The sequence below is a fragment of the Procambarus clarkii genome, chromosome 61 (genome assembly GCF_040958095.1).
Source record: "Procambarus clarkii isolate CNS0578487 chromosome 61, FALCON_Pclarkii_2.0, whole genome shotgun sequence".
Taxonomy (NCBI): Eukaryota; Metazoa; Arthropoda; class Malacostraca; order Decapoda; family Cambaridae; genus Procambarus; species Procambarus clarkii.
In genome coordinates, this window is record NC_091210.1 from 1400021 (window position 1) to 1472109 (window position 72089).

Here is a 72089-nt window from a genome sequence, read left to right on the forward strand (position 1 = left end):
ATGGACATACCATAGACAAGTGTGGTAAGTCTCAATACAAGGGAACCACTGACCAACAACGACCCAAACCAACTCCTCCTAAGTCCGGTAAGCCTGTGATGAATGTTGGTGTTGATGTTAATGATCTTTCTCTTTTCAGTAACCACCTGTATACTGGAACTGTCTCTGCCAACGGTTCAAATCCGGAGGGACGTTTCAAATTGAAGATCTTGAGGGACACAGCGGCTCTACAATCGATCATCTTGAAGTCGGCTGTGCCCAACATAGTCTACACCGGGGAAACAGTCTTCATCACTGACCTCACTGCTACCACTCCATACCCTCTCGCCAGAGTCCACCTGGATTGTCCCTACGTGAACGGGGAAGTCCAAGTCGCCGTCAGGGAAAAGCCTTTTCCCATGCCTGGAGTGCAACTTCTCCTAGGCAACGACTTGGCAGAAGACCTGCAACCGACCAACCTGATCGTCATGGACAAACCCCAGGTGTGTAACTCTGTGCCAATAAACCCTATTCTTGAGTATGTTCCAGCAGAGGTTCAAGAGAGTGATGAAGTTTCTCCTCCGGTTCTCGTGACCACCCGTGCACAAGCCGCACGTCCACAGCCAGCTGACTCTACTGCTACCGCTGTCCCTCAAGACCCTCAGAAACTCCCCCCGCATCTGACCAAGTTGGAGTTCCGTAAGTTGCAGAGGGAAGATTGCAGAAGAAGACTTTAACACCATTGTTTTTCCAGGCTGAGGCTCAACCCGACAGTATTCCTGGGTTCTTCCTAGAGAACGACTTGCTCTACCGCAGATATAGACCCAGTAAACTGAAGGAGGAGGACGATTGGGCCAACAACGAACAACTTGTGATTCCCACCAGCCTGCGGCCCACTATTCTACACCTGGCCCACGGAGCATTCTCCCACTACGGCTTCAACAAGACTTACCATGGGATTCGTCAAGACTACTACTGGCCAGGTATGGTAAATAACGTCAAACAGTACGTAAAACAGTGTCATACATGTCAGATGGCAGGCAAACCGAACGTCTCCATTCCCAGAGCACCACTGATTCCCATACAGGTGCCTGCGGAACCTTTCCACAGACTCATAATAGACTGTGTTGGTCCTTTACCTCGGACCAGTTCAGGTAACGCCTACATCCTAACCATCCTGTGTCCTACCACCAGATTTCCCATAGCAGTTCCAGTGAAGAACATCACGGCTGCTACGGTTATAAAACATCTATTGAAGATCTTCACTCAATACGGATTTCCCAGGGAGATTCAAAGTGACTGTGGCACCAACTTCACCAGTGATCTCTTCAAAAGGACACTGGAGGAGTTCAACATCAAACAGGTATTGTCCAGCCCCTATCATCCTGCTTCACAGGGTTCTCTTGAACGTAGTCATCAGACCATCAAAGCACTCTTGAAAAAGTTTTGTAGTGAAACCTCAAAGGATTGGGATAAGCAGATTGACCTAATAATGTGTATTTTCAGAAGTCTCCCCAATGAGTCCCTAGGAGTATCTCCTTATGAGATGCTCTACGGCCGTAAGTGCCGTACTCCCCTTAAGGCTTTCAAAGACTCTCTCAGAGATGCCACCTTCAGCGAGCATCAGAATGTGCCCCAGTTTCTTCAAAACCTTCAACACATTCTAGAGAGAGTCCACCGCTTTGCCCATGATAATCTATTGAAAGCCCAGGTGAGAATGAAGACTCATTACGACCAGACCAGCAAAGTAAGAAAATTCAAGCCGGGAGACTTCGTCCTTGCCTATTTCCCTATCCCAGGTTCACCTTTACAAAACCGATTTTCAGGACCCTACTGCGTCAAAGAGTGCAGAAGCAACAACACTTACGTCATAGAGACTCCAGATAGGCGGCGGAAGACCCAGCTGTGCCACGTCAACCTCCTGAAGCAATATAATGGTACTCCTCCCACTGTCTTGACTAACTATTCCACATTCACAGAACCCTACATCCACAGTGAGACCTTCCCAGCTTCTCCTCCCGAAAGCACTGACAAGGAGTCAGCGCTTTCTAATTCCGAAATCCTTAATGATCTTCCCAAATGCTTTCAGGATAATAATCGTGCTCCTTTGCCCTCTTCTAATTCCACTCTCACCTCGTCAGATAAGCCCTTCATCCTCCATGTCGACGCCAATGGTACCGACGATGGTGGTGTCGTGATGCAGCAACGAGGCGAGAAGAATACACCTGTCAGCGACTACTGCTACAAGGAACGACGGAACAATTGGCAAGGAACTACTCTTCCTCATCCTGAAGCTTCAGCACTTCACTTCACACCTGAAAAGTGCTCGGTCCACCATCAACACGGACCACACCACCCTACACCTCCTGCAGCACGCCCCCTTCTCATCTCAACGTCTTCTACTATGGGCTTGCTACCTGCAGAAATTCAACCTGGAGACACGCTATACCAAGAGTCTGACAACATCTTAGCCCATGATCTCTCCAGAGTTTATGAAGTAGAAGCGACTCCATCCATTACTCCACCACATAACGACGTACTTCTTCCAGAACCGCAGGCTTCGGGGGAGAGTTGTGACAATAATCTCCTTCAAGAGATTGAGCCTGCTCTTCCCTCCACAAACACGTCGTTGAAATTATATAAAACGACTATGGAAGACATGTCCAACAACAACAACAACACCAGCAAGGCTTGCCAGGGTGAGCAAAACATATGCAGCCAGCCACCTGTTCGGACTCAAACCACCAAACTACATGTTGATCGCTACCGGCTCCGCTGATTGGTCGCCGGTCTGGCTGCACCTGCACTCGCCCCCCCATACTACTTGATGTCTGGGGTCGCCCCAACCTCCTACCTCAGAATGTTCAGTGCTCTCGTTGTTACCACTCCTCCCGGCTAGACGCTAGCGTGTACTGAGGGAAGTGGTAGCTTAAGCCAATATTCCAGCACCTCCCATTTACTTGTATATTGCACTTCTTGTTATTTTGTCTTAACGTAACTTTTCATTGTGTCATTTAAGTATTCTTATTATTTTGATTGATTGATTTTATTATACAAATTTGTTTGTGCATTTTATTCATGTTTTGATTTATTTAACGTAATTAAAATTTCATTGTTAAAGTTTACTTGTGTTTTGTGTGTCTTCTCCTTACCTTACCACAGACGAAGTTCCAGTTTTTTCTATTTTTTTTTATAACTATGTGACGAGGCCATACCCCTAGCCTTAAACAGCCGAACTCCAACGCGTTACCGTCACAATATATATATCGTACCTAGTAGCCAGAACGCACTTCTCAGCCTACTATGCAAGGCCCGATTTGCTTAATAAGTCAAGTTTTCATGAATCAATGTTTTTTCGACTACCTAACCTACCTAACCTAACCTAACCTACCTTTTTCGGCCACCTAACCTAACCTAACCTATAAAGATAGGTTAGGTTAGGTTAGGTAGGGTTGGTTAGGTTCGGTCATATATCTACGTTAATTTTAACTCCAATAAAAAAAAAATTGACCTCATACATAATGAAATGGGTAGCTTTATCATTTCATAAGAAAAAAATTTGAGAAAATATATTAATTCATGAAAACTTGGCTTATTAGGCAAAAAAGGCCTTGCATAGTAGTCTGAGAAGTGCGTTCTGGCTACTAGGTACGACATATATATATATATATATATATATATATATATATATATATATATATATATATATATATATATATATATATATATATATATATATATATATATATATATGTCGTACCTAGTAGCCAGAACTCACTTCTCAGCCTACTATGCAAGGCCTGATTTGCCTAATAAGCCTAGTTTTCATGAATTAATGTTTTTTCGACAACCTAACCTACCTAACCTAACCTAACCTAACGTTTTCGGCTACCTAACCTAACCTAACCTATAAAGATAGGTTAGGTTAGGTTAGGTAGGGTTGGTTAGGTTCGGTCATATATCTACGTTAATTTTAACTCCAATAAAAAAAAATTGACCTCATACATAATGAAATGGGTAGCTTTATCATTTCATAAGAAAAAAAATTAGAGAAAATATATTAATTCAGTAAAACTTGGCTTATTAGGCAAATCGGGCCTCGCATAGTAGGCTGAGAAGTGAGTTCTGGCTACTAGGTACGACATATATATATATATATATATATATATATATATATATATATATATATATATATATATATATATATATATATATATATATATATATATATATATATATATATATATATATATATGTATGTACATGTATATGTATATGTATATGTATATATATATATATATATATATATATATATATATATATATATATATATATATATATATATATATATATATATATATACATATACATATATATATATATATATATATATATATATATATATATATATATATATATATATATATATATATATATATATATATATATTATTAAATATGACCTAAAAAGTAAGATTAATAATTCTAACACGAATTTTCTCAATCTTTCGTACATTTATTTTCACTGTTGGAGGTAATTCAAAAATCAATTCTCCAAAATTCATTTTTATTTCTTGTCTGACGCGACACGAGCGCGTTTCGTAAAACTTATTACATTTTCAAAGACTTTAGTTTACAAATACACAACTGAATAGAACTTACACATCTCCGATTTTGTTTATATCTACATTTGAGTGAGGTGGATGGGGTGAGGTGGCATTAATAGGGTTATAATTTCATCAACACAAGACAGAACACGAAACAATGGGTATTGAAATGGAAGTGATTGTAGAAAGCCTATTGGTCCATATTTCTTGATGCTTCTATATTGGAGCGGAGTCTTGAGGTGGGTAGAATATAGTTGTGCATTAATTGGCTGTTGATTGCTGGTGTTGGCTTCTTAATGTGTAATGCCTCGCAAATGTCAAGCCGCCTGCTATCGCTGTATCTATCGATGATTTGTGTGTTGTTTACTAGGATTTCACTGGCGATGGTTTGGTTGTGGGAAGAGATTATATGTTCCTTAATGGAGCCCTGTTGTTTATGCATCGTTAAACGCCTAGAAAGAGATGTTGTTGTCTTGCCTATATACTGGGTTTTTTGGAGCTTACAGTCCCCAAGTGGGCATTTGAAGGCATAGACGACGTTGGTCTCTTTTAAAGCGTTCTGCTTTGTGTCTGGAGAGTTTCTCATGAGTAGGCTGGCCGTTTTTCTGGTTTTATAGTAAATCGTCAGTTGTATCCTCTGCTTTTTGTCTGTAGGGATAACGTACGAAAGATTGAGAAAATTCGTGTTAGAATTATTAATCTTACTTTTTCGGTCATATTTAATAATATACGTCTACAGGAAAGACTGCTACCAAAATATATATATATATATATATATATGTATATGTCGTAAGTTAAAGGGAAGAATGTAAGTAACTGCAAAGGGCCTATTGGCCCATATTTCTTGATGCTTCTATATTGGTGCGGAGTCTTGAAGTGGGTAGAATATAGTTGTGCATTAATTGGCTGTTGATTGCTGGTGTCGACTTCTTAATGTGTAGTGCCTCTCAGATATCAACCAGCCTGCTATCGCTGTATCTATCGATGATTTCCGTGTTTTTTCTTAAGACTTCTCTGGTGATGTTCTGGTTGTGAGAAGAGATTATATGTTCCTTAATGGAGCCCTGTTGCTTATGCATCGTTAATCGCCTGGAAAAAGATGTTGTTGTTTTGCCTATATACAGAATTCTTTGAGGTTTACAGTCCCCAAGTGGGCATTTGAAGGCATAGACGACATTGGTCTCTTTTAAAGCGTTCTGCTTTGTGTCTGAAGAGTTTCTCATGAGTAGGCTGGCCGTTTTTCTGGTTTTATAGTAAATCGCCAGTTGTATCTTCTGATTTTTGTCTGTAGGGATAATGTTTCTACTGACAATATCTTTCAGGACCCTTTCCTCCGTTTTATGGGCTGTGGAAAAGAAGTTCCTGTAAAATAGTCTAATAGGGGGTATAGGTGTTGTGTTAGTTGTGTCTTCAGAGGTTGCATGGCGTTTCACTTTCCTTCTTATGATGTCTTCCACGAAACCATTGGAGAAGCCGTTGTTGACTAGGACCTGCCTTACCCTACAGAGTTCTTCGTCGACTTGCTTCCATTCTGAGCTGTGGCTGAGGGCACGGTCGACATAAGCGTTAACAACACTCCTCTTGTACCTGTCCGGGCAGTCACTGTTGGCATTCAGGCACATTCCAATGTTTGTTTCCTTAGTGTAGACTGCAGTGTGGAAAACTCCGCTCCTTTCCGCGACTATTACATCTAGAAAGGGCAGCTTCCCATCCTTCTCCATCTCGTAGGTGAAAAGCAACACAGAATTCTGCTCAAATGCCTCCTTCAGCTCCTGCAGATGTCTGACATCAGGTACCTGTGTAAAAATGTCGTCAACATACCTGCAGTATATGGCCGGTTTCAAGTTCATGTCGACTAAGACTTTTTGCTCGATGGTACCTATGTAGAAGTTTGCAAACAGGACACCTAGGGGAGAACCCATGGCGACCCCATCTACTTGCATATACATGTGTCCATCCGGGCTCAAGAAGGGTGCCTCTTTAGTACAAGCTTGGAGTAGTTTCCTTAGACTGTTTTCTGGTATGTCAAGTGGAGTACAGGCCGGATCACGGTACACTCTCTCGGCTATCATCCCGATTGTTTCATCCATGGATGAAATAATCGGGATGATAGCCGACAGAGTGTACCGTGATCCGGCCTGTATTCCTCTTGACATACCAGAAAACAGTCTAAGGAAACTACTCCAAGCTTGTACTAAAGAGGCACCCTTCTTGAGCCCGGATGGACACATGTATAAGCAAGTAGATGGGGTCGTCATGGGTTCTCCCCTTTGTGTCCTGTTTGCAAACTTCTACATGGGTACCATCGAGCAAAAAGTCTCAGTCGACATGAACTTGAAACCGGCCATATACTGCAGGTATGTTGACGACATTTTTACACAGGTACCTGATGTCAGACATCTGCACGAGCTGAAGGAGGCATTTGAGCAGAATTCTGTGTTGCGTTTCACTTACGAGATGGAGAAGGATGGGAAGCTGCCCTTTCTAGATGTAATAGTCATGGAAAGGAGCGGAGTTTTCCACACTGCAGTCTACACTAAGGAAACAAACATAGGAATGTGCCTGAATGCCAACAGTGACTGCCCGGACAGGTACAAGAGGAGTGTTGTTAACGCTTATGTCGACCGTGCCCTCAGCCACAGCTCAGAATGGAAGCAAGTCGACGAAGAACTCTGTAGGGTAAGGCAGGTCCTAGTCAACAACGGCTTCTCCAATGGTTTCGTGGAAGACATCATAAGAAGGAAAGTGAAACGCCATGCAACCTCTGAAGACACAACTAACACAACACCTATACCCCCTATTAGACTATTTTACAGGAACTTCTTTTCCACAGCCCATAAAACGGAGGAAAGGGTCCTGAAAGATATTGTCAGTAGAAACGTTATCCCTACAGACAAAAATCAGAAGATACAACTGACGATTTACTATAAAACCAGAAAAACGGCCAGCCTACTCATGAGAAACTCTCCAGACACAAAGCAGAACGCTTTAAAAGAGACCAACGTCGTCTATGCCTTCAAATGCCCACTTGGGGACTGTAAGCTCCAAAAAACCCAGTATATAGGCAAGACAACAACATCTCTTTCCAGGCGTTTAACGATGCATCAGCAACAGGGCTCCATTAAGGAACATATAATCTCTTCCCACAACCAGACCATCGCCAGACAAATTTTAGCAAACAACACAGAAATCATCGATAGATACAGCGATAGCAGGCGTCTTGATGTCTGCGAGGCACTACACATCAAGAAGTCAACACCAGCAATCAACAGCCAATTAATGCACAACTATATTCTACCCACTTTAAGACTCCGTTCCAATATAGAAGCATCAAGAAATATGGACCAATAGGCTTTCTACAATTACTTCCATTCAATACCCATTGTTTCGTGTTCTGTCTTGTGTTTGAATTTAATACCCATTCAATACCCATTGTTTCGTGTTCTGTCTTGTGTTGGAATTTAATACCCATTGAATACCCATTGTTGAAAGTTCGTTTTTCACCTCATCCACCTCACCCAAATGTAGATATAAACCTCGAAGATGTGTAAGCTCTATTCAGTTTCAGTTGTGTGTTTGTAAACTAAAGTCTTTGAAAATGTAATAAGTTTTACGAAACACGCTCAAGTGTCGCGTCAGACTAGAAATAAAAATGAATTTTGGAGAATTGATCTTTGAATTACCATCAACAGTGAAAAGAAACGTAAGAAAGATAGAGAAAATTCGTGTTAGAATTATTAATCTTACTTTTTCGGTCATATTTAATAATATATATATATATATATATATATATATATATATATATATATATATATATATATATATATATATATATATATATATATATATATATATATATATATATATATTTATATATATATATATATATATATATATATATATATATATATATATATATATATATATATATATATATATATATATATATATATATATATATATATATATATATATATATATATATATATATATATATATATATATATATATATATATATATATATATATATATATATATATATATATATATATATATATATATATATATATATATATATATTGGGACACTATCTTATGGGCGACACAAGTGTTATTGGATATTATCAAGAATTTCAACACAAATTGGGTGATATTAATCAGGCATCGTTTGCTTTGGGTAATATAGTTCCCCTAATTTGGATTATTCGATGTGGATTATGTCTGAAGATTTACAACTCAATCGTATATATGTTGGTCATGTATATCTGGCAGTATCACAAATGCGTCAATTAATAAGTCAGTCACCATACCGAGCTCATCAAATATTAGGTTTCAGTGATGTTGCCACTTCTTCCAAATTTGAAAAACTGGTTAACCTGGAAAATGCTGCTCAATTCTTTGATTTTATTCCATATCTTCGTAACCCTCAAAAAGTTCTTGAAAAATACATGGTATATATTACCGAAAAAATTGGATGTTGTAAAAATTAATTAAAAAAATATATAAAATATTTAACACAAAATAGTTTATACCTTTTTGGAGACGAACAGTTGATTTTTATTCTGGTATGTTGTGAATAATAATATTGAAGGAATTTGCTTCTGATTAACTCTTTTCCTTATTTCTATTTTTATATTGGCTTCTGATTCTATTATTTTTCCTCCCTTCAAAGTCGACATAGTCAAGAAAAGCTTGTCTAAGTATCGCTGAGTAGCATCAGCCCATATCTGCTTGGGGTTTGGTTCTCCTGGTCGTTCACCTGCAGGAGGTTCTGGCAGGCAGACGGATTGTCCAGGGAAGGGACCATCGACGATGACGTATTATTCCATTGGCTCTGTGAGGAGACGTTAGCTTGACCCAAGGTCAACCTCTTTGTGTTAGCTTAGAACTGGTGACTTCCCTTCAATCAGATGGTGTATATTCCCTTTTCCACTATTCCTGACCCCTCTACCATCGCTACCACCACCACCAATATCATCCTCAATATTCTCATAAATAGTTATTCTCTTCAATATTTACAATAATCCTTTCCATCTCGTAACAGCTATCCAGTTCAAGTAGCTTCCAGGAACTATCTGGTAAATGAGTGCTATTCAATTAATAGTTCTTGTTGTCAAGGGAGGCAGGTGGTGTCATTGGTGGGAGGTGTTGTCAGGGGAGGCAGGTGGTGTCAGTAGGGAGCTCTGGTTATCAGCTAATTGATGCCTCACTGTCTGCTTCTCATCAAATTAGCGAGAAAATTGTACCATTTCAGTTGTTTGTAACACATCGCTCTATCATATTCCATAGTCAAAATGAAGAATTCATAGTAAATGGTGGTGTCAGTGGTTAGGGGATGTATTGGGGGAAGGGGGTGGTGGAAAGGCGTCAGGGAAGGAGGGTAAGTGGAGACCCATCCACCAGATCTGACCTCTGCAGACTGCTGCATCACCTGCCTGCCTCGATACTAAACACACTTGATGCTTTTCCCAAAATAAGAAAAGAAAATTTTACAATTTCAGTGGCTTGTAACACATCGCTCTGTCATATTCCTTGGTCAAAATGAAGAATTCATAATAAATGGAGGGGTCCGTGGTGAGGGGATGTATTAGGGGGGTGTTAAGGAGGCAGCTAGCCTCTACACAGTCAACATTGTCCGAGTCTGGCCTGAGGTCTGGCTTGAGACCTGGCCTGTGTCTGATCTGAGGTCTGGCTTGAGACCTGGCCTGTGTCTGATCTGAGGTCTGTCCTGAGACCTGGCCTGAGGTCTGAACTGAGATCTGGCCTGAGATCTGGCCTGAGGTCTGACCTGAGGCCTGGCCTGAGGTCTGACCTGAGGTCTGACCTGAGGTCTGGCGTGAGGTCTGACCTGAGGTCTGGCCTGAGGCCTGAGGTCTTGCCTGAGGTCTGACCTGAGGTCTGGCCTGAGGTCTGACCTGAGGTCTGGCCTGAGGTCTGACCTGAGGTCTGACCTGAGGTCTGACCTGAGGTCTGGCCTGAGGTCTGACCTGAGGTCTGGCCTGAGGTCTGACCTGAGGTCTGGCCTGAGGTCACGAATTCCGCTGTGAAACTGATTGGCCTCGTCCCATACAGTTCCTTCAAGTGAGGACACACTAGTGTGAGATAAATTGATATATCATGTGTATATATAATTAACTCATATATTATTTGTTTTTTACTTTTTTAAAGAAAGTATAGTATATGTATATATTTATTCACTTAAATAAATCTGTATAACATTTTATTTTAGAGATTGAGACGTTCGCTATATATTTCTGAACCCACCTTATGAATAACCACGAAAAAATTATAGCCATAATTTATTTTCTTTTGCTAATTACTTATTAATATGCTCTGTAATTATTGAAGGCGAGACATTACGAAGAAAAAGAAAGTTATTTCACTATGGTATAACATGACAAAAAATATATCGTCATTTGAATGGTACACTGACCAGGCTGAAAGCGATGACGAGTTAGATAATAATCCCGTATTAATTTTATCACCATTTGGACTCCATCAATATGACAATCATCATAAAGCCTGTAAAGTGTGGGAAGGTATGAAACTAAATCACTGTTGTATATATATTTACCTTCTCAATTATACTCCAATGAAAGTAATGAAATAGTACCAGCCAGTGCCTCCTGGCAGGACGGATATTGGTTTAAAATATATCGTACTACTCCCACAATAATACCTACAGTTCCTGTATGTCCAACCACATTAGGTAAATTAATATGGCAAGATTACCAGTTTAGTGTGAGTGTTCAACTCGTGGACTATTTAGTGGAAAGCATTGTGATCAACCCACGACTAAACTTACTCGGGATAATGGATGTAGAAAATTTGGATGGATTCATGATCTAAATATTATAGACACATCTAAATTAAATTCAGTCAAAGAAGGTCTATGTGTGGAATGTTGACCAAACCACACACACACTAGAAAGTGAAGAGACGACTACGTTTCGTCCGTCTTGGACCATTATCAAGTCGATTATGATCAATCTACCATTATCAAGTCGATTATGTTCAATCGACCATTATCAAGTCGATTGACAGTAATCAACCATAATTAACCAATTTGCATTATCCCTGCCTATCGACGACCCTTCTGCCAAACGTAACAATACGCCTAACTGTTATGATCTCAGCCTGCAGGAGAAACGAGTCTCCCCCCTTGAGAGTTATTCAGCAAGCCTGACCTAACCGGAAGGTCTAGGAAATATGGAGGTGATAAGACATATGTAAAATAGTTGGTTGGATTTAAATAACAGTTTAAGATTATGGGCAGTGAATAAGAAAATAGATAAATGACTGGTTAGGAGATGTAGATACTTTGCTGGAGGCGTGATGCTAGCTTCTAGAGGGCTTTGACCTCACTTGAGCGCCAGACATCGCAGGGGAAAGCTGCGCTCCGTTTGAGCTCCCATCAGAAAGGAACCCCTAGTGATATATCTCCAAGAGAAGAGAAGTATACAGACGTGCCAGCTGTAGAATCGAGCTGGGAACGTTGTGGTCTCAAGTCCTGGACGACGAGGAGAGTATTAAGCCGCCCAGAGACATTTTCGTGGGCTGTGGAAGCGCCCTGACCAGGCTCCGTTAGAGAGAGGAACGCCCTCGACGAGACAATCTGTGGTAAGCACGATTTAAGCCAGTTCATAGTGATTGCTTGTAGTTGGTCGTGTGCCCAGCGACAGTAGCAATGTTTATTGATGAGTTAGAGATGTTTTGGTAAGGCAGGAAGCCTAAATAAGAGGACAGAGACGAGAGAGACAGCTGGAGGGACGAGCAGCGCGTCCTCTCCCTTCGACCGCTTGAAGCCAACTGACTAAGGGGCGGCGGAGGAGAGTGGAGGCCCGCCGGGCTAGGTGGAGCATGGACCCGCCCAACGGGGAAGTCCACTCTCAAAGTATGTAGAGAACAGATAGAGGTTCAAGGCAAACATATTGTGTGATTATTTTTGTTTATGTGTTAAAGGGGAAACATTTTTATTGGAGTGTCGATGGGTTGCAGGTTTGTCTTTGGGGAAGAAGTTGCTGAGAACTTCGAAGCCAGCACAGAGGGAGTAGTTGATGAGACTCCAAGGTAGTGGAGGAGAGGACCTCGAGCTGTGAGGAGAAGCAGTGAAGAGGAGTTTCACGTGCTTCTGTAGAGGTGGTGAAGCACCATAGTTGCTCGAGGAAACTTCATGGTGTAGCAGCCAAGAGAGCTGTGGAGGATCCTAGCAGAAGGGTGAAACACCGTAGTTGCGCAAGGAAACTTCATGGTAGCAGCCTGGAGGAGCTGCAGAGAATCCTGGTAGTTAAGCCCGGAAGAACCTGAAGATATCAGGGTAGTGAACTTCCAGATGTGGAAGGGAAGTTCTGGTGGATTACTTGTAGGGAGTTGATAGTGTTTCGTTGTCATTAGCGTGCAAGACGCAGTGAGAGGTGAGTGATTATTTGCATTCCTATGTCACGGAGTGTTTTATACTGAAGTTTAGAGTTACAGTCGTAGGCTGGATTACCTACAGATGTATGTGTTCTAGGACTGATAGGGTGATCGATTGATCATTGCTGTGTATCAAGGAACATTTATACTGATATACGTTATTGCATTCACATGCTGATTTTCCTTGTACAAGTTTATAGATATATATATATATTATCTTGTTGATAGTGCAACAGAGTATGTAGACTTGATCTACTTGAGGAGGTTGATAGTATCAGGTGGTGAACCAGGAGATAGGATACCACTTGATAAGCTGATGATAGAGTTCTGATGGTGTTGGAGTGCAACCTGATTGTAATAGTATAGAGTATAGTATTCCAATTTATTTCCAATAGTATAGAGTATTCCAATTTGCTGGTGTTTGCCCTTGTCCTAGTAAGGCTTCCCAGGAAATAGTAAAGGAAGAGAGAGAGAGAAAGAACCCTGAACCATCGCTGTGGACAGGGTAGGATGGAAAATTAGTAAGTCAAAGGGGATTGAGGAGATCATATCACGTAAGGAGAGAGTGGGGAGTCACAGCGGCTCGAGTGGGTGTGTGCACGTGACAACGAGGCTAAGTGTTGGAGCCGCATCCCCTAAACGTGTGACGTTGAGCCCCTCTCCAAGAGCCAGAAGCGCCTAGTGAGATATAAGCACTCTACCGAGTTGTGGGTTGGGTTGTCCATAAAGGAGGAACAACACGACAACACCACCAACACACAGCACTATAATACTAACCCCACTGCCAATCTCCAAATATCTACCTCTGTAACCGTTATCAAGAATCTACCACCGTAAATATGCCCATACATAGCAACAAGCAAGGTAGGACTGCCTCTCGCTCATTATTCATAACATCAAGAGTCCTAAGTGAAACACTGGCACCACTGGAATTGTCGCCGATGTTGGTAAACACAGCACCCGCTTCCCTCCCTCTCTGTCAGCTGCCGCCTACGACTCAACTCAAAACTCAGGCTGTAGAAGTCACTCTATATATGCCTCCCTGTATAAACTTAAAACCATTGCGGAGCAATCCATGGCTCCAGAAACTACACAACCTAATGCTCCTGCAATCTGAAGCAATTGCGGCTCTCCAGGCCACAGTCTCCCAACAACAACAAACTATAGACCGCCTCCTCGAATCTTCGACGAACAATAATCAAGCAATTCTCAGCTCACAAGCTGTAACAGATAACACAATGGATCCAATACACAAGATTAAGGCCGAGGAAACCCAACCAGGACAAAGCGACATCCTTCATAAGCTGGAAACAAATAAATCTTCTTCAGATGCACTAGGCAGCTTCCAACGATGACCTGGGGCAGGAACAACTTCACAACTCCCTAATAATTAGCTCTGCTGATCTACCCGATGAACAGCATGGTGAGAACTGCTGATCTACCCAATGAACAGCATGGTGAGAACTGCTGATCTACCCGATGAACAGCATGGTGAAAACTGCTGATCTACCCGATGAACAGCATGGTGAGAACTGCTGATTATACCCGATGAACAGCATGGTGAGAACTGCTGATTATACCCGATGAACAGCATGGTGAGAACTGCTGATCTACCCGATGAACAGCATGGTGAGAACTGCTGATTATACCCGATGAACAGCATGGTGAGAACTGCTGATCTACCCGATGAACAGCATGGTGAGAACTGCTGATCTACCCAATGAACAGCATGGTGAGAACTGCTGATCTACCCGATGAACCGCATGGTTAGAACTGCTGATCTAGCCGATGAACAGCATGGTGAGAACTGCTGATCTACCCGATGAACAGCATGGTGAGAACTGCTGATCCACCCGATGAACAGCATGGTGAGAACTGCTGATCTACCCGATGAACAGCATGGTGAGAACTGCTGATCTACCCGATGAACAGCATGGTGAGAACTGCTGATCTACCCGATGAACAGCATGGTGAGAACTGCTGTAATGTAGCCCACGCTCTAATTAATTCAAAGATAAAAGTCAACGTTGATATCAAATCAGCTGTCAGGATAGATAAAAACAGTTCCCGTAGCACTAGGAGAATGCTCATCAAACTTGCAAATTCCGCTGCTAAGTTTTACCTCATGCAAACAGCTGCTTAGCAAAAACGAACCTTTATATAAACGAGTGCCTTACCAAGCAGCGTGGATCCCTCCTCTTCAGACTGCGTCAAATTCGCAAACAAAATCCAGGTGTTATCAAGCAGTGCTACACTAGGAATGGAACGATCATCGTAAAGAAGGAAAGAACAGGAAAAAGATATGAAATAAAGTGTGACCAACAACTATTGGCCTTCTTTAATGAATGTGGTATATCTGAAAGTTCGAATCCATCCAATGCCATTACTAAAAATAACTCATGAATGACTGGGCCTAACCTAACCTAGCCAAACCCTGTCCAAGGTACTGTCTTTTACTCTACTGGTTGACTGATAAAGATTAAGCCACCCAAGAGGTGGAACGGGCATGAATAGCCTGTAACTCTACTAGTTGATTGATTGATGAAGATTAAGCCACCCAAAAGGTGGCACAGACATGAATAGCCCTTAAGTGGTAGGCCCTTTTGAGCCATTACCAGTATTAAGAGCTGATACTGGAGATCTGTAGAGGTGCGACTGCACCCTGCATGACGGGAGATATCTTTCGTCTAATGGTTGTTGTTGTTAAAGATTCACTACTTGGAACAAAAAGTTCCAAGCAGCATGGGCTATGGTGAGCCCGTAGTTTACTTTTTTCTTTTCTACTGGTTAAATAATGTTCTCTCATCAATAAAAGTTCCTAATCAGAAAAATCCCCCACGTACTTATGTAAGCATCTATCTCAGTATCTTAGTAAAATCTTACTCATATGTATAACCTTACCTTGTTATATTTAAATTTAATTGCAATTTCATTTATATTAGTCATATACTAATTGAGTTCTTATTTTGTTTTCATAATTTCATACTAATTATATGATCATAACTAACAATCCCCCCTCCCCCTGTTCCCCTCGTCCTCCCAACCATTCCTCACTCCCCCATCCCCTTGTCCTCCCAACCATTCCCCACTCCCCGATACCCTCGACCTCCCCATCATCATTCCCCCTCCCTCCTCCCTTTATCTTCCCCACCATCCCCTCGTCCTCTTAACCATTCCCCACCCCACCGTCCCATCGTCCGCCCCATCATCTCCCACTCCCCCGTCCCCGCCTCCCCATCATTCCCCGGTCCCCTATCCCCACGTCCTCCCCATCATCCCCTACTCCCCTGTCCAATTTTCCTCCCCACCATTCTCCCTTCCCCTGTCCCCTCGTCCCCACTATCCCCCACTCCTGTTCCCTCGTTCTCCCCTCCAGTCCCCACTCCCTCGTCTGATACATTCTCAAATGATCTGATGTTCCCATCAGAAAATTGGGAACATCAAATGGTCTGATGTTCCCAACACTGAAATTTAAGAAAAACAGTTAAAAAACGAAATGAAAAACAATGAAAAGTACAAAAATAAACTATTCTCACAAAATGAGTTGAATGGTAAAAACACAGCACAATTCCAATGCCATGTCACACAAAATAATTAAATAAAAATGAAAATAAATCAAAATCTATGAAAATTCAATTTATTAATGAGATCGGAAACATTGAAATGGAATCATAACATATTTATTATAGCTTGCAACAGATGGCGCTGTTTAAAAAAAAAACATGTTTTTTCCTGTTACAGGTGAGGTATCTATACTTATACTTAAAAAATGAATTGCATGGTAAACAATACAGCATAATTCCACTGCAATGTCACACAAAATAATAATATCAAGATGAAAATAAATTAAAATCTATGAAAATTCAATTTGTCATTGCAATCAAGAACATTGAAATGGAATGGTAACATATTTAGTATAGAGTGTGTTGCTATTACGTGCTACAGATGAAGCTGTTTTTCCAAAAAATCATGTTTTTACCTCTCTCAGGTAAGGCGTCTATATAGTAAGTATACAAAAACGTGCGCATATTCGAAAGGAATGTGGTGTCAAAATTTCAAAGCAATTGGTGAAGAAATTTCGGAGATTACAGCATGTGTTGCACTTATGTCCAACAGATGACGCTGTTTTTTTATGTTTTTCCTGTCAAAGGTGAGGCATGTATATAGAAGGTATATAAAAACACACGAATAATGGAATAAAACATTGTGTAAAAATTTCAAAGCAATCGGTGAAGAGGTTTCAAAGATTTCCCGTCACATGAAAAACACAGTTTTCAAAATAAGCATGTTTTTTTTCCTGTCACAGACGTGACATCTATATAGTATGTATATATAAACCCGCTCAGATGCAAATGGAACGTTGTGTGAAAATTTCAAAGTAATCAGTAAAGAACTTTCGGAGATTAGCAATTTTGAACAAACGAACATTTACATTCTTATTTATATAGATAAGATATACCCATCCACTTGTTGCTGTGGCTAAGCAACGCATGTGTGTTGCTGAGCCACAGTAACCTTCCCCCGTCCCCTCGTCCTCCCAACCATTCCTCACTCCTCCATCCCCCTTGCTTCTAAACCATTCCCCACTCCCTCATTCCTTCATCCTCCCCACCATTTCCCCCTCCCCAGTCCCTTTGTCCTGCCCACCATTTCCCACTTCAGCATCCCCTTGTCCTCCCCACCATTCCCCACTCCCTCGTCTGATGCATTCCCAAATGATCTGATGTTCCCATTAGGAAATTGGGAACATCATATGATCTGATGTTCCCATCACTGAAATATAAGAAGAAACAGTTAAAAAACAAATTGAAAATCCATGAAAAATACAAAAGTAAACTGAAAACTCACACCCCAGAAGTGACTCCAACCCATACTGCCAGGAGCACTATGCAACTGGTGTACAGGGCACCTTATCCACTCGACCATCATGACCGGACATATAAAGCTGATGGTAGCCGAGGCTATTTCCTCATCAGCCCGCAGGCACTCTGATGGTAATCTTGGGCATAGTATTTTATCAAATCACCTCATTCTTTGGGGCACACGTGAGGAGCACAAATGCAAACAAGCCTGAATGATCCCCCAGGCATACAAGGAACTGAAAACTCACACCCCAGAAGTGACTCGAGCACATACTGCCAGGGGCACTATGCAACTGGTGTACAGGGCACCTTATCCACTCGACCATCACAACCGGACTTATAAAGCTGATGGTAGCTGAGGTTATTTGCCCATCAGCCTGCCGGCACTCTGATGGTAATCTTGGCCATAGTATTTTATCAAATCACCTCATTGTTTTTTTCAGTTGGATGTATACCTGGGGACCAGGCATACTTGCAACTTATACATGCATAAGAGACGTTGTTGTCATGCAAATATACTGAGATCTGTAGGGGAATACAAACCTGGTTATGCGTATGGGAATATCAAGACCCACAAGCCTGGAAACCCACTTCGGCCAATCACCAGCCAGATACCCAAACCCACATACAGACTGGTTAAGCGACTCTACTGCTTGCTGACTCCTTATTGGCCTTGTGCCTATCCTGTCGGTCTACCTGCAATCCAACCCAGGCTGCCTTTGGGCATGTCTTTTGTCGAAAATCCTCCACACAACATGTTAACATAGTTAGCCATTACCAAAGTTAAGGAAAATGGGAGTTTTCGTGTCATCATCACAACAACATATATATATTAATCTACAATTCTCTTTTAAACACAGTCTAGTGTTTAAACTTTATAAAATAGTAATCACTAGGACTGAATATAAATAAATACACCAGAAAAATATAGCTTGACGCCCTAATCCTTGAGACAGAGATTGAAGCCAAACTTATTTTTGGAACACCACCTCGGATAGGCGTCGTCATGATCTCATACACAGAGAATCAAAACAATTGGAGTGTTTCCCAGAGGTTCACATTTGCGGCAACGCAGAGGTCTGAAATGAGACCGCCCAATAGTGATCCAGCCACAGTGACGTCTACATCAACCACAAGAAGTATTGTATCTGGTAAAACAAATTGTGTATATGATTGTAGCAGCTGCTCCACAGACACAATATGAGTGTCAGCCGCTGTTACATCGCACAACTAGACTACATGTGCCACACTCTAATTTGATTTGAACTGCCTATCAGGCCATATCAACCACACAGCTGAGTCACACACCTTTAGTTGTACACCAATATAATTATAAGATAGAGTAGTACTAATCAATGTAGTCTATTAGCCACCATATGTGGTATAATTTATATCAAGTAAGGAAAATGTTTATAGCTTATTATATAACCATAAATGTGGTATAAGTAGAAAACATCCCAATTACCCCACAATTTCCAGCCTGCCTGCCAGCCTGTCTGTCGTTCTGCCAGCCTACCTACCGTTTTGCCTGCCATTCTGCAAGCCTGTTTACCGTACTCCCAACCTGCCTGTTGATCTGCCAGCTTCCTGCCATCCTGCAAGATATCCTGATAGCCTAATTTCCGTCTTACCATCCTGGCTGACATTCAGTATGCAAGCCTAATAGCCTGTCTGCCGTCCTGCAAGCATACTAGCCTGTCTGCCGTCCTGCCAGCCTACTAGCCTGTCTGGCGTCCTGCCAGCCTACTAGCCTGTCTGGCGTCCTGCCAGCCTACTAGTCGGTCAGGCGTCCTGCCAGCCTACTAGCCTGTCTGGCGTCCTGCCACCCTACTAGTCTGTCTGGCCACTTGCGAGCCTAATTGTCTGTCTGGCGTCATGTCAGCCTACTAGTCTATCTGGCGTCCTGCCAGCCTACTAGTCTGTCTGGCGTCATGCCAGCCTACTAGTCTATCTGGCGTCCTGCCAGCCTACTAGTCTGTCTGGCGTCCTGCCAGCCTACTAGTCTGTCTGGCGCCCAGTAACCCTACTAGTCTGGCGTTCTGCCAGCCTATTTACCTGTCTGGCGTCCTGCCAACCTACTCTTCAGTCTGGCGTCCTACCAGCCTACTAGTCTGTCTGTCGTCCTGCCAGTCTACTAGTCTGTCTGGCGTCCAACCAGCCTACTAGTCTGTCTGGCGTCATGCCAGCCTACTAGTCGGTTTGGAGTCCTTACAGCCTACTAGTCTGTCTGGCGCCCAGTAACCCTACTAGTCTGTCTGGCGCCCAGTAACCCTACTAGTCTGGCGTCCTGCCAGCCTATTAACCTGTCTGGCGTCCTGCCAACCTACTCTTCGGTCTGGCGTCCTACCAGCCTACTAGTCTGACTGGCGTCCTGCCAGCCTACTAGCCAGTCGGGCGTCCTGCCAGCCTACTAGTCTGTCTGTCGTCCTGCCAGCCTACTAGTCTTGCGTCCTGCCAGCCTACTAGTCTGTCTGGCGTCCTGCCAGCCTACTAGTCTGTCTGCCGTCCTGCCAGCCAACTAGCCTGTCTGGCGTCCTTCCAATCTACTAGTCGGTCTGGCGTCCTGCCAGCCTACTAGTCTGGCTGGTGTCCTGCCAGCCTACTAGCCTGTCTGGCGTCCTGCCAGCCTACTAGTCTGGCTGGTGCCCTGCCAGCCTACTAGCCTGTCTGGCGTCCTGCCAGCCTACTAGCCTGGCGTCCTGCCAGCCTAGTAGCCTGTCTGGCGTCCTGCCTGCCTACTAGTCTGTCTGGCGTCCTGCCAGCCTACTAGCCTGTCTGGCGTCCTTCCAGCCTACTAGTCTGTCTGGCGTCCTGCCAGCCTACTAGCCTGGCGTCCTGCCAGCCTACTAGCCTGTCTGGCGTCCTTCCAGCCTACTAGTCTGTCTGCCGTCCTGCCAGCCTACTAGTCTGGCGTCCTGCCAGCCTATTTGTCAGTCTAGCGTCATGCCAGCCTACTTGTCTGTCTGGGGTCCTGCCAGCCTACTAGCCTGTCTGGCGTCCTGCCTGCCTACTAGCCTGTCTGGCGTCCTGCCAGCCTACTAGTCGGTCTGGCGTCCTGCCAGCCTACTAGCCTGTCTTGCGTCCTGCCAGCCTACAAGTCGGTCCTGCGTCCTGCCAGCCTACTAGCTAGTCTGGCGTCCTGCCAGCCTAATAGTCTGTCTGGCGTCCTGCCAGCCTACTAGTCTGTCTTCCGCCCTGCCAGCCAACTAGCCTGTCTGGCGTCCTTCCAATCTACTAGTCGGTCTGGCGTCCTGCCAGCCTACTAGTCTGGCTGGTGTCCTGCCAGCCTACTAGCCTGTCTGCCGACTTGCCAGCCTACAAGCCTGTCTTTCGTCCTGCCAGCCTACTAGTCTGTCTGGCATCCTGCCAGCCTACTAGTCGGTCTGGCGTCCTGCTAGCCTAATAGTCGGTCAGGCATCCTGCCAGCCTACTATTCGGTCTGGCGTCCTTTCAGCCTACTACTCTATCTGGAGTCCTGCAGGCCTACTAGTCTTGCGTCCTGGCAGCCTACTAGCCTGTCTGGCGTCCTGCCAGCCTACTAGCCAGTCTGGCGTCCTGCCAGCCTACTAGCCTGTCTGGCGTCCTGCCAGCCTACTAGTCAGTCTGGTTTCCTGCCAGCCTACTAGTCTGTCTGGCGTCCTGCCAGCCTATTAGCCTGTCTGGCGTCCTGCCAGCCTACTAGTCTGTCTGGTTTCCTGCCAGCCTACTAGCCTCTCTGGCGTCCTGCCAGCCTACTAGCCTGTCTGGCGTCCTGCCAGCCTACTAGTCGGTCTGGCGTCCTGCCAGCCTACTAGTCTGGCGTCCTGCCAACCTACTAGTCTGGCGTCCTGCCAGCCTACTTGTCTGGCGTCCTGCCAGCCTACTAGCCTGTCTGGCGTCCTTCTAACCTACTAGTCTGTCTGCCGTCCTGCCAGCCTACTAGTTTGTCTGCCGTCCTGCCAGCCTACTAACCTGGTTGCCGTCCTGCCAGCCTACACGCCTGTCTGCTGTCCTGACTTCTATCCTACCATTCTTCAGGCTTGCATGACGTCTACTTGTCTAACTAGACAAGTCTGTCAACCCTCCTGCAAGTCTGCCTGCAGTCCTGCCAACCTGCCTGACAGCCGTTCTACCAGCTTGCCTGCCATCATGCCAACGTGTCTCACTGACTATAAGGTGAGACCCAGACTGACCGCCAATCTTTCAGCCTTCCTGCCTGACTTCCTGCCAGCCTTTCTGCTGTCCTGTCAGCCTACCTGCTGTCTTGCCTGCCATCCTGTCAACCTTTCTGCCATCTGTCAACATTACTGCCATCCGGTCAACCTGTCTGTCACTTGCAAATCTACCAGTCTGATTGTCATTCTGCTTGCCTTTCTGATTTCTGGCTATACTGCAAGCCTGCCTTCCTTCCTGATGGCCTGCCTTCCAGATTGCTTACCTCACTGCCTGCCTTCCTGTCAACCTGCCTACCATCTTGCCTTCCTGTTAGCATGACTGCCTGCTTATCTATTTTCTGGGGGACGACTGCAGGTGTGGGTGGAGTTGTTCAATTTGTATAGCTACGTCGTAGTGCAGGTGTTCACTTCTTTGTTTATCCATAGATTACTGGGGCTTGCTCATTTCTCTTCAGTTTTTTCTGCACTGGGTGCAGTTTGTGCGGTGGGTGTGTATGAGTTCATCACACTGGTCTTGTATCGGGAAGCGGCACTCACTGAGGCCATCCACACACACACCCATGAGTGTTGGAGTGTTGGTGTCGTATAGACGTCAGCGGTGAAGGTGGCGTCTCTGGTCTTGACATATACGTCGAGGAGAGGAAGTGCACCGTCCACACCAAGTTCATGTGTGCACTGGAGTACTGAGGACTTGGTAACCGATCACTTAATCATATCCAGCTGCTGAAGGTCCCGAACACAGTTTAAAATATCATCAGTGTACCTTCAATAGACCTTGTGTTTGTTCTCAGTCCTGAAGATCTTCTCTTCCAGGAAGACCATATAGAAATAAGCGAAAAGGACACCAAATGGAAACCCCGTTGCTACTCGGTCGATTTGTGTGTTCATGTCTCCCCAGGGGTGGTGAAAGGGGACATCTTCGTGCACGTCTCAAGAAGGCTTGTAAGGGCGGTCTCTGGGATATCCAACTTTGGTGTCAAGTGGTGTTGGTAAACTTTGTATATAATTAAGATGATTGTTGTATCTATGGCGGCACTGGTGACTAAGGATTCAACATCAAGTGAGACTGTTATATTCTCAGGTTTGTTAGTCTTCATGATATCTCCGAAGTCTGTGACGCAGCTCAGAGTGTAAATGGTGGGGACACAAGGCGTCAGAACGGTGTTGAGTTGCTGGGCCAGGTTGTAATTGGTGTAGAGATTTGACTAATAATTTGTCTCAAAGGGGAGGGTGTCCCCTATTTGGGAGTTTTCACTGCCATGGATATATCACAAGTTGCAATGACAATCGCAAGTTGTTGTAATCACAGGTAGTAAGGTAGTTATTGCCTGCTTTATTATATTAAGTTAGTTAATAGTTAGCAACTAAATTACTGACAGTAAGGTAGTTCCTGTCTTCCTGGCTGGAAATCAGAAAGGCAAGCTGGCAGGAAGGGAGGTAGGCAAAAAAGGCTGGCAGGAAGGTAGGGAGGGAGAGAAAAGTGCTGGCAGGCTCTCAAGTAGGCCGGCAGACAGGTTGACAGGAAAGCAGGCTGGCTGGTTGATTGATAGAATAGCAGGCACCCTGTAGGCTATATTCGTGCAGGACGGCAGACAGGTTTATAGGATGGCAGGCAGGCTGGCGGGATGGCTGATTAGCAGGATGGTAGACAGACTGGGAGGCAGGATGGGAGGAAGGCTGGGAGATAGGATGTCTGGACGGTAGACAGGCGAGTAGATTGTCTGGCAGGCAGGATTTCAGGCAATTAGAACTGCAGGGTGGATGACAGGAAAACCAGCGGGATGGCAGGCAAACCGGCAGGCTGGCAGGTAGAGTGGCAGAATGGCACGCAGACCGGCAGGATGGTAGGCAGGCTGGCAGTCAGGCTGGCAGGAATGCGAGCTAGCTGGCAAAACGGTAGGCAGGCCGGCAGACAGGCCAGCTGGATGGTAGGGAACAGGCATGAAGGCTGAATGGCATGAAGGCTGACAGGATGACAGGCAGGCTGGTAGGATGGCAAGTAAGCCGACAGAATGGCAGGCAGGCCGGAGGACAGGCATGATGGTAGGCAGGCCACCGGGATAGCAGGCCGGCAAGCTGGAACGCAGGCAGGCAGGTTGGGAAAGCTTGGAGGTGGGCTGAGAGGCGGCAGCTTTGTGGTTAAGAGGGTCAGTAACCACAAGGGGCGCGCTGGTTGTGCCCGAGCCTTGAGTATACCACAGAGGAAGTGTTAAACAAAGCAGATTGAGCACTATAAGCGGTATTTTCAGGAATACAGGACCCTGAGAACGGGCTGAAAAATTATAGTGGGAGCAAGAGGAGATTTGGTAGGGGACACTGATAACTGTATGGAGCGGCAGATAACAGCAGGTCATAGCCAGCAACATTGTGTATACCTGACATAGGCCGTTGGCTAAAAATTGTACCGGAGTTAGGCGGCTGCCCTAATACTTCCCTTCAAGTGCAGGTAAAGCGGTCGTCTTCCCACAAAAGTTTGAGTGAGGGCTTGAGGAGAGGGGTCAGAGCGGGTGTACCTTACAAAGGCTAATAATAGGGCCAGTTAATTCCGAGACGGGTGATTATTTTTGTAAGTGAATAGATACAGTACATCTGTTTTCGAAGGATCAAGAATTGAATGGGAAAAATTATTTATTTTAAATCACAATTGTAAGAATGTAAAATGGGACTAATGGATAAATTCTGCATCATGTAAATGGACATTTTTTTTTTTAGATATATACAAGAGTTGTTACATTCTTGTACAGCCACTAGTAAGCTTAGCGTTTCGGGCAAGTTCTTATTCCTATGGTCCCTGGAATACGACCCCCACGAAGAATCTTTTTACAATCACGTACCCATTTTACTGTTGAGTTAAAGAGAGGCTACAGTTAAGGATTTGCGCCCAGCAAATCCAGGATACGAACCCATGACAAAGCTCTCGCAGAATGCCCGGTGAGTGTCTTACCACTACACCACAGAGAGACTTTCAAATCATAATTCTCAGCATTCGCAAGTCTCAGCGGTATTTTTTCAGGGTGGTTAGTCCAATAAAATAATTCATAGTTTGAAAATGAAGAGGCTACACGCATTATTGTGTTGAAGACTATACATTCCTGTAAGGGGAACGACAAGTGAGTTTATTGCTTAACGTTATCAACTCAACAGGGAATTTCCATCTGCACACTGGATTTGAATTTTAGATTAGTTTAGGTCTGTGCTAATTGCACAATGAAGTTATGTAGACATACAAGTGTGAACGGAACACTACCAGTGTTTAGTTGATGTTATGCTATGTAGCCAGCCATTGAGTAAGATTATATAATTATACATGAATAAATGGATCCAGATATAACATGAATAATGTTATACTCATCTGACAACGGGTGTGACGTCAGACTGCAGGTTAGAGTAAGTTGAACTTAATTAAAGTTTTCTGTGAGGTCTTAAACTCAAACTTCAAGACTTCGTCAGGCAAATAGGACTGTTTGTGCCAGTATTTGGTAATGATTATAAATTGTCAGGTGGAGAGCATTGTAGTTACATATATTATATAAAGTTGATATTAGGAAGAGAGGCAAGGTATTCAGTCAATCCCACATATACCGACCCAATAACAGGGATATAAGCAGCCATATGATGGAGATGAAAGGCTGCTAGCGGCTCGAGCCCGTTCTCCTGAACATTCCCAACGTACTAAACTGATGAACTAAATTGCCTGAACGTAACCTACACGAGGACCCATTAACAGAAAACAGATCACGAAAAATGTGCAAACCGCCACGATTTATAGTACTTCATATTTTGGCCTAAGGGAATTTACATGTTAAAATACGGTGTACTATTCAGGAAAACAGGTTGCTCGCTGTTCACCACTTCGTTACTGATACAATAGATTGTATTCTTAACATTTTCTATGTTTACACTTTTACCTGTGCTCAGACGTATTAATAATTATCTTGATAACATCATTCTTTATAGTGTGATGATAAATTAATATGTACATTATTGTGATTATTGTGCAACATGGAATTATGTCAAATGTGGAAAGATAACACTGTTTACCATTTCAAATAATACAAATCGTCTCTGTCGTGATTCAGTTGTTGAATTTATTTGATTAACTAGGTTATCGTTCTGGCATTAAAATATCCTAATTCAAGATATTGTATAGTGTTGATAGTATTTACTGGTAAAACTTACTCTTGCTATTATTTCTCCCTGCCATGTGGAGAAACTTTCCTCCTTAGAAACTTCTAAAGAGAGTTTATAAGATTTGTCACATGCAGTTTCACAGATTTTTATTTAAAATAAAATTTCTATTACTTTATAGAAAACAGTGGAAATATTTTCATCTTATATTATAACCCACTTATTGAATACCTGTCACTAATACAATCATTTAACTTACAGGTAAAAAGACTACTTAATTGTTGGATTAGTTGCCAAGCAGTACATCATCAGTGTCTACTACATCTATAGACCAACTGACTTTTTAACTGTGGGAGGCAGTCAAGCTGCTGGCTTTCTCACTCGGTGTTGCCAAGTTTAATTTAACAGAGACGTTTAGCTAAAAATAACAGGTAACATAACGTATATTATGTATATCTATTAACAATGAAACATCTCCAGGTATATATTATATTTCCACCCTCGAAAACCCCGTTACAAAGTAAAATATGTCTGAAATCAGTAATATTCATCCGTCACTTTAAACTACAGCTCGAAATGAAGCAAAATTGCACCTCCAGCTGATGTCTGAAATTTATTGACATGTCTCTGGCGACCATTAAATTAAAGCTATATGGACATAGGGTGTGAGATTGTCGGCCTGTGGGGGAAGGCACTAATACAAGTGACCTCACTCAGAAAGAACTGCACTAGCAGCAACCAAGTTCTGTAATGACAGCTTATTACTTTAAGACTGAACAGGTGGCGTAGAGCCACATGTTCAGATCCTTGGCACTCCTAATCCACTGAGTCGTGGAGCTTCCGTAACTACTGAAGGCAGTTGTCAGAGTAGCTCATAGGTGTCTCATACCAAATGATTTCTTTGGTGTGTGGCTATGAAATTAGCTCGCATCCAAATATCCAGAGCAACACAAGGAGTCACTTTCAAGTGTAAGGCAGAGTTAATAAATGGTTATTTTTATCATTATTAACATCTATATTGACAAAATTAATTACAATTTTGCCTAATCTGAGGATTTCAATTAAGTCCAATTAAAGTGAGGATAATGCTGGTATTCACTGTCACGCAGGACAGAGGGTCATACACAAGACAATAGGTCTAAACTGGCACATATATATATCATGGTTACAATCAATGTTTTAATGTATGAATATGTGAAAACAACTTTCTATTGTGCACTGCCACACAAGGGCAGGGATGGGTTCATAAGTGATGCAGCTTGGAAGTAATTTAAATAAAATTGTTCTTCATTCTTTAAAATGGACAAGCAAATTTGGGATAAATTGTTAGGATGTCGTCCAGAACACCTGAGTCAATGAAACAGTTACACCGTTGGTGGTACAAGAGGCCAGGAGGTCTAAAATCTTTTACGGTTTCACATTCAACAATATAGTGTTCTAGTGAATGCATTAGAGGTTTATCACAGAGTTTACAATCTGAATATTCTGGTAGTGGCTCAGCCTCACTAACCTGCCAGATGTGTCTATAGCCAAGGCGAATTCGCGCAATGACTACATCACATTGCATGGTCTGGTTACTGTGCTGACCATACAAATACCTGTTATTACAAAACTTGTCATAGCTTTTAATACTGCAGCTTTCAGGTCTCTGGGCATTTCTTAGTTCTTCTAAATCTGAATTAATTTCTTTAATTTGAATGTTTCTAATAATTGCATTAGATAGTCCAAAGTCATAATCAGTGTTTTCTTTCCTGCAAGGCTCATTAGCCAATCGATCTACAACATCATGTTTTCCAACTCCAACATGGGATGGGATCCACACAAATTTTATACAATAGTTATTATCATTGGTAAAAATTACATTCCATTTAATATTACAAGCTACTTCAGACATACATTGTGATGGGTTATTTAAGGACTGCAGAGCACTTTTAGAGTCACAGAATATTATTCCACCACCATTGAGCTTAATTTAAGGTACTCAGTGGCTAGATAAATACCCAATAGCTCAGTCTGTGTCGTGCTTACCCAGTTGTTCAATCTCTGCGTACTAGACATGATCATTTCATTCCCTTTATACACTGCACATGCACAACCTGTTCTACCAGTGCCTAATTGCACAGAGCCATCAGTAAAGGCGTAAGATTCAGTTGGTTTGAGATTTTGAAGATGATTGTCAATAGCTTCTAATGTTATACAACTCATAGTTTCAGTGTTATACATTTGTTTTACACTGATGGGGGTATAATGCAAAGAGACCTATACATCTTTCCAAGGGCGAATATAGTGAACAGTTTTATCAATATTAAGAGACACATTCAGTTTCAGAAGATTATAGGCACAACAACTGAACCACACACTGTAAGGAGCTGTTTGCGGCAGATTGAGGGAACAGTCAGAATTGTTTAAAATGGATCTCAATTTAATTTGAATAGAATTGGGGGGACCATTATTTTTCAAAGTTTTGGCTCATAACATTGTGCTAAGTAGAACTATTCTTTCGTAAATGGAAGGTAATTTTAGTTCCTTTCTCATGTTAACACTTCTGACAGTTCTAGGACAACCCAGGATGATGCGCATGGCATCAGTCTGTACTACATCTAGGTCTTGTAATTGTTTAGGAAAAAAATTAAAAAGATGCAAGGCATAATAATCAACAACAGATCGTATAAAGGCAATATAAAAACTTCGAGCATATTTTATGTTAATGCCAAATCCTTTGCCAACAATAGTTTTGAGAGGTTTAAGACGCTCAACAAGTTTTTTGCGCAGGTTGCTGATGAGATTTGTATTATTAACCTCGTTGTACAGGTATGTCTTGGATAAGTTTGTGCATAAGTATATTAAAGAGCATAGGGCTTAGGACACCACCTTGAGGTATGCCTGTTCTTGTACTTTTAACTCCTTTAAATAGGACACTAGTACGCCTGTTGGATAGGTAACTCTTTATCAAACTCAGAAGAACACCTTTGATTCCAAATTCAGCAAGTTGCTCTAATATTATTTCGCCATTCGCTACATCGAAAGCTGACTTTAGGTCAATAAAGGCTGCCTGTGTCCCATCCTGGGAGTTTACAAAATATTCAGCAAAGCATGTTTGTGTGCTACACTTGGGCATGAACCCATATAGGTTTGGAGCCAGTTTTTCTTTGACCTGAAGCATGACACGATTGAGAACAATTCTCTCCAAGACTTTACACATGCAAGATGTAAGGGAAGTGGGTCTAAATCTTTGAGAGTTAGGTTCAGGAACTGGTACTATGAGACTTTGTGTCCATTTCTTTGGCAAGATACCTTGCGAGAGACTCATTTGATAGAGGTCAAGCAGAGGGTGGCTAGGGACATCATTCACTAAGCTCAAGATGTTATAAGTTATACCATCCTCGCCAGGGGCAGTTTGTTTAGGTTTCCCTAATGCTGATGTCAATTTAAAGGGGGTTATAGCAAACTGATCTGTTAAATCTGGTGAGGAGCGTGCTATTTCTATATTAAAGTTTCAGTTAATGTTGGTATTATTTAAATGCTGCTGTGTATCTGGCTGTATTATGTATTTAAATGCTGCTTCCTTACCCCCCCAGATATAGTAGTAGGCATCTGATGGATGCCTACTACTATATCTGGGGGGTAAGGAAGAAATTTGTGAGACACTAGACCATTGAGCTAAGAGCATGTCAGCATATTCTGCAGGAGTATGATAACGCTGAACTGGGGCTGAAGGTTTGGTAATGTTTTTAATTTTGTTCCACATTTCCGATAATGTTGTGGTTCTATTGATACCTTGTAGGAATTGTTCCCAATATGTGTTCTTAACTTGACCCTTAAGCTCGGGAAAATCTCTGTTGGCATTAAGGAATGCTAGTAAATTGTCAGCCGTTTCGTCTCGTTTATAACAGTCAGCAGCTGAAGCACTTCAGCTCGCTCTGCAATAATAACAGGATCCTCTGTCCATGAGGAAGAACGAGTGTTCTTTTTTTCCTTGATTTAACCCAGGTATCATAATAACTGGTAATGATACTGACAAGATCATTGTAAAAGTGGTCCACTGATACAGGTGTATACCCAGTGTACCACTTATGTACATAAGCCTTAAAGTGCGGTTTAAGATTGTCTGGAATGTTAATTTTAACCCTAGGATGAGGATTGGACCTAATATCAGCTACATTGTATTCACAATATATTGCAAAATGATCACTTACTAGTTCTGGGATGAGCTTAACGTTGACGTTGCTATCTACTAGGCTGTACCCAATCACATAATCCAGTCTACCCCCCAATAAATGGGTCTGTTTATCAGTATCATACACAGTAATATTATGATCATTAAGGTATTTCAAGAAGACCCTTCCATTATTGTTACACTGAACATCACCAAGAGCAGTGTGACGAGCATTAAAGTCACCCATACATAACATAGATGGTGACAAGGATCTTAGAAGGTGTGAACGGAAAGACACTTGTAGTTCCAACAATAACAATTTATTCATAAAACCTAATAATAATAATAGAAGGTAAGAATAATTTAGCGTTACGTTAAAGTCCGTAGTGGTGCTGTCAACACTAGACCAGCTGGAATAAACGCACTTCTGGTACAGACCGCTCACAGTTCCAGTATTAATTACAGTGAAACAGTGGGCGACCACTCAGATGCAAGTAGCAGTTCGTGACGACTACGGAAAAACAATAAAAACAACAACAGACCTGTCACAGAGTTTTCCGTGCAACACTCAGTTAATTACATTAAGGCTCGTCTCTCAGGACGGCAGTCAAAGCAATCAATTACGTTACAACACATTAACAGACAGATGACAATTGATTTGATCAATTTCAATCAAACAAGTTACAACACATTTACGTTACTTAGTACAACCAATTACGTTAATTTGTCTCCAGGTCAGTCAAACCAAAGCAAGGTAAACAACGTTAAATACACTCTGTCAGCACAGACAGCCTAGCAAGTAAACCAGACTCAACGAAGTCAATCAACAACTTCCGGGTAATGCAGTGTTGTTGCCTGCCTGGCTGCGTGCTGACGTGGCCGTTTTGCCATGGGGGGCCTGGCTATTCCTCCTGTGTTGAGGGTAAATTCCGTGGGACTGGAATTCACGTGTAAGGCTGGTTATCCGGCCGTTGAGTTAGTTATGTGTGACATGCTTCGTGTCCCGGTGGAAGCTGTGTATGGCGTTGAGCTTGTTACGGCCCACCGGGTGATTGTCAAGTTCGTGGGGGAGGAGGAGTATCGGGACTTCCTCCGGCGGAACGAGGGGCGTTCATTGCAGTTGCCGGATGGCGCCGGCTCCGTTACGATCTCGGACCGAAGTGGTGCCCTGACATATGTCAGTGTGCACGGTGCGCCCCTGGAGTTCCCTGAAAACCTTCTCCGGCGCTTCTTCGGGAGATATGGTGCTGTCATCAGTGTGCGGGTGAACAAGCTGTCCTCGGGAAAGTATGCTGGGAAGCAGACGAATGTCCGTACGTTAGGTATGCGCCTGCGGTCGGATATCCCATCTTCTGTCCGGCTGCTGGGCTACTACGTTCGGGTGTACTATGCCCGGCAGCCCCGTACTTGTTTCCGGTGTGGCCAGTTGGGGCATCAGGCTGCCGGGTGCTCTGAGACACCTGCTGCGCCCGTTAACTTATTCCGGGAGGAGGATTTCCCGCCGCTCCCTCAGGGCGTGGATTCCGGAGATGAAGTGGAGCAGGTCCCAGTCGCTGCTGATGCGGCCCCTCCTGCGTCACCCGACATGCCCCCGGTGCTTGTTGCCCCTCAGCCGAGTGCGTCTGCGTCTTCCTCGACTCCTGCTGCTGCGCCTGGTCCTGCGCCCTCGCCAGGTGTTCCGGCTGTGTTGGGTGTTGGGGGTGCTGCGGAGCATCCTGTTGTGTGCGGCCCGGTTCCCCATGTGGTTGAGGCTGCTGAAGTACTGCGACGGGCGTTGGTTCGCCCGGTTCGTGAGGGCCGAGGTTCTGGGTCCGCCTCCGGCTGTGAGGATGTGCGGCCAGTGCCCAAGCGTTCTAGGCGCTCTTCTACTGCTTGGGCTGATATGGAGGACTACGACGCGGGTGGAGCTTCGGGAGATGGTGTGGCGGTTCCAGGTGCCTCGTGCTCTACGACGCTGGTGGTGGCTGATGTCCATGTGTCGGCTGTTGACGATGATTGTGTGTCTAATTTACCTCCTGTTCTTTCTCCTGCAGAAGGTTCTCCGCAGTGGGAGGTGGTTGCTCCTACGGGCATGGATGGTGTGGATCCTGGTGCGAGCCGAGGCATCAAGCTGGTGCTGAAAAAGGATGCCAAGCGTGGGGGGTCCCGGCAGGTGCAACGTTTAGTGGTTGCCGAGGAGCCCTGTGAGGCAGCTGAGGAGGCTCCCAGTGTGCTGCCCATTGCCCGGCCTCTTGGGAAGGAGCCTCTCCCTCTCATCTTGGCCTACGGAGTGGCGATGGATGCTGACCATCCGTTGCATTTTGAAATTGTTGACCGTATGCGTCCTGCTCCGTGGTGCCCTTCTACCATCTGGATTCGTCGGGCTAAGTGTTTTATTGTGGGTGTGCCAGAGTTAATGCCCGATCCTCGTACGCTCAATAGTGACCATGTTTCGGAGGACATTATGTTACTTTGGGAAGCGTACTGTATTCGCTTCCCGGCGGAAGAGTGGCCGGACAAGTATGAGATCTTTTCGTAGTCTGTGTGCTTGCTGTGTGTTTTATTTTTCTTTTGTTTTCTTGTGTTTTTGATGTTGGCCCTTCAGGCCGGTGTTTAGTGACTTGTGTTTTTGCCTGCTTTTTTATTGTAATTGGCCTCGCCTTTTGTTACGGGGCGTTAATGTATTGATTTTCTGTTGCTTTACCTGTTGCCTCTTGTTGTATGTTTTGTTTTTTGGAGGTGTTGTTTTGTACTGTGATTGCTGGATTGCCATTGTATTCTGTTTTATGTTTTGATGTATGCTGTATTTTTCATGTTTTTCTTGTGTATGTTTTGTTGGGCTATGCTGTTTTGTTGTGCTCGGCTGTCGGCCCTTCTGGCCGGTGGTCTATTGTTTTCCTTTATGTATTCTGTATTTTTATTGTATTTAATTTGCATGCTCTGCATGTAAAAAAAAAAAAAAAAAAAAAAAAAAAAAAAAAAAAAAAAAAAAAAAAAAAAAAAAAAAAAATCCGGGTAATTAGAAATCTCTGAGTAACTGTTCAAGGTCCTGTCAAACTTGACAGTCAAACTTACCTCACGAAGAATTTACGTTAATACTAGTAGATCACTGAGACCGCTTGACAACCACTGATTAGTAAACACGATTGCTAATCACCTCTCACTACTAAAGATGGTAATTAATTACATTAATTCAATGACACTGACTTCACAATAAATTAATACAAATCAAAACAACACGGGGTCACGTAGACCAATACAATTACAGTAGCAAAATACAGTGCTTAACCCAAGCACTGAACAACACTCACAACCGTCACAACAAATGTTATAAAATCAATGATAATACAATTCCAATAGAGCAAACAGACTACTTCTTCTTGAGAATAGGTGCAGTTTGCATGAAGGGTTTACCCTCCCGATGACTGCACCATGACAAATGTAGGGAGACTCGTTGACGTTTAGAAGAAAATCAAAAGCGTTAGATGTGTTGGGCCGTAGAGAGAGGAGTGGCGACGAAAACAGTGGCGAACGTGAGAGGGAGACTCCCGCACGTAGGGCAGGGTGACGAGTTCACGGCGGGAGCTGATCCAGGCACGGTGTAGCAGTATGCACAAGACGTCAACTGATATTTCTCCGGAAACTTGTATATCAGAAAGCACAAGCTGTATGCATCCCAAATCACCCACGTGTCAGGAGACACCCGGCCACCTGGCGGTGCCCTCGGCTGAGACATCTTATCCGGCACCCGAAAGATAAACTCCTTCACCCGCGACACCCAGACAGTGGACGAGCACCACGGGTTCGGAAGCACCCGGGCATCCTGATAAGGTCCCAACACCGGACCCTCACAGGGCACGACCCCATCAGTCGGGACTAGGCTTCCCCCAGACCAGGGCAACGAAGGAGGGGGAACCGCAGGGGATGCAGGCACGGCATCGATCTCACCACAGGGCACAGGAGCCAAGGGCCCCTGGTGCACATCTTTCCGCAGCACCATGACGAGGTCCTGATCATCAGGGACAACCCCCCCACTGCGGTGATCCAACAGCAGGAGATGCGGGAGGGGGGGGGGGGGCACAGGTAGCAACTTCGGAGCCCCTCACAGCACCATCATCCACGGCGGGGGACGCCAGAGCACCATACTCCCCTACCAACTCCCAAGGGACACCACAAAGGGAAGACATACTCCGAGCCCACCGCGAACACTTCGAGACAAGCCGCACTACATCACTCCCAGCAGGCCCCTCCGCAGGCACAGCCACCATCTGCACATCCACACAGGCCACACCCGCACCGTCCGAAGAGTCCACAAAGGCCACATCTCCCACACTGTCCACATCATCCAGGGAAACAGCCTCAGAACACCGACGTGCACGCTTCTGCAAAGGGATGGAAAGAGCAGAACTACAGTCGCCAACACACAGGCACGGCAGGCACCTCCCACTGCCGAAGCCCCCCCTCCAAAACAGCAGAACCCGCATCCCCGGGATCCGGCACCACATCCACAGGCGGGGGTGGGACATGAACCCCCACCGGGACGTCCCGCACTACATGCAGTGCAGGTGACGGCCCAACACCCACACACACCGGCTCAACAACCCCAGGGGCCACAGCAGTCACCAGACGTGTCGCACAGGCCGTAGAACTCGCCTCAACAAGCGGAGCAGCAGACAGGCAATTAGGCACCTCAGGCACAGCACCCACTCCATCCTCAGAACCGTCCAAATGCAATAGGGGCGGAAAATCCTCCGCACGAAAAACATGCACCCTACCAGTCACTCCCACGTCCCACGCTGCAGCCAGATGACCCTCGTGACCACACCGATAACAGGTGCGCGGTTGACCCCGGTACTGGCAGCAGAGCGTGTAACCCAACATGGACATCGACGACGGTACACTACACTCAGCAATATCGTCAGGGTGCGGGAGCCGTCAAACATACCAACACAGTGCCCGGTAAGGACCTTGTTCCAACGAAAACTTAACACTGTCCCAAATCGTTCAAAACAGGAGGTTAAAAAGTCGTCCTGAAATTCGAAGGGGGCACCATGCACCGCCACAGACGTCAAGGTGACACTAAGATTCACCACCTTAACAGAACCAGCAGTATCTGGGAGAGGGTAAACACGCCCCTCACATCGCTCGAGAAACGCCTGAAAGGCAGCCTGGAGGCGGAACTTTACCACAGCACGGTTGCCCTGAAGGAGCTGGATGCCCACCAGGTCCGACAGCTGCACATGTAGCACGTCCACTAGGGCGACACCAACCAATGGATGGTCCACCGGCACCGTAAATGCCAGACCAGCCGACAATGTCTTCTTCACTGGAGGGCGAGAAGTCCCCATGGCTAAGTCAAACGTCACCCGGTCAGTGGCAACCACCAACAGCAGGGCAAACCAGCAATCAGCCAACGTAAACACTAGCCAGGAGCGGAGAGACCTCAGGGGCGTCCGCCCTGGCCGGTGGTCACCACTCAACTCCAGACTTACTTTTATCACTGCTTGTCTTCTCCAACGAAAGAAAATTAAGACAACACGGAAATGGTTGAACACAAACATGGTGATGGTATAATTAAACCACACTAAACCTCAACAGAATTAACATAAACCACACAAATACTAAATGTGTAACAAAGTGTAAGAGAAGAATCACACTAGGGTCAAGTTACAGTTATCACACAGATTAGCTGTAATAAGCCTTTACCTATCGTGCTTCCTTGGTAATTGAACTCCTCCCCGTATTGGGATTATGAAGAACGGCACACCGGTCGGCTGACTTGATTCAGCACAAGGAATTAATGCATGTTAGACGAATGATACAAAATATACATAGTTTGAGTATTCTCTTTGAATTTATTACCGGTATCTTCTACAATCCACACTACAATCACACTCACTATGACCCCGCTGTTGAGTGAAGATCATACACCACAGAGGCTGTGCAGGTTACTGTACACCGGGAGCTACACGGGTTGAGGTACAGTGAGGTGGGGTAGAGGTGGCGCGCGGGCGGATGAGGTAGCGAGCCACTGGGACCACATGGCCTACAATCGCCTGTCTCCCAGGATACTGGAGAAGACAGGGGTGCATTTGGGTGCACACCGGTGAGAATTGCACTAGTGTGCTCTGCTGAAGGCACACTGATAACACGCTGATGGGACGAAGAGGGTCACCACGTGATAAGCACACGAGGTGGGCAGCACAATGGACGAAATATACAGAGTCCACACAATCCCCAATTTTTGCATTAAATCACTCAGAATTTTAACTCAAACACTTGGAACCGTATTCTTAGAGACCCTGTACACAGTTTACTTAGCGATATGGTGATGGATCGCCTTTACTTTCGCCGACGATCACCGATACAACTGGCTACAGTCCTGTTGCTTCTGCAGCGATCACGTGTGGCGCGGAGTGTACTTCCTTGTATCTTTCGAGTAATATATATATTACTCGAAATCCAGTAACCTGCGCCCAGCGGTTACCGGATTCTGTGACAATAATGCTTAGACAGAATAGATATACTTGAGCTTGCTGAACTATGCTGTAGACAGGAGAAATACCCGGTTTTTGGCCGAAACAGGATATCACGTCTACACAGCAGAGCAACGCTCCTCGAAATGAGGTGCCGTGGGCGGGAATGGAACCGGCGGTGTTCCCCTAGTCTTTTGAGACTGCCAATCAGGTGCCAGCATCTTAGAGGCCCATGATGCCGCGACCAATGAGAATTCCCTGCCGGTGACGCTTACACGAGGGCTAGGGGGAAACCGTTGAGACACTTAGCTCAGTGCCTGGCTTCCTTCCCTGTATCTCGGCAGCCAGAACTAAAATTTATGCTAATCCTGTAACTATTTATCCAGAAATGCTACAACGAGTATCGCGAGTTTTCTGGGCAGCTGAGGGTGTCTGCTTTCCAAAGATACCCAATTACGACCTTCTAGCTGCTATAACAAGAAAGTTAATATTTTGTGCACTCCTGTGCACTCTGAAATTTCCTAAGTCAAAATGGCAATTTGCTTCTTCTATCAACCATGTGTAAGGTACCCAGAGGGTCAACCTCTGACATAGGGTACCTCTGTTCAGTTACTTTATATCTCCTAAGGTCTGGTAATTATGCTTACAAACTGCATATGATCTATCAAACCAGTGTTTGTAAATCATAAGAAAGACTACAACCTAATGCATGATGTAAATCAAAACATTAGTCTAGTTTCTTCATATATTATTACATAGACATATAACATGGTTTGTATGTTATTCCAAATTAGGTACTAATTTCAGGTTCTTGGTGAGTACCTCCTTGTTCTATTATCATCCATACCATCCTGGTGAGTACCTCCTTATTCTATTGCTATCCATACCTCCCTGGCGAGTACCCCCTCCCACCTTTTTCCCCCTGTCCCCCCTCCCCCTTCATCCCATACCCTCCCTATCCCTCCTCCCCCCTCACTGCGTATCCTCCATGTCCCCCCTACCTCCTTAACCCACACCCTACCTGTCCCCCTTCCCTTAAACCCCCACCCCCCAACCCAAAATCCTCTGAGACCCTGCAAACCACCTCACAGATCCTCTCACCCACGGAACAGCTTCCCACACCAGCAGAATGCTCGCCAAGAAAGGGACATAAAAATGAACAGAAGAAAGTGAGCTTCAAGGCGATGTACACTAACATAGAGGGGATTACAAATAAAACAAGTGAACTTGGAGAATGGGCACTAGAAGAAAACCCAGACATAATAGCACTCACAGAAACAAAGTTAACGAAAATCATAACAAACGCAGTGTTTCCACAGGGCTACTATGTAGTGAGGAAAGAGAGAGAAGGGAGAGGAGGAGGTGGTGTAGCTCTGCTACTAAGAGAAGGTTGGAGTTTCGAAGAGATGGTAATTCAGAACTGTGAAGGTTTCAGTGACTACACTTCAGGCACCATAGCAACTGGACGACAGAAAATTATAATAGTAGTCATATATAACCCCCCACCAAATGACAGAAGACCCAGACAGGAATATGATAGAAACAACTTGGCCACCATCAATATAATAGAGAGAGCAGCTTCTGTGGCTAGCAGGAACGGATCCAGACTTCTAATCATGAGAGACTTCAACCATGGGAAGATAGATTGGGGGAACAGAGACCCACATGGAGGCCCAGACACATGGAGAGCTAAGCTGCTGGATGTGGCAACAAGAAACTTTCTAAGTCAACACGTCAAGGGACCGACAAGAATGAGAGGAGGGGATGAACCAGCCTTGCTTGATCTGATATTTACCCTAAATGAGTCGGATATAAGGGAAGTTAAGTTGGAAGCCCCCTTGGGAATGAGTGATCATAGTGTATTGAGCTTTGAGTACCTGGTTGAGCTGGGAATTATCACCCCCAAAAAAGAACTGGGAACCAAAGGGCTGGCGTACCGAAAGGGAAACTATGAGGAAATGAATAAATTCCTATGCGATATATATTGGGACACAGAACTCGGAACCAAGTCCGTACAAGACATGATGGACTATGTCACCCAAAAATGTCAGGAGGCTGTAAGCAGGTTTGTCCCAGCCCGACAGGAAAAAACAGAGAAGCAAAGGAAGAATCCGTGGTTTAATAAGGAATGTATGAAAGCAAAGTAGCAGAACAAAAGGGCATGGAGGAACTTCCGTAATAACAGAACACCAGAAAGTAGAGAGAGATACCAGAGAACCACGAACGAGTATGTCAGTGTGAGAAGAGCAGCTGAGAAAAGGTATGAAAATGATATAGCTAATAAAGCCAAGACCGAACCCAAGCTACTACACAGTCACATCAGGAGGAAGACAACAGTGAAGGAACAGGTGATGAAACTTAGGGTGGGCGAGGACAGGTACACAGAGAATGACAAAGAGGTGTGTGAAGAACTCAACAAAAGGTTCCAGGAGGTCTTTACAATAGAACAGGGAGATGTCGCGGGGCTAGAAGAGGTGGCAGCAAACCAGGTGACCTTGGATAGGTTCGAAATTACAAGACATGAGGTCAAGAAGGACCTATTGGAGCTGGATGTGAGAAAAGCTGTTGGGCCGGATGGAATCTCGCCATGGGTTGAAAGAGTGTGCAGGAGCACTTTGCCTACCACTCTCCATAGTGTATAGTAGGTCACTGGAAACGGGGGACCTACCAGAAATATGGAAGACTGCTAATGTAGTACCAATATACAAAAAGGGTGACAGACAAGAGGCACTGAACTACAGGCCAGTGTCCTTAACTTGTATACCTTGCAAGGTGATGGAGAAGATTGTGAGAAAAAACCTAGTAACACATCTGGAGAGAAGAGACTTCGTGACAACCCATCAACATGGGTTCAGGGAGGGTAAATCTTGTCTTACAGGATTGATAGAATTCTACGATCAGGTGACAAAGATTAAACAAGAAAGAGAAGGGTGGGCGGACTTCATTTTTTTGGACTGTCGGAAAGCCTTTGACACAGTACCCCATAAAAGGTTGATGCATAAGCTAGAGAAACAGGCAGGAGTAACTGGTAGGGCGCTCCAGTGGATAAGGGAGTACCTAAACAATAGGAAGCAGAGAGTTACAGTGAGGGGGTGAGACCTCAGACTGGCGTGAAGTCACCAGTGGAGTCCCACAGGGCTCTGTACTTGGACCTATCCTGTTTCTGATATACGTAAATGATCTCCCAGAGGGTATAGACTCATTCCTTTCAATGTTTGCTGACGACGCCAAAATTATGAGAAGGATTAAGACAGAGGAGGACAGCTTGAGGCTTCAAGAAGACCTGGACAAGCTGCAGGAATGGTCGATCAAATGGCTGTTAGAGTTTAATCCAAGCAAATGTAATGTAATGAAGATAGGGGTAGGAAGCAGGAGACCAGATACAAGGTATCACTTGGGAGATGAAATACTTCAAGAGTCCGAGAGAGAGAAAGACCTGGGGGTTGATATCACGCCAGACCTGTCCCCTGATGCTCATATCAAGAGGATAACAGCAGCAGCATATGCCAGGTTGGCTAACATAAGAACGGCCTTTAGAAACTTGTGTAAGGAATCTTTCAGAACATTATATACCACATATGTCAGACCAATCCTGGAGTATGCGGCACCAGCATGGAGTCCATATCTAGTCAAGCATAAGACTAAAATGGAAAAGGTTCAAAGGTTTGCCACCAGACTAGTACCCGAGCTGAGAGGTGTGAGCTACGAGGAGAGACTACAGGAATTAAACCTCACTTTGTTGGAAGACAGAAGAGTTAGGGGGGACATGATCACCACATTCAAGATCCTCAAGGGAATTGACAGGGTTGATAAAGACAGGCTATTTAACACAAGGGGCACACGCACAAGGGGACACATGTGGAAACTGAGTGCCCAAATGAGACACAGAGATATTAGAAAGAACTTTTTTAGTGTCAGAGTGGTTAACAAGTGGAATGCATTAGGAAGTGATGTGGTGGAGGCTGACTCCATACACAGTTTCAAGTGTAGATATGATAGAGCCCAGTAGGCTCAGGAACCTGTACACCTGTTGATTGACAGTTGAGAGGCGGGACCAAAGAGCCAGAGCTCAACCCCCGCAAGCACAACTAGGTGAGAACTAGGTGAGTACTTGTACCATGACCACTCATAACTGCCTGGCGAATACATCCTTGCCCCATGATCATCCATACCTCCATATTTAAAATTGTTGACCAACATAAATAACAATTAAATAAAACATTTAATTTCCCATGTAAATTCATCACATTATATGCCTACTGGTCAATTTGCATATACTGACTGTTTATCTAATTAATCATAGCCTCCATTTGCATGCTTAACCATTTGCATACTATTTGCATACTACATGTGCTTCTGTAGGTAATCTGTTTTCTGGTGTGCAAATACGCCTATGTTAATGAACCTTTGCTATTTAAAATTTTGGAGAACAGCCTCATTCATAGCATGATAATACATACCTTTATCATTTGGATAAGCTGAGGACAGATTAGCTGGAAACAGGTAGGCCGTTGTTTGGTCAGCAGATAATGGATCAGCAGGTGATGGGTCAGCAGATGATGGATCAGCAGGTGATGAATCACCAGATGGTGAATCTATTAGTTTTTGGTCAACACGTGCTGGATTAGTAGATGCTGTATTAGCAGGCACCATGTCAGCAGGTACTGGATTAGTAGATGCTGTATTAGCAGGCACTATGTCAGCAGGTACTGGATTAGTAGATGCTGTACCAGCAGGCACTATGTCAGCAGGTACTGTGGCAGCAGGTACTGTGCCACCAGGCACGGTGTCAGCAAGCACGGTGTCAGCAGGGGCCGGGAGAGCCAGGGTGTGGACAAGAGACACCGTAGCAACCATCACAATAAACAGCCGCAACACAGCAGACGTCGTCACCAAACTCTGCCTCTTCCTCGCCCTGTTAATCCTGACTTTCTTGGTGTGTGATTTTCTGTGGCCATTGTGGTGTTGACTCATCATTGGCTCTCGCCACAACTGCTGCTGCTGTAGAGTACTTATGGGTATGCAGCTTCTTCCTCTGATGCTGCTGCTGTTCTCAAGCACTCCTCTGGCTGCTGATCTTGCTACAGCTGCTGTCTTCGTCAGACACTGTTCTTGCTCCTAGCAATGTTCTTCACTGTAATAGAAAAGAGATAAAATATTGCAATGAAAATCCAATTTGTATATAAAATCCAAATGCTTAAGTTATTGCCATGCAATAACTTATGCATTTTATTTGTCTTTATTTCTCATGTTTGCTGGAACCATTTAAACCTTCCTATCAAGTTCCACTTTGAACTATAGCCATCTATACCTTCCTGGCGAGTACATCCTTGCACCAAGACCATCCAAACCTTCCTGGCGAGTACATGCTGGCACCAAGACCATCCAAACCTTCCTGGCGAGTACATCCTGGCACCAAGACCATCCAAACCTTCCTGGCGAGTACATCCTTGCACCAAGACCATCCAAACCTTCCTGGCGAGTACATCCTGGCACCAAGACCATCCAAACCTTCCTGGCGAGTACATCCTTGCACCAAGACCATCCAAACCTTCCTGGCGAGTACATCCTTGCACCAAGACCATCCAAACCTTCCTGGCGAGAACATCCTTGCATAATGATCATCCAAACCTGCCTGGCGAGAACATCCTTGCACCAAGACCATCCAAACCTTCCTGGCGAGTACATCCTTGCACCAAGACCATCCAAACCTTCCTGGCGAGTACATCCTTGCACCAAGACCATCCAAACCTTCCTGGCGAGTACATCCTTGCACCAAGACCATCCAAACCTTCCTGGCGAGAACATCCTTGCATAATGATCATCCAAACCTGCCTGGCGAGAACATCCTTTCACCAAGACCATCCAAACCTTCCTGGCGAGTACATCCTTGCACCAAGACCATCCAAACCTTCCTGGCGAGTACATCCTTGCACCAAGACCATCCAAACCTTCCTGGCGAGTACATCCTGGCACCAAGACCATCCAAACCTTCCTGGCGAGTACATCCTTGCACCAAGACCATCCAAACTTTCCTGGCGAGTACATCCTTGCACCAAGACCATCCAAACCTGCCTGGCGAGTATATTCTTGCACCATGACAATCCAAACCTGTCGAGAAAAAAAACGACCTACCTCTATAATCCTAGTTACAATATGCAGATAATTGCGCTGCGGTTCTTGTACTAACCTATTAACCAATACTAACACAAATTAATTTAATTAATAACTCATTCAAAGAAAACGAGATTATAGTGGAATTTTCCTTTAAACGTGGGATATATATATCGCCCGTCAAAACAAAATATATTAATAAGATATTAATAATCACTAAAAACTTCCAGTTCAGTGTTAAAATTAATAAAAAACTGTTCCCTGTAACTGGATCAAATAAATTTACCAGTAAAATTAACGCCGCCCTTCCTTCGTCCAAAAATGGGCAAAATTTAGCAGGTTCCAATAACGTGACTGAGCCGGGGAAGGAGGGCGGCGGCCATTGTGGAATGAACACTGCTCTCGTAATTTAGTAAAAACAAGCAGCTATGTTTATGCTCGTGAACCCGAGCCATCTAGATGTTCTTCAGCTGCCGCGACCTCAAATAACGGGTGTACGTCGTTTCCGGCTGTGTAAAAAACTAACATTATTTTGTAGGGCCCTAGAATATTATTTAAATGGAACCAGTGATGAGGCGGGCGAACACCCAAAACAGGATGAGCCTCTCACAATCTAGAAATATTCTTAATACTAATAATTTAAATGCGCCATATCTGTGTAGGAAGTAAAGTTGCAGTTGTTAGATTGTATTCTTCCGGCAGACCTGTGGTCACCTGGGATTTAAGCGTCAGCAACCTGTCGTCACTAGGGAACAGACACCATAGCCACGAGTCTTAGTCCTGGCAGACTGGTCACGTGTCCCTCTGATATCCACACTGAAGTCATCAAACAGCTAAGGCCTTCGTGTACAAACTAACCCCAGTACAATAATAAGCTAACCTTAATATACACAGAAATCACACTAGCATGATGCATCAAATGAACTAGTCCACAAGGGCCGTGATGAGGGTTCGAACCCACGTCTGAGAGGATCCCAGACGCACCTTTATCGACTAGGCCACGACATGGTAAAATAATTGCAACCAGGAGTTTTACACAAATCCACCATAAACTCGGGCTCAGTCAATAAGATGTTCTACCTCTTCGCCCTTACTTCATTGCACTCAGAAATCACAATAGCGTGATGAGGCCAAGTGGAACTCCCGGTTGCAATTTTTTTACCATGTCGTGGCCTAGTCGATTAAGGCGCGTCTGGGATCCTCTCAGACGTAGGTTCGAACCCTCATCACAGCTATTGTGGATTTGTTAATTTTAACCTTAGTAGAAATTTGCTATAAATCGATTGATAGGTTACTGTAATTAATTAACCTACAAATTGTGTTGGGATATGACTTATGAGAGACTTTAAATCCATACAGTCCGCTCAATTAAACATACAGTCTACTAAGCTATGGAAAGAATTAATAATTAAATCAATTATACATCATAAACAAAATTACATTAAATTAAATAATTTTTTAATATTTATTTTTTTAATTATCAGGGGAAAGCACCAAGCCATTACGACTTTATAGAAGTGGGAAGGGGTCAGGATAAGGATTTGGGACGAACGGGGGAAAAGTAATGGTGCCCAACCACTTGGACGGTCGGGGATTGAAACGCCGACGTGCATGAAGCGACACCCACAATTCCTGCTTGGCGAGTACATCTTCGCACTATGATCATCCAAACTTGCCTGGCGAGTACATCCTTGCACCATGACCATCCATAACTTACTGGCAACAATGTTGTATCCAGATTATTTTGTAAACATTAGTTAGTCTCTCTCTGAGCGTACCGGCAGCGTAAGTAGTGGGTGGAGGGCGAGGAGGAGTATGTAAGTGGCAAATGGATGGGAGCCAGTGGGCGGGAGGCACTCTGGGTCAGCGGCCAGGGAGGAAGGCAAGGTGTGGCTACACAGGACTACGGTCGAGGCAGCGAGTCACAGACGTGACCTCAAGTGCAATATGAGACGGTCAGTGTTAGGCCTCATTTATTGTGAGAACACTGTTGACATGTTGACCGGAAGTGGTTTGGGAAGGCTCAATAGTTAGAGGAGGTTGAATAAAAGAGACGCCAGCAATGTGGCATATTTCATTCTGCAGAGGACAATGATGCTGGTGGTGGTGTGGACCTGGTATGGTGAGGACCATGATGCTGGTGGTGGTGTGGACCTGGTATGGTGAGGACCATGATGCTGGTGGTGTGGACCTGGTATGGTGAGGACCATGATGCTGGTGGTGTGGACCTGGTATGGTGAGGACCATGATGCTGGTGGTGTGGGCCTGGTATGGTGAGGACCGTGATGCTGGTGGTGTGGACCTGGTATGGTGAGGACCATGATGCTGGTGGTGTGGGCCTGGTATGGTGAGGACCATGATGCTGGTGGTGTGGACCTGGTATGGTGAGGACCATGATGCTGGTGGTGGTGTGGACCTGGTATGGTGAGGACCGTGATGCTGGTGGTGTGGACCTGGTATAGTGAGGACCATGATGCTGGTGGTGGTGAGGACCTGGTATGGTGAGGACCATGATGCTGGTGGTGTGAACCTGGTATGGTGAGGACCATGATGCTGGTGGTGGTGTGGACCTGGTATGGTGAGGACCGTGATGCTGGTGGTGGTGTGGACCTGGTATGGAGAGGACCATGATGCTGGTGGTGGTGTGGACCTGGTATGGTGAGGACTGTGATGCTGGTGGTGTGGACCTGGTATGGTGAGGACCATGATGCTGGTGGTGGTGTGGACCTGGTAAGGTGAGGACCGTGATGCTGGTGGTGTGGACCTGGTATTGTGAGGACCATGATGCTGGTGGTGTGGACCTGGTATGGTGAGGACCATGATGCTGGTGGTGGTGTGGACCTGGTATGGTGAGGATCATGATGCTGGTGGTGGTGTGGACCTGGTATGGTGAGGACCGTGATGCTGGTGGTGTGGACCTGGTATAGTGAGGACCGTGATGCTGGAGGTGTGGAACTGGTATGGTGAGGACCGTGATGCTGGTGGTGGTGTGGACCTGGTATGGTGAGGACCATGATGGTGGTGGTGTGGACCTGGAATGGTGAGGACTGTGATGCTGGTGGTGGTGTGGACCTGGTATGGTGAAGACTGTGATGCTGGTGGTGTGGACCTGGTATGGTGAGGACCGTGATGCTGGTGGTGTGGACCTGGTATGGTGAGGACCATGATGCTGGTGGTGGGGTGGACCTGGTATGATGAGGACCGTGATGCTGGTGGTGTTGACCGGGTATGGTGAGGACCATGATGCTGGTGGTGGTCTGGACCTGGAATAGTGAGGACCATGATGCTGGTGGTGTGGACCTGGTATGGTGAGGACCATGATGCTGGTGGTGTGGACCTGGTATGGTGAGGACCATGATGCTGGTGGTGGTGTGGACCTGGTATGGTGATGACCATGATGCTGGTGGTGTAGACCTGGTATGGTGAGGACCATGATGCTGGTGGTGTGGACCTGGTATGGTGAGGACCATGATGCTGGTGGTGTGGACCTGGTATGGAGAGGACCGTGATGCTGGTGGTGTGGACCAGGTATGGTGAGGACCATGATGCTGGTGGTGGTGAGGACCTGGTATGGTGAGGACCATGATGCTGGTGGTGAGGACCTGGTATGGTGAGGACCATGATGCTGGTGGTGTGGACCTGGTATGGTGAGGACCATGATGCTGGTGGTGGTGTGGACCTGGTACGGTGAGGACCATGACGCTGGTGGTGAGGACCTGGTATGGTGAGGACCATGAAGCTGGTGGTGTGGACCTGGTATGGTGAGGATCATGATGCTGGTGGTGTGGACCTGGTATGGTGAGGACCATGATGCTGGTGGTGTGGACCTGGTATGGAGAGGACCGTGATGCTGGTGGTGTGGACCTGGCATGGTGAGGACCATGATGCTGGTGGTTTGGACCTTGTATGGTGAGGACCGTGATGCTGGGGGTGTTGACCTGGTATGGTGAGGACCATGATGCTGGTGGTGTAGCCCTGGTATGGTGAGGACCGTGATGCTGGTGGTGTGGGCCTGGTATGGTGAGGACCATGATGCTGTTGGCGGTGTGGACCTGGTATGGTGAGGACCATGATGCTGGTGGTGTGGACCTGGTATGGAGAGGACCATGATGCTGGGGGTGTTGACCTGGTATGGTGAGGACCATGATGCTGGTGGTGTAGCCCTGGTATGGTGAGGACCGTGATGCTGGTGGTGTGGGCCTGGTATGGTGAGGACCATGATGCTGTTGGCGGTGTGGACCTGGTATGGTGAGGACCATGATGCTGGTGGTGTGGACCTGGTATGGAGAGGACCATGATGCTGGTGGTGTGGACCTGGTATGGTGAGGACCATGATACTGGTGGTGCGGCCCTGGTATGGTGAGGACCATGATGCTGCTGGTAGTGTGGACCTGGTATGGTGAGGACCATGATGCTGGTGGTGTGGACCTGGTATGGTGAGGACCGTGATGCGGGTGGTGTGGACCTGGTATAGCGAGGACCGTGATGGTGGTGGTGGTGTGGACATGGTATGGTGAGGACCATGATGCTGGTGGTGTGGACCTGGTATGGTGTGGACCATGATGGTGAGGGTGTGGACCTGGTATGGTGAGGACCTGGTATGGTGAGGACCATGATGCTGGTGGTGGTGTGGACCTGGTATGGTGAGGACCATGATGCTGGTGGTGGTGAAGACCTGGTATGGTGAGGACCGTGATGCTGGTGGTGGTGTGGACCTGGTATGGTGAGGACCATGATGCTGGTTGTGTGGACCTGGTATGGTGAGGACCATGATGATGGTGGTGGTGAGGACCTGGTATGGTGAGGACCTTGATGCTGGTGGTGGTGTGGACCTGGTATGGTGAGGACCATGATGCTGGTGGTGGTGGTGTGGACCTGGTATGGTGAGGACCGTGATGCTGGTGGTGTGGACCTGGTATGGTGAGGACCGTGATGCTGGTGGTGGTGTGGACCTGGTATGGTGAGGACCATGATGCTGGTGGTGGTGGGGAACTGGTATGGTGAGGACCGTGATGCTGGTGGTGTGGACCGGGTATGGTGAAGACCGTGATGCTGGTGGTGTGGATCTGGTATGGTGAGGACCATGATGCTGGTGGTGGTGAGGACCTGGTATGGTGAGGACCATGATGCTGGTGGTGAGGACCTGGTATGGTGAGGACCATGATGCTGGTGGTGTGGACCTGGTATGGTGAGGACCATGATGCTGGTGGTGGTGTGGACCTGGGATGGTGAGGACCATGATGCTGGTGGTGAGGACTTGGTATGGTGAGGACCATGATGCTGGTGGTGTGGACCTGGTATGGTGAGGATCATGATGCTGGTGGTGTGGACCTGGTATGGTGAGGACCATGATGCTGGTGGTGTGCACCTGGTATGGTGAGGGCCATGATGCTGGTGGTGTGGACCGGGTATGGTGAGGACCGTGATGCTGGTGGTGTATACCTGGTATGGTGAGGACCATGATGCTGGTGGTGGTGAGGACCTGGTATGGTGAGGACAATGATGCTGGTGGTGAGGACCTGGTATGGTGAGGACCATGATGCTGGTGGTGTGGACCTGGTATGGTGAGGACCATGATGCTGGTGGTGGTGTGGACCTGGTATGGTGAGGACCATGATGCTGGTGGTGAGGACCTGGTATGGTGAGGACCATGATGCTGGTGGTGTGGACCTGGTATGGTAAGGATCATGATGCTGGTGGTGTGGATCTGGTATGGAGAGGACCATGATGCTGGTGGTGTGGACCTGGTATGGTGAGGACCATGATGCTGGTGGTGGTGAGGACCTGGTATGGTGAGGACCATGATGCTGGTGGTGAGGACCTGGTATGGTGAGGACCATGATGCTGGTGGTGTGGACCTGGCATGGTGAGGACCATGATGCTGGTGGTGGTGTGGACCTGGTATGGTGAGGACCATGATGCTGGTGGTGAGGACCTGGTATGGTGAGGACCATGATGCTGGTGGTGTGGACCTGGTATGGTGAGGATCATGATGCTGGTGGTGTGGACCTGGTATGGTGAGGACCATGATGCTGGTGGTGTGGACCTGGTATGGAGAGGACCGTGATGCTGGTGGTGTGGACCTGGTATGGTGAGGACCATGATGCTGGTGGTTTGGACCTTGTATGGTGAGGACCGTGATGCTGGGGGTGTTGACCTGGTATGGTGAGGGCCGTGATGCTGGTGGTGTGGACCTGGTATGGTGAGAACCATGATACTGATGGTGTGGACCTGGTATGGTGAGGACCGTGATGCTGGTGGTGTGGGCCTGGTATGGTGAGGACCATGATGCTGATGGTGTGGACCTGGTATGGTGAGGACCGTGATGCTGGTGGTGTAGCCCTGGTATGGTGAGGACCGTGATGCTGGTGGTGTGGGCCTGGTATGGTGAGGACCATGATGCTGTTGGCGGTGTGGACCTGGTATGGTGAGGACCATGATGCTGGTGGTGTGGACCTGGTATGGTGAGGACCATGATGCTGGTGGTGTGGACCTGGTATGGTGAGGACCATGATACTGGTGGAGTGGCCCTGGTATGGTGAGGACCATGATGCTGCTGGTGGTGTGGACCTGGTATGGTGAGGACCATGATGCTGGTGGTGTGGACCTGGTATGTTGAGGACCGTGATGCGGGTGGTGTGGACCTGGTATGGTGAGGACCGTGATGGTGGTGGTGGTGTACTCACCTAATTGTACTCACCTATTTGTGCTTGCGGGGGTTGAGCTTTGGCTCTTTTTTCCCGCCTCTCAACTGTCAATCAACTGGTGTACAGATTCCTGAGCCTACTGGGCTCTATCATACCTACATTTGAAACTGTGTATGGAGTCAGCCTCCACCACATCACTTCCTAGTGCATTCCATTTATTAACTACTCTGACACTGAAAAAATTCTTTCTAACGTCTCTGTGGCTCATCTGGGTACTAAGTTTCCACCTGTGTCCCCTTGTTCGTGTCCCACCCGTGCTGAAGAGTTTGTCTTTGTCCACCCTGTCAATTCCCCTGAGAATTTTGTAGGTGGTTATCATGTCTCCCCTTACTCTTCTGTTTTCCAGGGATGTGAGGTTCAGCTCCTTTAGCCATTCCTCGTAGCTCAATCCTCTCAGTTCCGGGACGAGCCTGGTGGCATACCGCTGAATCTTCTCTAACTTTGTCTTGTGTTTAACTAGGTATGGACTCCAGGCTGGAGCTGCATACTCCAGGATTGGTCTTACATAAGTGGTATACAGGGTTCTGAAAGATTCCTTACACAAGTTTCTGAAGGCAGTTCTTATGTTGGCCAGTCTAGCATATGCCGCTGATGATATTCTTTTGATGTGGGCCTCTGGGGACAGGTTCGGTGTGATATCAACCCCCAGATCCTTCTCTCTATTTGATTCTTGCAGGATTTCCCCTCCCAGATGATACCTTGTGTTCAGCCTCCTGCTCCCTTCGCCTAATTTCATCACCTTACACTTTCCAGACTTGAACTTCAGCAGCCATTTTCTAGACCATTCCTCCAGTTTATCCAGGTCATCCTGTAGTCTCTGTCTATCTTCATCCGTCTTGATTCTTCTCATAATTTTTGCATCATCAGCAAACATCGAGAGGAATGAGTCTATACCCTCTGGAAGATCGTTCACATATATTAGAAACAGGATGGGTCCAAGTACTGAGCCCTGTGGGACTCCGCTGGTGACATCTCGCCACTCTGATGTCTTCCCCCTCACCGTTACTCGCTGTTTCCTGTTGCTTAAGTACTCCCTTATCCACTGGAGCACCTTCCCTTTTACTCCTGCCTGTTGCTCCAACTTTTTTAACAGCCTTTTATGGGGTACTGTGTCGAAGGCTTTTTGGCAATCCAGGAAAATGCAGTCGGCCCACCCTTCTCTTTCCTGCCTAATTTTCGTTGCCTGGTCATAAAATTCTATTAACCCTGTGAGGCACGATTTACCATCTCTGAACCCATGTTGGTGGTGCGTTACAAAGTTATTTCCCTCCAGATGCTCTACGAGCCTTTTCCTCACGATCTTCTCCAGCACCTTGCATGGTATACAAGTTAAGGAAACTGGCCTGTAATTCAGTGCCTCTTGCCTGTCACCCTTTTTGTATATTGGGACCACGTTAGCTGTCTTCCAACTTTCTGGTAAGTCTCCTGTTTCCAGTGACCTGTTATACACCATAGAGTGTGGCACACTTAGTGCTTCTGCACCTTCCTTTAGTATCCATGGTGAGATTCTATCAGGCCCAACAGCCTTTGTCACATCTAGCTCTAGCAGACACCTTTTGACCTCATCACTGGTGAGGTCAAATTCCTCCAAGGTTTCCAAGGTTGCCGCCTCCTCATTTAGTGCAGGGGCTTCTCCTTGTTCTATTGTGAAGACCTCCTGGAATCTCTTGTTGAGTTCTTCACACACTTCCTTGTCATTCTCTGTGTATCTGTTCTCCCCTTTCCGCAGCTTCATCACTTGTTCCTTCACTGCTGTTTTCCTCCTGATATGGCTGTGGAGCAGCTTTGGTTGGGTCTTGGCTTTACTCGCGATGTCATTTTCAAACTGTCTCTCTGCTTCCCTCCTCACTCTGATGTACTCATTTCTGGCCCTCTGGTACCTCTCCCTGCTCTCTGGTGTTCTGTTATTTCTGTAGTTTCTCCATGTTCTTTTACTCAGTTGTTTCGCTACCTTACATTCCTGGTTGAACCATGGGTTTTTCTGTTGTTTTTCGTTTTTCTCCTTTTGGACCTGGTATGGTATGGGTGTGGACCTGGTATGGTGAGGACCATGATGCTGGTGGTGGTGAGGACCTGGTATGGTGAGGACCGTGATGCTGGTGGTGTGGACCTGGTATGGTGAGGACCATGATGCTGGTGGTGGTGAGGACCTGGTATGGTGAGGACCGTGATGCTGGTGGTGGTGTGGACCTGGTATGGTGAGGACCATGATGCTGGTGGTGTGGACCTGGTATGGTGAGGACCATGATGATGGTGGTGGTGAGGACCTGGTATGGTGAGGACCTTGATGCTGGTGGTGGTGTGGACCTGGTATGGTGAGGACCATGATGCTGGTGGTGGGGGTGTGGACCTGGTATGGTGAGGACCGTGATGCTGGTGGTGTGGACCTGGTATGGTGAGGACCGTGATGCTGGTGGTGGTGTGGACCTTGTATGGTGAGGACCATGATGCTGGTGGTGGTGGGGAACTGGTATGGTGAGGACCGTGATGCTGGTGGTGTGGACCGGGTATGGTGAGGTCCGTGATGCTGGTGGTGTGGACCTGGTATGGTGAGGACCATGATGCTGGTGGTGGTGAGGACCTGGTATGGTAAGGACCATGTTGCTGGTGGTGAGGACCTGGTATGGTGAGGACCATGATGCTGGTGGTGTGGACCTGGTATGGTGAGGACCATGATGCTGGTGGTGGTGGGGAACTGGTATGGTGAGGACCGTGATGCTGGTGGTGGTGTGGACCTGGTATGGTGAGGACCATGATGCTGGTGGTGGTGGGGAACTGGTATGGTGAGGACCGTGATGCTAGTGGTGTGGACCGGGTATGGTGAGGACCGTGATGCTGGTGGTGTGGACCTGTTATGGTGAGGACCATGATGCTGGTGGTGGTGAGGACCTGGTATGGTAAGGACCATGATGCTGGTGGTGAGGACCTGGTATGGTGAGGACCATGATGCTGGTGGTGAGGACCTGGTATGGTGAGGACCATGATGCTGGTGGTGGTGTGGACCTGGGATGGTGAGGACCATGATGCTGGTGGTGAGGACCTGGTATGGTGAGGACCATGATGCTGGTGGTGAGGACCTGGTATGGTGAGGACCATGATGCTGGTGGTGTAGACCTGGTATGGTGAGGATCATGATGCTGGTGGTGTGGACCTGGTATGGTGAGGACCATGATGCTGGTGGTGTGGACCTGGTATGGTGAGGACCATGATGCTGGTGGTGTGGACCGGGTATGGTGAGGACCGTGATGCTGGTGGTGTATACCTGGTATGGTGAGGACCATGATGCTGGTGGTGGTGAGGACCTGGTATGATGAGGACAATGATGCTGGTGGTGAGGACCTGGTATGGTGAGGACCATGATGGTGGTGGTGTGGACCTGGAATGGTGAGGACTGTGATGCTGGTGGAGGTGTGGACCTGGTATGGTGAAGACTGTGATGCTGGTGGTGTGGACCTGGTATGGTGAGGACCGTGATGCTGGTGGTGTGGACCTGGTATGGTGAGGACCATGATGCTGGTGGTGGGGTGGACCTGGTATGGTGAGGACCGTGATGCTGGTGGTGTTGACCGGGTATGGTGAGGACCATGATGCTGGTGGTGGTGTGGACCTGGAATAGTGAGGACCATGATGCTGGTGGTGTGGACCTGGTATGGTGAGGACCATGATGCTGCTGGTGTGGACCTGGTATGGTGAGGACCATGATGCTGGTGGTGGTGTGGACCTGGTATGGTGATGACTATGATGCTGGTGGTGTAGACCTGGTATGGTGAGGACCATGATGCTGGTGGTGTGGACCTGGTATGGTGAGGACCATGATGCTGGTGGTGTGGACCTGGTATGGAGAGGACCGTGATGCTGGTGGTGTGGACCTGGTATGGTGAGGACCATGATGCTGGTGGTGGTGAGGACCTGGTATGGTGAGGACCATGATGCTGGTGGTGAGGACCTGGTATGGTGAGGACCATGATGCTGGTGGTGTGGACCTGATATGGTGAGGACCATGATGCTGGTGGTGGTGTGGACCTGGTACGGTGAGGACCATGATGCTGGTGGTGAGGACCTGGTATGGCGAGGACCATGAAGCTGGTGGTGTGGACCTGGTATGGTGAGGATCATGATGCTGGTGGTGTAGACCTGGTATGGTGAGGACCATGATGCTGGTGGTGTGGACCTGGTATGGAGAGGACCGTGATGCTGGTGGTGTGGACCTGGTATGGTGAGGACCATGATGCTGGTGGTTTGGACCTTGTATGGTGAGGACCGTGATGCTGGGGGTGTTGACCTGGTATGGTGAGGGCCGTGATGCTGGTGGTGTGGACCTGGTATGGTGAGAACCATGATGCTGATGGTGTGGACCTGGTATGGTGAGGACCGTGATGCTGGTGGTGTGGGCCTGGTATGGTGAGGACCATGATGCTGATGGTGTGGACCTGGTATGGTGAGGACCGTGATGCTGGTGGTGTAGCCCTGGTATGGTGAGGACCGTGATGCTGGTGGTGTGGGCCTGGTATGGTGAGGACCATGATGCTGTTGGCGGTGTGGACCTGGTATGGTGAGGACCATGATGCTGGTGGTGTGGACCTGGTATGGTGAGGACCATGATGCTGGTGGTGTGGACCTGGTATGGTGAGGACCATGATACTGGTGGTGCGGCCCTGGTATGGTGAGGACCATGATGCTGCTGGTGGTGTGGACCTGGTATGGTGAGGACCATGATGCTGGTGGTGTGGACCTGGTATGGTGAGGACCGTGATGCGGGTGGTGTGGACCTGGTATGACGAGGACCGTGATGGTGGTGGTGGTGTGGACATGGTATGGTGAGGACAATGATGCTGGTGGTGTGGACCTGGTATGGTGTGGACCATGATGGTGAGGGTGTGGACCTGGTATGGTGAGGACCTGGTATGGTGAGGACCATGATGCTGGTGGTGGTGTGGACCTGGTATGGTGAGGACCATGATGCTGGTGGTGGTGAAGACCTGGTATGGTGAGGACCGTGATGCTGGTGGTGGTGTGGACCTGGTATGGTGAGGACCATGATGCTGGTGGTGTGGACCTGGTATGGTGAGGACCATGATGATGGTGGTGGTGAGGACCTGGTATGGTGAGGACCTTGATGCTGGTGGTGGTGTGGACCTGGTATGGTGAGGACCATGATGCTGGTGGTGGTGGTGTGGACCTGGTATTGTGAGGACCGTGATGCTGGCGGTGTGAACCTGGTATGGTGAGGACCGTGATGCTGGTGGTGGTGTGGACCTGGTATGGTGAGGACCATGATGCTGGTGGTGGTGGGGAACTGGTATGGTGAGGACCGTGATGCTGGTGGTGTGGACCGGGTATGGTGAGGACCGTGATGCTGGTGGTGTGGATCTGGTATGGTGAGGACCATGATGCTGGTGGTGGTGAGGACCTGGTATGGTGAGGACCATGATGCTGGTGGTGAGGACCTGGTATGGTGAGGACCATGATGCTGGTGGTGTGGACCTGGTATGGTGAGGACCATGATGCTATTGGTGGTGTGGACCTGGGATGGTGAGGACCATGATTCTGGTGGTGAGGACCTGGTATGGTGAGGACCATGATGCTGGTGGTGTGGACCTGGTATGGTGAGGATCATAATGCTGGTGGTGTGGACCTGGTATGGTGAGGACCATGATGCTGGTGGTGTGCACCTGGTATGGTGAGGGCCATGATGCTGGTGGTGTGGACCGGGTATGGTGAGGACCGTGATGCTGGTGGTGTATACCTGGTATGGTGAGGACCATGATGCTGGTGGTGGTGAGGACCTGGTATGGTGAGGACAATGATGCTGGTGGTGAGGACCTGGTATGGTGAGGACCATGATGCTGGTGGTGTGGACCTGGTATGGTGAGGACCATGATGCTGGTGGTGGTGTGGACCTGGTATGGTGAGGACCATGATGCTGGTGGTGAGGACCTGGTATGGTGAGGACCATGATGCTGGTGGTGTGGACCTGGTATGGTAAGGATCATGATGCTGGTGGTGTGGATCTGGTATGGAGAGGACCATGATGCTGGTGGTGTGGACCTGGTATGGTGAGGACCATGATGCTGGTGGTGGTGAGGACCTGGTATGGTGAGGACCATGATGCTGGTGGTGAGGACCTGGTATGGTGAGGACCATGATGCTGGTGGTGTGGACCTGGCATGGTGAGGACCATGATGCTGGTGGTGGTGTGGACCTGGTATGGTGAGGACCATGATGCTGGTGGTGAGGACCTGGTATGGTGAGGACCATGATGCTGGTGGTGTGGACCTGGTATGGTGAGGATCATGATGCTGGTGGTGTGGACCTGGTATGGTGAGGACCATGATGCTGGTGGTGTGGACCTGGTATGGAGAGGACCGTGATGCTGGTGGTGTGGACCTGGTATGGTGAGGACCATGATGCTGGTGGTTTGGACCTTGTATGGTGAGGACCGTGATGCTGGGGGTGTTGACCTGGTATGGTGAGGGCCGTGATGCTGGTGGTGTGGACCTGGTATGGTGAGAACCATGATACTGATGGTGTGGACCTGGTATGGTGAGGACCGTGATGCTGGTGGTGTGGGCCTGGTATGGTGAGGACCATGATGCTGATGGTGTGGACCTGGTATGGTGAGGACCGTGATGCTGGTGGTGTAGCCCTGGTATGGTGAGGACCGTGATGCTGGTGGTGTGGGCCTGGTATGGTGAGGACCATGATGCTGTTGGCGGTGTGGACCTGGTATGGTGAGGACCATGATGCTGGTGGTGTGGACCTGGTATGGTGAGGACCATGATGCTGTTGGCGGTGTGGACCTGGTATGGTGAGGACCATGATGCTGGTGGTGTGGACCTGGTATGGTGAGGACCATGATGCTGGTGGTGTGGACCTGGTATGGTGAGGACCATGATACTGGTGGTGTGGACCTGGTATGGTGAGGATCATGATGCTGGTGGTGTGGACCTGGTATGTTGAGGACCGTGATGCGGGTGGTGTGGACCTGGCATGGTGAGGACCGTGATGGTGGTGGTGGTGTGGACCTGGTATGGTGAGGACCATGATGCTGGTGGTGTGGACCTGGTATGGTGAGGACCATGATGGTGAGGGTGTGGACCTGGTATGGTGAGGACCTGGTATGGTGAGGACCATGATGCTGGTGGTGGTGTGGACCTGGTATGGTGAGGACCATGATGCTGGTGGTGGTGAGGACCTGGTATGGTGAGGACCGTGATGCTGGTGGTGGTGTGGACCTGGTATGGTGAGGACCATGATGCTGGTGGTGTGGACCTGGTATGGTGAGGACCATGATGATGGTGGTGGTGAGGACCTGGTATGGTGAGGACCTTGATGCTGGTGGTGGTGTGGACCTGGTATGGTGAGGACCATGATGCTGGTAGTGGGGGTGTGGACCTGGTATGGTGAGGACCGTGATGCTGGTGGTGTGGACCTGGTATGGTGAGGACCGTGATGCTGGTGGTGGTGTGGACCTGGTATGGTGAGGACCATGATGCTGGTGGTGGTGGGGAACTGGTATGGTGAGGACCGTGATGCTGGTGGTGTGGACCGGGTATGGTGAGGACCGTGATGCTGGTGGTGTGGATCTGGTATGGTGAGGACCATGATGCTGGTGGTGGTGAGGACCTGGTATGGTGAGGACCATGATGCTGGTGGTGAGGACCTGGTATGGTGAGGACCATGATGCTGGTGGTGTGGACCTGGTATGGTGAGGACCATGATGCTATTGGTGGTGTGGACCTGGGATGGTGAGGACCATGATGCTGGTGGTGAGGACCTGGTATGGTGAGGACCATGATGCTGGTGGTGTGGACCTGGTATGGTGAGGATCATGATGCTGGTGGTGTGGACCTGGTATGGTGAGGACCATGATGCTGGTGGTGTGCACCTGGTATGGTGAGGGCCATGATGCTGGTGGTGTGGACCGGGTATGGTGAGGACCGTGATGCTGGTGGTGTATACCTGGTATGGTGAGGACCATGATGCTGGTAGTGGTGAGGACCTGGTATGGTGAGGACAATGATGCTGGTGGTGAGGACCTGGTATGGTGAGGACCATGATGCTGGTGGTGTGGACCTGGTATGGTGAGGACCATGATGCTGGTGGTGGTGTGGACCTGGTATGGTGAGGACCATGATGCTGGTGGTGAGGACCTGGTATGGTGAGGACCATGATGCTGGTGGTGTGGACCTGGTATGGTAAGGATCATGATGCTGGTGGTGTGGATCTGGTATGGAGAGGACCATGATGCTGGTGGTGTGGACCTGGTATGGTGAGGACCATGATGCTGGTGGTGGTGAGGACCTGGTATGGTGAGGACCATGATGCTGGTGGTGAGGACCTGGTATGGTGAGGACCATGATGCTGGTGGTGTGGACCTGGCATGGTGAGGACCATGATGCTGGTGGTGGTGTGGACCTGGTATGGTGAGGACCATGATGCTGGTGGTGAGGACCTGGTATGGTGAGGACCATGATGCTGGTGGTGTGGACCTGGTATGGTGAGGATCATGATGCTGGTGGTGTGGACCTGGTATGGTGAGGACCATGATGCTGGTGGTGTGGACCTGGTATGGAGAGGACCGTGATGCTGGTGGTGTGGACCTGGTATGGTGAGGACCATGATGCTGGTGGTTTGGACCTTGTATGGTGAGGACCGTGATGCTGGGGGTGTTGACCTGGTATGGTGAGGGCCGTGATGCTGGTGGTGTGGACCTGGTATGGTGAGAACCATGATACTGATGGTGTGGACCTGGTATGGTGAGGACCGTGATGCTGGTGGTGTGGGCCTGGTATGGTGAGGACCATGATGCTGATGGTGTGGACCTGGTATGGTGAGGACCGTGATGCTGGTGGTGTAGCCCTGGTATGGTGAGGACCGTGATGCTGGTGGTGTGGGCCTGGTATTGTGAGGACCATGATGCTGTTGGCGGTGTGGACCTGGTATGGTGAGGACCATGATGCTGGTGGTGTGGACCTGGTATGGTGAGGACCATGATGCTGGTGGTGTGGACCTGGTATGGTGAGGACCATGATACTGGTGGTGTGGCCCTGGTATGGTGAGGACCATGATGCTGCTGGTGGTGTGGACCTGGTATGGTGAGGACCATGATGCTGGTGGTGTGGACCTGGTATGTTGAGGACCGTGATGCGGGTGGTGTGGACCTGGTATGGTGAGGACCGTGATGGTGGTGGTGGTGTGGACCTGGTATGGTGAGGACCATGATGCTGGTGATGTGGACCTGGTATGGTGAGGACCATGATGGTGAGGGTGTGGACCTGGTATGGTGAGGACCTGGTATGGTGAGGACCATGATGCTGGTGGTGTGGACCTGGTATGGTAAGGATCATGATGCTGGTGGTGTGGACCTGGTATGGAGAGGACCGTGATGCTGGTGGTGTGGACCTGGTATGGTGAGGACCATGATGCTGGTGGTTTGGACCTGGTATGGTGAGGACCGTGATGTTGGGGGTGTTGACCTGGTATGGTGAGGGCCGTGATGCTGGTGGTGTGGACCTGGTATGGTGAGAACCATGATGCTGATGGTGTGGACCTGGTATGGTGAGGACCGTGATCCTGGTGGTGTGGGCCTGGTATCATGAGGACCATGATGCTGATGGTGTGGACCTGGTATGGTGAGGACCGTGATGCTGGTGGTGTAGCCCTGGTATGGTGAGGACAGTGATGCTGGTGGAGTGGTCCTGGTATGGTGAGGACCATGATGCTGTTGGCGGTGTGGACCTGGTACGGTGAGGACCATGAAGCTGGTGGTGTGGACCAGGTATGGTGAGGACCATGATGCTGGTGGTGTGGACCTGGTATATTGAGGACCATGATACTGGTGGTGTGGCCCTGGTATGGTGAGGACCATGATGCTGCTGGTGGTGTGGACCTGGTATGGTGAGGACCATGATGCTGGTGGTGTCGACCTGGTATGGTGAGGACTGTGATGCGGGTGGTGTGGACCTGGTATGGTGAGGACCGTGATTGTGGTGGTGGTGTGGACCTGGTATGGTGAGGACCATGATGCTGGTGGAGTGGACCTGGTATGGTGAGGACCATGATGGTGAGGGTGTGGACCTGGTATGGTGAGGACCTGGTATGGTGAGGACCATGATGCAGGTGGTGTGGCCCTGGTATGGTGAGGACCGTGATGCTGGTGGTGGTGTGGACCTGGTATGGCGAGGACCATGATGCTGGTGGTGGTGAGGACCTGGTATGGTGAGGACCATGATGCTGGTGGTGTGGACCTGGTATAATGAGGACCATGATGCTGGTGGAGGTGTGGACCTGGTATGGTGAGGACCATGATACTGGTGGTGTGGACCTGGTATGGTGAGGACCGTGATGCTGGTGGTGTGGACCTGGTATGGTGAGGACCATGATGCTGGTGGTGTGGACCTGGTATGGTGAGGACCGTGATGCTGGTGGTGGTGTGGACCTGGTATAGTGAGGACCGTGATGCTGGTGGTTTGGACCTGGTATGGTGAGGACCGTGATGCTGGTGGTGTGGACCTGGTATGGTGAGGACCATGATGCTGGTGGTGGTGTGGACCTGGTATGGCGAGGACCATGATGCTGGTGGTGGTGAGGACCTGGTATGGTGAGGACCGTGATGCTGGTGGTGGTGTGGACCTGGTATGGTGAGGACCATAATGCTGGTGGTGTGGACCTGGTATGGTGAGGACCATGATGCTGGTGGTGGTGAGGACCTGGTATGGTGAGGACCATGATGCTGGTGGTGGTGTGGACCTGGTATGGTGAGGGCCATGATGCTGGTGGTGGTGGGGACCTGGGATGGTGAGGACCGTGATGCTGGTGGTTGGGACCTGGTATGGTGAGGACCATGATGCTGGTGGTGGTGAGGACCTGGTATGGTGAGGACCATGATGCTGGTGGTGGTGTGGACCTGGTATGGTGAGGACCATGATGCTAATGGTGAGGACCTGGTATGGTGAGGGCCATGATGCTGGTGGTGTGGACCTTGTATGGTAAGGATCATGATGCTGGTGGTGGTGTGGACCTGGTATGGTGAGGACCATGATGCTGGTGGTGAGGACCTGGTATGGTGAGGACCATGATGCTGGTGGTGTGGACCTGGTATGGAGAGGACCGTGATGCTGGTGGTGTGGACCTGGTATGGTGAGGACCATGATGCTGGTGGTTTGGACCTTGCATGGTGAGGACCGTGATGCTGGGGGGGTTGACCTGGTATGGTGAGGGCCGTGATGCTCTTTGTGTGGACCTGGTATGGTGAGAACCATGATGCTGATGATGTGAAATGGTATGGTGAGGACCGTGATGCTGGTGGTGTGGGCCTGGTATGGTGAGGACCATGATGCTGATGGTGTGGACCTGGTATGGTGAGGACCGTGATGCTGGTGGTGTAGCCCTGGTATGGTGAGGACCGTGATGCTGGTGGTGTGGGCCTGGTATGGTGAGGACCATGATGCTGTTGGCGGTGTGGACTTGGTATGGTGAGGACCATGATGCTGGTGGTGTGGACCTGGTATGGTGAGGACCATGATGCTGGTGGTGTGGACCTGGTATGGTGAAGACCATGATGCTGGTGGTTTGGACCTGGTATGGAGAGGACCGTGATGCTGGTGGTGTGGACCTGGTATGTTGAGGACCGTGATGCGGGTGGTGTGGACCTGGTATGGTGAGGACCGTGATGGTGGTGGTGGTGTGGACCTGGTATGGTGAGGACCATGATGCTGGTGGTGTGGACCTGGTATGGTGAGGACCATGATGGTGAGGGTGTGGACCTGGTATGGTGAGGACCTGGTATGGTGAAGACCATGATGCTGGTGGTGGTGTGGACCTGGTATGGTGAGGACCATGATGCTGGTGGTGGTGAGGACCTGGTATGGTGAGGACCGTGATGCTGGTGGTGGTGTGGACCTGGTATGGTGAGGACCATGATGCTGGTGATGTGGACCTGGTATGGTGAGGACCATGATGATGGTGGTGGTGAGGACCTGGTATGGTGAGGACCTTGATGCTGGTGGTGGTGTAGACCTGGTATGGTGAGGACCATGATGCTGGTGGTGGTGGTGTGGACCTGGTATGGTGAGGACCGTGATGCTGGTGGTGTGGACCTGGTATGGTGAGGACCGTGATGGTGGTGTGGACCTGGTATGGTGAGGACCATGATGCTGGTGGTGGTGAGGACCTGGTATGGTGAGGACCATGATGCTGGTGGTGAGGACCTGGTATGGTGAGGACCATGATGCTGGTGGTGTGGACCTGGTATGGTGAGGACCATGATGCTGGTGGTGGTGTGGACCTGGGATGGTGTGGACCATGATGCTGGTGGTGAGGACCTGGTATGTGAGGACCATGATGCTGGTCGTGTGGACCTGGTATGGTGAGGATCATGATGCTGGTGGTGTGGACCTGGTATGGTGAGGACCATGATGCTGGTGGTGTGGACCTGGTATGGTGAGGACCATGATGCTGGTGGTGTGGACCGGGTATGGTGAGGACCGTGATGCTGGTGGTGTATACCTGGTATGGTGAGGACCATGATGCTGGTGGTGGTGAGGACCTGGTATGGTGAGGACCATGATGCTGGTGGTGGTGGTGTGGACCTGGTATGGTGAGGACCGTGATGCTGGTGGTGTGGACCTGGTATGGTGAGGACCGTGATGGTGTTGGTGGTGTGGACCTGGTATGGTGAGGACCATGATGCTGGTGGTGTGGACCTGGTATGGTGAGGACCATGATGCTGGTGGTGTGGACCTGGTATGGTGAGGACCATGATGGTGAGGGTGTGGACCTGGTATGGTGAGGACCTGGTATGGTGAAGACCATGATGCTGGTGGTGGTGTGGACCTGGTATGGTGAGGACCATGATGCTGGTGGTGTGGACCTGGTATGGTGAGGACCATGATGGTGAGGGTGTGGACCTGGTATGGTGAGGACCTGGTATGGTGAAGACCATGATGCTGGTGGTGGTGTGGACCTGGTATGGTGAGGACCATGATGCTGGTGGTGGTGAGGACCTGGTATGGTGAGGACCGTGATGCTGGTGGTGGTGTGGACCTGGTATGGTGAGGACCATGATGCTGGTGGTGGTGGTGTGGACCTGGTATGGTGAGGACCGTGATGCTGGTGGTGTGGACCTGGTATGGTGAGGACCATGATGCTGGTGGTGGGGTGGACCTGGTATGGTGAGGACCGTGATGCTGGTGGTGTTGACCGGGTATGGTGAGGACCATGATGCTGGTGGTGGTGTGGACCTGGAATAGTGAGGACCATGATGCTGGTGGTGTGGACCTGGTATGGTGAGGACCATGATGCTGCTGGTGTGGACCTGGTATGGTGAGGACCATGATGCTGGTGGTGGTGTGGACCTGGTATGGTGATGACTATGATGCTGGTGGTGTAGACCTGGTATGGTGAGGACCATGATGCTGGTGGTGTGGACCTGGTATGGTGAGGACCATGATGCTGGTGGTGTGGACCTGGTATGGAGAGGACCGTGATGCTGGTGGTGTGGACCTGGTATGGTGAGGACCATGATGCTGGTGGTGGTGAGGACCTGGTATGGTGAGGACCATGATGCTGGTGGTGAGGACCTGGTATGGTGAGGACCATGATGCTGGTGGTGTGGACCTGGTATGGTGAGGACCATGATGCTGGTGGTGGTGTGGACCTGGTACGGTGAGGACCATGATGCTGGTGGTGAGGACCTGGTATGGCGAGGACCATGAAGCTGGTGGTGTGGACCTGGTATGGTGAGGATCATGATGCTGGTGGTGTGGACCTGGTATGGTGAGGACCATGATGCTGGTGGTGTGGACCTGGTATGGAGAGGACCGTGATGCTGGTGGTGTGGACCTGGTATGGTGAGGACCATGATGCTGGTGGTTTGGACCTTGTATGGTGAGAACCGTGATGCTGGGGGTGTTGACCTGGTATGGTGAGGGCCGTGATGCTGGTGGTGTGGACCTGGTATGGTGAGAACCATGATGCTGATGGTGTGGACCTGGTATGGTGAGGACCGTGATGCTGGTGGTGTGGGCCTGGTATGGTGAGGACCATGATGCTGATGGTGTGGACCTGGTATGGTGAGGACCGTGATGCTGGTGGTGTAGCCCTGGTATGGTGAGGACCGTGATGCTGGTGGTATGGGCCTGGTATGGTGAGGACCATGATGCTGTTGGCGGTGTGGACCTGGTATGGTGAGGACCATGATGCTGGTGGTGTGGACCTGGTATGTTGAGGACCATGATGCTGGTGGTGTGGACCTGGTATGGTGAGGACCATGATACTGGTGGTGCGGCCCTGGTATGGTGAGGACCATGATGCTGCTGGTGGTGTGGACCTGGTATGGTGAGGACCATGATGCTGGTGGTGTGGACCTGGTATGGTGAGGACCGTGATGCGGGTGGTGTGGACCTGGTATGACGAGGACCGTGATGGTGGTGGTGGTGTGGACATGGTATGGTGAGGACCATGATGCTGGTGGTGTGGACCTGGTATGGTGTGGACCATGATGGTGAGGGTGTGGACCTGGTATGGTGAGGACCTGGTATGGTGAGGACCATGATGCTGGTGGTGGTGTGGACCTGGTATGGTGAGGACCATGATGCTGGTGGTGGTGAAGACCTGGTATGGTGAGGGCCGTGATGCTGGTGGTGTGGACCTGGTATGGTGAGAACCATGATGCTGATGGTGTGGACCTGGTATGGTGAGGACCGTGATCCTGGTGGTGTGGGCCTGGTATCATGAGGACCATGATGCTGATGGTGTGGACCTGGTATGGTGAGGACCGTGATGCTGGTGGTGTAGCCCTGGTATGGTGAGGACAGTGATGCTGGTGGTGTGGTCCTGGTATGGTGAGGACCATGATGCTGTTGGCGGTGTGGACCTGGTACGGTGAGGACCATGAAGCTGGTGGTGTGGACCAGGTATGGTGAGGACCATGATGCTGGTGGTGTGGACCTGGTATATTGAGGACCATGATACTGGTGGTGTGGCCCTGGTATGGTGAGGACCATGATGCTGCTGGTGGTGTGGACCTGGTATGGTGAGGACCATGATGCTGGTGGTGTCGACCTGGTATGGTGAGGACTGTGATGCGGGTGGTGTGGACCTGGTATGGTGAGGACCGTGATTGTGGTGGTGGTGTGGACCTGGTATGGTGAGGACCATGATGCTGGTGGAGTGGACCTGGTATGGTGAGGACCATGATGGTGAGGGTGTGGACCTGGTATGGTGAGGACCTGGTATGGTGAGGACCATGATGCAGGTGGTGTGGCCCTGGTATGGTGAGGACCGTGATGCTGGTGGTTGTGTGGACCTGGTATGGCGAGGACCATGATGCTGGTGGTGGTGAGGACCTGGTATGGTGAGGACCATGATGCTGGTGGTGTGGACCTGGTATAATGAGGACCATGATGCTGGTGGAGGTGTGGACCTGGTATGGTGAGGACCATGATACTGGTGGTGTGGACCTGGTATGGTGAGGACCGTGATGCTGGTGGTGTGGACCTGGTATGGTGAGGACCATGATGCTGGTGGTGTGGACCTGGTATGGTGAGGACCGTGATGCTGGTGGTGGTGTGGACCTGGTATAGAGAGGACCGTGATGCTGGTGGTTTGGACCTGGTATGGTGAGGACCGTGATGCTGGTGGTGTGGACCTGGTATGGTGAGGACCATGATGCTGGTGGTGGTGTGGACCTGGTATGGCGAGGACCATGATGCTGGTGGTGGTGAGGACCTGGTATGGTGAGGACCGTGATGCTGGTGGTGGTGTGGACCTGGTATGGTGAGGACCATAATGCTGGTGGTGTGGACCTGGTATGGTGAGGACCATGATGCTGGTGGTGGTGAGGACCTGGTATGGTGAGGACCATGATGCTGGTGGTGGTGTGGACCTGGTATGGTGAGGGCCATGATGCTGGTGGTGGTGGGGACCTGGGATGGTGAGGACCGTGATGCTGGTGGTTGGGACCTGGTATGGTGAGGACCATGATGCTGGTGGTGGTGAGGACCTGGTATGGTGAGGACCATGATGCTGGTGGTGGTGTGGACCTGGTATGGTGAGGACCATGATGCTAATGGTGAGGACCTGGTATGGTGAGGGCCATGATGCTGGTGGTGTGGACCTTGTATGGTAAGGATCATGATGCTGGTGGTGGTGTGGACCTGGTATGGTGAGGACCATGATGGTGAGGGTGTGGACCTGGTATGGTGAGGACCTGGTATGGTGAAGACCATGATGCTGGTGGTGGTGTGGACCTGGTATGGTGAGGACCATGATGCTGGTGGTGGTGAGGACCTGGTATGGTGAGGACCGTGATGCTGGTGGTGGTGTGGACCTGGTATGGTGAGGACCATGATGCTGGTGATGTGGACCTGGTATGGTGAGGACCATGATGCTGCTGGTGGTGTGGACCTGGTATGGTGAGGACCATGATGCTGGTGGTGTCGACCTGGTATGGTGAGGACTGTGATGCGGGTGGTGTGGACCTGGTATGGTGAGGACCGTGATTGTGGTGGTGGTGTGGACCTGGTATGGTGAGGACCATGATGCTGGTGGAGTGGACCTGGTATGGTGAGGACCATGATGGTGAGGGTGTGGACCTGGTATGGTGAGGACCTGGTATGGTGAGGACCATGATGCAGGTGGTGTGGCCCTGGTATGGTGAGGACCGTGATGCTGGTGGTTGTGTGGACCTGGTATGGCGAGGACCATGATGCTGGTGGTGGTGAGGACCTGGTATGGTGAGGACCATGATGCTGGTGGTGTGGACCTGGTATAATGAGGACCATGATGCTGGTGGAGGTGTGGACCTGGTATGGTGAGGACCATGATACTGGTGGTGTGGACCTGGTATGGTGAGGACCGTGATGCTGGTGGTGTGGACCTGGTATGGTGAGGACCATGATGCTGGTGGTGTGGACCTGGTATGGTGAGGACCGTGATGCTGGTGGTGGTGTGGACCTGGTATAGAGAGGACCGTGATGCTGGTGGTTTGGACCTGGTATGGTGAGGACCGTGATGCTGGTGGTGTGGACCTGGTATGGTGAGGACCATGATGCTGGTGGTGGTGAGGACCTGGTATGGTGAGGACCGTGATGCTGGTGGTGGTGTGGACCTGGTATGGTGAGGACCGTGATGCTGGTGGTGTGGGCCTGGTATGGTGAGGACCATGATGCTGTTGGCGGTGTGGACTTGGTATGGTGAGGACCATGATGCTGGTGGTGTGGACCTGGCATGGTGAGGACCATGATGCTGGTGGTGTGGACCTGGTATGGTGAGGACCATGATGCTGGTGGTTTGGACCTGGTATGGAGAGGACCGTGATGCTGGTGGTGTGGACCTGGTATGTTGAGGACCGTGATGCGGGTGGTGTGGACCTGGTATGGTGAGGACCGTGATGGTGGTGGTGGTGTGGACCTGGTATGGTGAGGACCATGATGCTGGTGGTGTGGACCTGGTATGGTGAGGACCATGATGGTGAGGGTGTGGACCTGGTATGGTGAGGACCTGGTATGGTGAAGACCATGATGCTGGTGGTGGTGTGGACCTGGTATGGTGAGGACCATGATGCTGGTGGTGGTGAGGACCTGGTATGGTGAGGACCGTGATGCTGGTGGTGGTGTGGACCTGGTATGGTGAGGACCATGATGCTGGTGATGTGGACCTGGTATGGTGAGGACCATGATGATGGTGGTGGTGAGGACCTGGTATGGTGAGGACCTTGATGCTGGTGGTGGTGTGGACCTGGTATGGTGAGGACCATGATGCTGGTGGTGGTGGTGTGGACCTGGTATGGTGAGGACCGTGATGCTGGTGGTGTGGACCTGGTATGGTGAGGACCGTGATGCTGGTGGTGGTGTGGACCTGGTATGGTGAGGACCATGATGCTGGTGGTGGTGAGGACCTGGTATGGTGAGGACCATGATGCTGGTGGTGAGGACCTCATATGGTGAGGACCATGATGCTGGTGGTGTGGACCTGGTATGGTGAGGACCATGATGCTGGTGGTGGTGTGGACCTGGGATGGTGAGGACCATGATGCTGGTGGTGAGGACCTGGTATGGTGAGGACCATGATGCTGGTCGTGTGGACCTGGTATGGTGAGGATCATGATGCTGGTGGTGTGGACCTGGTATTGTGAGGACCATGATGCTGGTGGTGTGGACCTGGTATGGTGAGGACCATGATGCTGGTGGTGTGGACCGGGTATGGTGAGGACCGTGATGCTGGTGGTGTATACCTGGTATGGTGAGGACCATGATGCTGGTGGTGGTGAGGACCTGGTATGGTGAGGACCATGATGCTGGTGGTGGTGGTGTGGACCTGGTATGGTGAGGACCGTGATGCTGGTGGTGTGGACCTGGTATGGTGAGGACCGTGATGGTGTTGGTGGTGTGGACCTGGTATGGTGAGGACCATGATGCTGGTGGTGTGGACCTGGTATGGTGAGGACCATGATGCTGGTGGTGTGGACCTGGTATGGTGAGGACCATGATGGTGAGGGTGTGGACCTGGTATGGTGAGGACCTGGTATTGTGAAGACCATGATGCTGGTGGTGGTGTGGACCTGGTATGGTGAGGACCATGATGCTGGTGGTGTGGACCTGGTATGGTGAGGACCATGATGGTTAGGGTGTGGACCTGGTATGGTGAGGACCTGGTATGGTGAAGACCATGATGCTGGTGGTGGTGTGGACCTGGTATGGTGAGTACCATGATGCTGGTGGTGGTGAGGACCTGGTATGGTGAGGACCGTGATGCTGGTGGTGGTGTGGACCTGGTATGGTGAGGACCATGATGCTGGTGGTGGTGGTGTGGACCTGGTATGGTGAGGACCGTGATGCTGGTGGTGTGGACCTGGTATGGTGAGGACCATGATGCTGGTGGTGGGGTGGACCTGGTATGGTGAGGACCGTGATGCTGGTGGTGTTGACCGGGTATGGTGAGGACCATGATGCTGGTGGTGGTGTGGACCTGGAATAGTGAGGACCATGATGCTGGTGGTGTGGACCTGGTATGGTGAGGACCATGATGCTGCTGGTGTGGACCTGGTATGGTGAGGACCATGATGCTGGTGGTGGTGTGGACCTGGTATGGTGATGACTATGATGCTGGTGGTGTAGACCTGGTATGGTGAGGACCATGATGCTGGTGGTGTGGACCTGGTATGGTGAGGACCATGATGCTGGTGGTGAGGACCTGGTATGGTGAGGACCATGATGCTGGTGGTGTGGACCTGGTATGGTGAGGACCATGATGCTGGTGGTGGTGAGGACCTGGTATGGTAAGGACCATGATGCTGGTGGTGAGGACCTGGTATGGTGAGGACCATGATGCTGGTGGTGAGGACCTGGTATGGTGAGGACCATGATGCTGGTGGTGGTGTGGACCTGGGATGGTGAGGACCATGATGCTGGTGGTGAGGACCTGGTATGGTGAGGACCATGATGCTGGTGGTGAGGACCTGGTATGGTGAGGACCATGATGCTGGTGGTGTAGACCTGGTATGGTGAGGATCATGATGCTGGTGGTGTGGACCTGGTATGGTGAGGACCATGATGCTGGTGGTGTGGACCTGGTATGGTGAGGACCATGATGCTGGTGGTGTGGACCGGGTATGGTGAGGACCGTGATGCTGGTGGTGTATACCTGGTATGGTGAGGACCATGATGCTGGTGGTGGTGAGGACCTGGTATGGTGAGGACAATGATGCTGGTGGTGAGGACCTGGTATGGTGAGGACCATGATGCTGGTGGTGTGGACCTGGTATGGTGAGGACCATGATGCTGGTGGTGGTGTGGACCTGGTATGGTGAGGACCATGATGCTGGTGGTGAGGACCAGGTATGGTGAGGACCATGATGCTGGTGGTGTGGACCTGGTATGGTAAGGATCATGATGCTGGTGGTGTGGACCTGGTATGGAGAGGACCGTGATGCTGGTGGTGTGGACCTGGTATGGTGAGGACCATGATGCTGGTGGTTTGGACCTGGTATGGTGAGGACCGTGATGTTGGGGGTGTTGACCTGGTATGGTGAGGGCCGTGATGCTGGTGGTGTGGACCTGGTATGGTGAGAACCATGATGCTGATGGTGTGGACCTGGTATGGTGAGGACCGTGATCCTGGTGGTGTGGGCCTGGTATCATGAGGACCATGATGCTGATGGTGTGGACCTGGTATGGTGAGGACCGTGATGCTGGTGGTGTAGCCCTGGTATGGTGAGGACAGTGATGCTGGTGGTGTGGTCCTGGTATGGTGAGGACCATGATGCTGTTGGCGGTGTGGACCTGGTACGGTGAGGACCATGAAGCTGGTGGTGTGGACCAGGTATGGTGAGGACCATGATGCTGGTGGTGTGGACCTGGTATATTGAGGACCATGATACTGGTGGTGTGGCCCTGGTATGGTGAGGACCATGATGCTGCTGGTGGTGTGGACCTGGTATGGTGAGGACCATGATGCTGGTGGTGTCGACCTGGTATGGTGAGGACTGTGATGCGGGTGGTGTGGACCTGGTATGGTGAGGACCATGATGCTGGTGGAGTGGACCTGGTATGGTGAGGACCATGATGGTGAGGGTGTGGACCTGGTATGGTGAGGACCTGGTATGGTGAGGACCATGATGCAGGTGGTGTGGCCCTGGTATGGTGAGGACCGTGATGCTGGTGGTGGTGTGGACCTGGTATGGCGAGGACCATGATGCTGGTGGTGGTGAGGACCTGGTATGGTGAGGACCATGATGCTGGTGGTGTGGACCTGGTATAATGAGGACCATGATGCTGGTGGAGGTGTGGACCTGGTATGGTGAGGACCATGATACTGGTGGTGTGGACCTGGTATGGTGAGGACCGTGATGCTGGTGGTGTGGACCTGGTATGGTGAGGACCATGATGCTGGTGGTGTGGACCTGGTATGGTGAGGACCGTGATGCTGGTAGTGGTGTGGACCTGGTATAGAGAGGACCGTGATGCTGGTGGTTTGGACCTGGTATGGTGAGGACCGTGATGCTGGTGGTGTGGACCTGGTATGGTGAGGACCATGATGCTGGTGGTGGTGTGGACCTGGTATGGCGAGGACCATGATGCTGGTGGTGGTGAGGACCTGGTATGGTGAGGACCGTGATGCTGGTGGTGGTGTGGACCTGGTATGGTGAGGACTATAATGCTGGTGGTGTGGACCTGGTATGGTGAGGACCATGATGCTGGTGGTGGTGAGGACCTGGTATGGTGAGGACCATGATGCTGGTGGTGGTGTGGACCTGGTATGGTGAGGGCCATGATGCTGGTGGTGGTGGGGACCTGGGATGGTGAGGACCGTGATGCTGGTGGTTGGGACCTGGTATGGTGAGGACCATGATGCTGGTGGTGGTGAGGACCTGGTATGGTGAGGACCATGATGCTGGTGGTGGTGTGGACCTGGTATGGTGAGGACCATGATGCTAATGGTGAGGACCTGGTATGGTGAGGGCCATGATGCTGGTGGTGTGGACCTTGTATGGTAAGGATCATGATGCTGGTGGTGGTGTGGACCTGGTATGGTGAGGACCATGATGCTGGTGGTGAGGACCTGGTATGGTGAGGACCATGATGCTGGTGGTGTGGACCTGGTATGGAGAGGACCGTGATGCTGGTGGTGTGGACCTGGTATGGTGAGGACCATGATGCTGGTGGTTTGGACCTTGCATGGTGAGGACCGTGATGCTGGGGGGGTTGACCTGGTATGGTGAGGGCCGTGATGCTCTTTGTGTGGACCTGGTATGGTGAGAACCATGATGCTGATGATGTGGAAATGGTATGGTGAGGACCGTGATGCTGGTGGTGTGGGCCTGGTATGGTGAGGACCATGATGCTGATGGTGTGGACCTGGTATGGTGAGGACCGTGATGCTGGTGGTGTAGCCCTGGTATGGTGAGGACCGTGATGCTGGTGGTGTGGGCCTGGTATGGTGAGGACCATGATGCTGTTGGCGGTGTGGACTTGGTATGGTGAGGACCATGATGCTGGTGGTGTGGACCTGGTATGGTGAGGACCATGATGCTGGTGGTGTGGACCTGGTATGGTGAGGACCATGATGCTGGTGGTTTGGACCTGGTATGGAGAGGACCGTGATGCTGGTGGTGTGGACCTGGTATGTTGAGGACCGTGATGCGGGTGGTGTGGACCTGGTATGGTGAGGACCGTGATGGTGGTGGTGGTGTGGACCTGGTATGGTGAGGACCATGATGCTGGTGGTGTGGACCTGGTATGGTGAGGACCATGATGGTGAGGGTGTGGACCTGGTATGGTGAGGACCTGGTATGGTGAAGACCATGATGCTGGTGGTGGTGTGGACCTGGTATTGTGAGGACCATGATGCTGGTGGTGGTGAGGACCTGGTATGGTGAGGACCGTGATGCTGGTGGTGGTGTGGACCTGGTATGGTGAGGACCATGATGCTGGTGATGTGGACCTGGTATGGTGAGGACCATGATGATGGTGGTGGTGAGGACCTGGTATGGTGAGGACCTTGATGCTGG

At 48.8% G+C, this 72089-nt stretch overlaps 1 protein-coding gene across 1 annotated transcript; it reads right to left on the minus strand.

Annotated features, from left to right (window-relative positions):
• Window positions 1–14438: 14438 nt before the first annotated feature.
• LOC138354064 (uncharacterized) lies at window positions 14439–41729 on the minus strand. Its single transcript, XM_069307778.1, has 2 exons — window positions 41216–41729; window positions 14439–14713 (listed from the first exon to the last, which is right to left on the minus strand). The coding sequence occupies exons 1-2, from the start codon at window positions 41727–41729 to the stop codon at window positions 14439–14441; spliced, it is 789 nt and encodes a 262-aa protein (XP_069163879.1).
• Window positions 41730–72089: the final 30360 nt, after the last annotated feature.

Coding starts and splice junctions, on each gene's coding strand:
- LOC138354064 (XM_069307778.1), bottom strand. CDS start 41,729: ATGAGTCAACACCACAATGGCCACAGAAAATCACACACCAAGAAAGTC. Junction 14,714..41,215: donor AGCTTATCCAAATGATAAAG/GTATGTATTATC, acceptor TTCATTGGGTAG/ATCAGCAGTTCTCACCATGC.